Here is a 71,056-nt window from a genome sequence, read left to right as displayed (position 1 = left end):
TTCAAGGTTAATTGCAGGGCTCCAAAACCCAGATATCCCCAGGTGCCAGGCAGAGAACATATGTGAAAGAAGCTGCCAGGTTGGTACTATACGGAAACCCAGCTCTAGCTGGTGGTTTCCAAACAGGATTGAGGACAGTGTTGCTAGACATGCCAATTTCTCAGAGAAGCTGGACATCCAGATTTCTGTCATTGCTCTTAACTTAAAAATTCTTTTTTTTTTTTTTCTTTTTTGGCTGTGTTGAGTCTTCGTTGCTGCACGCGGGCTTTCTCTAGTTGTGGCGAGAGGGGGCTACTCTTTGTTGCGGTGCGTGGGCTTTTCATTGCAGTGGCTTCTCTTGTTGCAGAGCACTGGCTCTAGGTGCACGGGCTTCAGTAGTTGTGGCTTGCAGGCTCTAGAGCGCAGGCTCAGTAGTTGTGGCGCACGGGCTTAGTTGCTCTGTGGCGTGTGGGAACTTCCCGGACCAGGGCTCGAACCCGTGTCCCCTGCATTGGCAGGCAGATTCTTAACCACTGCGCCACCAGGGATGTCCCTCTTTTTTTTTTTTTTTTAACTAGATGAATAGTTAATTGTAAAAGGATGTAACACAAGAACAGCCAGATGGAAGAGATGCACAGGGCAAGGTATGGGGAAAGGGCATGGAGCATGCACGCTCTCCAACCACAGCACTCTCCCAGCACCTCCACCTGTTCACCAACCTGGAATCTCTGAACTGCATCCTCCGGGTTTTTATAGAGGCTTTTTTCCATCGGCATGGTTGAGTAAGGCATTGGCCATTAGGCTGCAGATTCAACCTCCAGTCCCTCTCCCCTCCCTGGAGGTCAGGGGGTGGGACTGAACGTTCAAACCCTCTAATAACACAGTTGGTTTCCTGGCAACCAGCCCCCAACCTTAGGCGCAGTCCAAACGTCATCTCATTAACATAACAAAAGACACTTTAAATCACTTAGGAAATTCCAAGGGTTTTAGGAGCTCTGTGCCCGAAAGTAATTTAAAAATTCTTCTTCCTTTTTTTCTTTCCTTTTTTCTCCTCTCGCTCTCTCTCTCTCCTTCCTTTCTTTTCTTTCTTCTCCTTCTCCTCCTTCTTCTTTTTAAAAGATAAGCACGGGCTTCCCTGGTGGCGCAGTGGTTGAGAATCTGCCTGCCAATGCAGGGGGACACGGGTTCGAGCCCTGGTCCGGGACGATCCCACATGCCACGGAGCAACTAGGCCCGTGAGCCACAACTACTGAGCCTGCGCGTCTGGAGCCTGTGCTCCGCAACAAGAGAGGCCGCGATAGTGAGAGACCCGCGCACTGCGATGAAGAGTGGACCCCACTTGCTGCAACTAGAGAAAGTCCTCGCACAGAAACGAAGACCCAACACAGCCAAAAAATAAATAAATAAATAAATTTAAAAAAAAAAAAAGATAAGCACACAGTGGGTTCTATTTACAACCCCTGGATAAGGAATTGAGGAGGAAAAGGCTGAGGACAATATAATTTGCCAGAGCTGGGAGGGACCACAGAATTAATCTCACGGAGAATAAACTAACAAGTGGCCCGTGGACACACCTCCTCATTCCCCCAACCTCATTTTTGGACATTAAGAGCCAAGCCCAGGGGAGGTCATCTCGTCTTAATTGGCCCCTGCTCCAACCACTGCCCCTCCAGGAGATGGAGCTGGTCACGTTCCAAGCAAGAGCCTCTTTCTCCACGTAGGGCCTTCAAAAGACACCTCAGTGAGTATGAATGGTGCAGTTCTAGCTAGTAGGATGTCAGTGAAATGACACATGACCCAAGTCCTCTTTCCCAGGAAGAGTTTGCTGTTTAGAGAGACTTGAGGTGAACTCTTCTAAGTGAAGAATTCTATCTTAATTAAAGTACCCTCCGGGAGTTCCCTGGTGACCTAGTGGTTAGGATTCCAGGCTTTCACTGCCATTGCCTGGGTTCAATCCCTGGTCAGGGAACTGAGATCCTGCAAGCTATGGGGCCAAAAAGAAAAAAGAAAAAAAAAAGGCACCCTTTAATGCTAAATATGACCTTTTTAAAAGAATTACGATAATAAAACATTTATTTGTTTATTCCTCAGTATAGGCAAGGCATTTTTTATAAATCCAGTATAATTTTTGTAACAACCCTTTGAGCTAAGTATTTATGTATATTTTCCAGATTATGTGGTAGATAAAGATGGCCACAAATTCTTTGTCACTTCTCTCTTGGAGAGGTGGGTCTAGCTCCCCCCACTTGAATCTGGTGACCAGCTATAAATTGGGGTTCCCACGACTCCCACCTCAGAGGTCAGTAGTTTGCTAGAATGACTTACAGAACTCAGGGGAACATTTACTTACGTTTACTGGTTTATTGTAAAAGATATTATAAAAGATACAGATGAATGGCCAGGATGAAGAGGTACATAGGATGAGGTTCAGAAGGGTCCCACGTGCAGGAGCGTCTGTCCCTGTGGAGTCAGGATGTACCACCCTACTGGCATGTGGATGTGTCCACCAACTCAGAACCTCTTCCAACCATGTAGTGCGAGGATTTCTGTGGGGGCTTCATCACATAGGCATGATTGATCATTAACTCAATCTCCAGCTCCTCTCCCCTTCCCAGAGGTTGGGGGGCTGGGGCTGAAAGTTCCAAGCTTCTGATCATGGTGTGTGGTCTTTCTGGTGACCTGCTCCAATCCTGAAGTTATCCAGGAGCCCCCCAATCATTGCCTCATTAGAACAAAAGACACTCCTATTGCCCAGGAAATTCCAAGGGATTTAGGAGGTCTGTGTCAGGAACCAGGGTCCAAGACCAAATATTAGAACAAAAAATGCTCCTAAGTACCCTTATCATTTAGGAAATTACAGAAGTTTTAGGAGCTCTATGCCAGAAATGGGGCAGAGACCAATATATTTATTTTTTATTATTTCACAAGTTGTATTGTTTATTGAAGAATGGAGAAGGCTGCCAAGCGTCTTCGCTGCAACAAGTATTGTAATGTATGGATAAGGAAATCAAGGCCCATAAAGTTAAACTAACTGCCCAAGGCCTCATGAGAAGCAGCAAAGCTAGAATTCGAACATGGCCTATAGCAGATGTTCAATTTTTACTTCTCTTATTTAAAAAAAATTGTTTGAGGACTTCCCTGGTGGCCCTGTGGTTAGGACTCCACGCTCCCACTGCAGGGGGCACAGGTTCGACCCTTGGTTGGGGAACTAGGATCCTGCATGCTGCGCAGTGTGGCAAAAAAAAAAAAAAATTTTGTTTTATGATCACTTTTTTTTAACTTTTTTTTTTGGACCACACCCTGCGGCATATGGGATCTTAGTTCCCAGACCAGGGATTGAACCCTTGCCCACTGCAGTGGAAGTACAGTCTTAACCACTGGACAGGCAGGGAAGTCCCTCTGACAACTTTCATAGATAGACATGCAACAGTGTTAATTATATTTATCATATTATACATTATATCTCTGGTACTGATTTATAACTAGAAGTTTGTACCTTTTGACTACTTTCATCCAACTCCCTCTCCCCTGATCCCCGCCTCTGGTAATGATCTCTTTTTCTATGATTTAGTTTGTTTTTTGAAGTATAATTGACCTAAAACACTATGTTACTTCCGGATGCACAATATAGTGATTTGATATTTCCACACATTTCAAAATGATCACCACGATAAATCTAGTAACCATCTTTCACCATATAAAGATATTACATAATTGTTGACAGTATTCCTCACACTGTACATTTCATACCTATGATTCATTTATTTTGTAACTGAAAGTTTGTACCTTTTAATCTCCCCCACCTATTTTTCTTATCTACCCACCCTACTCCTCTGGCAACCACCTGTTTGTTCTTTGTATCTATGATGCTGTTTCTGTTTTGTTGTGTTTGTTTGTTTGTTTTTAAGATTCCACAAATAATTGAAATCATATATTGTCTTTCTCTGTCTGACTTATTTCACTTAGCATAATACCCTCTAGGTCCATCCATGTTGTCACAAATGGCAAGATTTCATTCTTTTTTATGGCTGAGAAATATTTCATTGTATATAATAAATAAACAAATAAAATATGTACACCACATCTTCTTTATCCATTCATCTATCACTGGGCCCTTAGGTTGCCTCCATATCTTGGCTATTGTAAGTATAAAAATAATTGTAAGTTAAAAAAAAACCCAACTAGTCATGCATTTTGTTTTATAAATCCAGTGGTAATAAAAAGCTCATATCCAGGACTTCCCTGATGGTCCAGTGGTTAAGAATCTGCCTTCCAATGCAGGGGACATGGGTTCGATCCCTGATTGGGGAGCTAAGATCCCACATGCTGCGGAGCAACTAAGCCCACGCACCACAACTAGAGAGAAGCCCGCGTGCCACAACTAAGACCCAACACAGCCAAAAATAAATAAATAAATATATTTTTTTAAAAAAGCTCATATCAAATGCCAGCAGTCCTTTGTCCCAGCTTTGCCCACCTCTAGCTCGTTGTGTTGCCTACATGCATCTCTTTTAAGCTGTTTCTTTTGGCATTTATCTCCCTATTTTAAGATAATGTGCTTATACTGCTATTTTGTGGTTTAAAAATTAAAAGCAGTAATTATTGATTAAAGATTTAGCTTTCTTACACCTGCACCCTGAAGTCCCTTCCTCTGCTTTTAAAATGAGGTTCTGTTACAATACAGCCCTTAGGGTTAAATAATCAGTATGTACATTATTATGAGTATGTAAATATTGTTCACTGCTGTGCTGCGTATTGATAGTTTAGGTACTTCCCTGGTGGTCCAGTGAGTAAGACTCTGCTCCCAATGCAGGGGGCCTGGGTTAGATCCCTGGTTGGGGAACCAGATCCCTCATGCATGCGGCAACTAAGAGTTCGCATGCCGCAACTAAAGATCCCTCATGCCACAACTAAGACCCAGCGCAGCCTAAATAAATAAATAAATAAATAATAAAATAAATTTTTAAAAAAAAGTATTGATAGTTTACTATGATTACCTTTCCTTCTTTGTAAAACTTGTTTGTTTTTCCTGTGGTTAATAATGGCCATATTTTCCCATTTGCTTTGTTATATACATACTTACCCAAATGCTCCAACAGATCTGTCAGTAATTATTCCAAATGCTTAGACAAGTCAGATAACCTCTTAGTTTTATTTTTTCCCTGGAGACCTTCCTTTGATTGCTCTCCGTATTCCTGCTTCAACTGAACTGGCCACATTTTGGTCAGCTGCCCAGCTGCTATTTGGAAGCCATCATTTGGTTCTTCTGAGGTAGATTCTTGGTTTCCTGGATGCTTTGCCTTCCACTTTCTTGCTTTACAACTGTTTTGCTGAAGCATATTCTCCAGTGACTTTCTGAGAAAGGCTACACAGGATGTAAATTTATTTACCCTTTACTTATCTGGAAATATTTTTATTTCAGTCTCACTCTTTTTTTTTTTTTAATTAATTTATTTATTTTATTTATTTATTTTGGCTGTGTTGGGTCTGTGTTGCTGCTCGCGGGCTCTCTCTAATTGCGGCAAGCGCGGGCTACTCTTCATTGCAGTGCGCGGGCTTCTCATTGCGGTGGGTTCTCTCGCTGCAGAGCACGGGCTCTAGGCGCGTGGGCTTCAGTAGTTGCAGGATGTGGGCTCAGTAGTTGTGGCTCACGGGCTCTAGAGCACAGGCTCAGTAGTTGTGGCGCAGGAGCTTAGTTGCTCCGCGGCATGTGGGATCTTCCCGGACCAGGGATCGAACCCGTGTTCCCTGCACTGGCAGGCGGATTCTCAACCCCTGCGCCACCAGGGAAGCCCCTTCAGTCTCACTCTTGATTGAAGGTTTGGTTGCGCACTGAAATCTAGGTTGAAAAGTTTCACTCAAAAATTATGAAGGCATTGATGTGTTATCTTCTCGCTTGCAGTGATGCCAAGAAGCATGCCCTCCCTGCCCACCACTATCTCAGAAAATCTTTAAGATTTTCTCTTTATTTCCAGTGTGCAGCTCTTAAAATTCAGTTTACTGGCTCAAATATGGAGACTCATATCTTTCAGTTCTGCAAAATTTTGAGTTATTTCTTTGGTAATATCTTTCTCTGCTCTCCCACTTCCTGCCCCTGCCCATTTTCTCTCTTCTCTATTTCTGGAACTCCTGCTAGTCAGATGTTGGATCTGAGTTGAAACTCTAATTTTCTTATCTCTTCTTTCCCATCTCTTTGTCAGTGAAAGCACTGAGTCCTAACCACTGGACAGCCAGGGAATTCCCTCCATCTCTGTCTTTTTGTTCTGCTTTCCAGGGGATTTTCTTAACTAGCTTTAACTCTTCTTTTGATTTATTTTTAAATTTGGCAATCATACTTTTAATTTCTAGGTGCTAGTTTTCATTTTGTTCATTTTTCAAAGCATTCTCTTCTTGCTCTATAATTGTGATATCTGCTTCATTTAATTTCCCTTCTCTCAGGAATTCCCCGGTGGTCCAGTGGTTAGGACTCTGTGCTCCACTGTAGGGGGCCCTGGTTGGGGAAATAAGATCCCGAGAGCAGGGTGGCATGGCCAAAAAAAAAAAAAAATTCCCTTCTTTCTAAAGAACTCCTTTTAACGCTTCTTTCAAGGCAAGTCTACTGGCAACAAATTCCCTCAGTTTTTGTTTGTCTGAGAGAGTATTTCTCCTTCACTGTTGAAGGATAATTTTACAGGATATAGAATTCTAGGTTTCTCTTAACATTTAAAATATTTCACTCAACTCTCTTCATGCTTGCATAGTTTCTGAGAAGTCAGATGTACAGTTGACCCTGGAACAACATGAGTTTGAACTGCAAGGGTCTATATGTAGTGAACTTTTTTCGATAGTAGATACTACAATACTACACGATCTGCAGTTGGTTGAATCTTTAGATGCAGAACCGCGGATATGGAGGAACCTTGGATACAGAGGGCTGACTATAAATTATATGGAGATTTTCAAGTATGTAGAGGGTTGGAGCCCCTAGCCCTCATACTGTTCAAGGGTCAACAGTAATTCTTTTTTTTTTTGGCCACACTGTGAGGCTTATGGGATCTTAGTTCCCTGACCAGGGATTGAACCCAGCCCCTGGCAGTGAAAGTGCCGAGTCCTAACCACTGACCGCCAAGGAATTCCCTTGTAATTCTTAATCTTTGCGTCTCTATAGCCATTTTTTCCCCTCTGGCTTCTTTCAGGACTTTCTCTTTACCTTTGATTTTTTGTAGTTTTTGAAAATGATATGACTTGGTGTCATATCTTTCAGCATTTATCCTGCTGGGTGTTCTCTGAGCTTCCTGGTCTGTCATTAATTAATCAGGTGCCTGAAATTAATTTGGGGGAAATTCTGTCATTATTGTTTCAAATATTTTTCTGTTCCTTTCTCTCTTTTCCTTCTGATATTCCCATTCTGTGTACATTATTCCTTTTGTTTTTCCACAGACTTTTTTTTTTTTTTCCTATTTGCTTTTCAGTTTTGGAGGTTTCTATTGAGATATCCTGAAGCTCAGAGATTCTTTCCTAAGTTGTATCCAGTCTGTACAGTTTAGGCATTCTTCATCTCTCCTACAGTGTTTTTTATCTCTAGCGTTTCTTTTTGGTTCTTTCTTAGAATTTTCATCTCTCTGCTTACATTGCCCATCTATCTGTTCTTGCAGGCTGTCTGCTTCATCCACGAGAGCCCTTAGCATCTTAACCATAGTTGTTAAAATTCCTGGTCTGATCATTCTAACACTCCTGCCATATCTGAGTCTAGCTCTGATGCTTGCTCTGTCTCTTAAAACTATGTTTTTTGCCTTTTTAGTATATCTTGTAATTTTTTCTTGATAGCCAGGCATAATGTACTAGGTAAAAGGAACTGCTGTAGATTGGCCTTTAGTAATAAGGCTGCAAGGTGTAAGGGAAGGGGAAGTGTCCTGTAGTCCTGTGACTGGGTCACAGTCTCTTAGTGAGCCTGTGATGGACTGGCTCACTAAGAGAAGGACTATGGACTTCACTTACCTTCTCCCTCCAGTCCCCCCAGGGTGGCTAGAGTGGGATGGAGTTGTGTGTTTCCCTTCCCTTAGGTCTGTTAGGCTCTGATAAAATCCCAGTAGGTTAGGCTCTGGTTAAATTTTAAGTGTCTCCTGAGGGCATATCTTGTTAACAAGAACAGAATGCTCTAGCACATTTCAAAATGGTTCCTTTTACCCTCCTCTGCTGGAAACATGAGGGATTTTTTTCTGATGTTTACTATGAGAACCTGGTAGAGCTTCAGGTAAAACCCACAGAGTCACAAAGTATGCTCCCGTCCCCCAATAGGACTGGGTTCCTTGGTGTTTTTTTTTTTTTTTTTTGGCTGCACTGGGTCTTCATTGCTGCACGCGGGCTTTCTCTGGTTGCGGCGAGCGGGAGCTACTCTTCATTGCGGTGCGCGGGCTTCTCACTGTGGTGGCTTCTTATTGCGGAGCACTGGCTCTAGGCGCACGGGTTTCAGTAGTTGTGGTGTGCAGGCTCAGTAGTTGTGGCTCCCGGGCTTAGTTGCTCCGTGGCATGTGGGATCTTCCCAGACCAGGGATCGAACCCGTGTCCCCTGCATTGGCAGGTGGATTCTTAACCACTGTGCCACCAGGGAAGCCCTTCCTTGGTGTTTTTATTTCTCAGATTTGTCCACACTGAGCCTCCAGCAATTCATCAATTACATTTCAGGTTTCCTTACCCTGGCACTGACTCCCAGAGGTTTCTGCTTGTGGGTTTCTGCTCTGTATTTGTCTGACTCTCTCTCCAATTCTGGGGGCAGTGGTGTGCCTTATAGGTGTGCCTTATAATCTGACTTATTGTATATATCTAAGAAGAGCTGACTTTTCGGTTTGTTCAACTTTTTACTTGTTGTTAGGATGGAGTGGCCACTTCCAAGCTTCTTACATGTTGGACTGGAAACACATCAATTTCATTTTTAATGGAAGAATATCCAAATAGGCATCTTGTGCCTATTCCTACCCCCTCCCCACCCCACTGCCCCCTCAGGAAACACAAAGAATTCGGGGGACAGGGTGTCTGCCTTCTTCCTTCTTCCTGACTACAATGTCTCTGGCCTTCCTCCACACCTACGGAAAATTTTTTCATTGTATCACAGCAATGAATTACCAAATCTGGATTTGTAATATTGAATCTACATCTAGCACATGTACCTACATAATTAGTTTCTGTGATTATTTGATTGGTCCGATTCCCCCACCAGATTGGAAGCCATGACCTAGAAGTGGCCCTGCCCCAGTACAGGGACATCATTCAGAAGTGCTAGGCAGCAGATCACCAGGAACCCTAATGACTCAGGACTGGACTGTCCTCTGAGGCCATAGGCTCCCCACTTTCATAAGCCGAAATTATTCAGAGGTGACCTCTATTGACTAAAGGAAGAAACTGCAGTTAACCCCCCACCCCACCCCTTCTTTCCAGTACAGGGAAATGACCAACATAATCCCTGCTATCTGCCAGGCATTTCACGTATATTATGCCATTTGTCCTTGGATTTATAATATTTGCATCTGTAAGATGGGCACCATCACTCCTACTTTATAGTCGAGGAGAGGGGGTTCAGAGAAGTGAACTAATTTCTGAGTTCCCACTGTAAAGAGGCACTGCTGAGATCCAACCCAGGTCTGTCTGAAGCCAAAGCCTTTGCTCTGTCCACCAGTCCCCTGCTACTCAAAGTGCAGTCCAAGGACCAAAGCATGGGCGAAGCTGGGAGTGTTAACAACGCAGACTGCAGGCCCCACTCCAGATCTACTGAATCAGAATTTGTATCCTAAGGAGGTAAAAATTTTGTATGCACATTAAAGATTGAGAAGTACCCTGACTCCCAGGAAGTGGTAGGGGAACCTCTGCCTGTGTCCTCCTGAGGAGAAACGTGAGTTTTCGCATTTCTTCTGTGAACGCGGATTTCTGGTTATAAAGCACTTCTGTCATTTTTTTCATGTACTTTCTTGACATTGGCTCTCCTTTATCCTGGGAGGTAAATAAGGTCAGTGATGATCAGTCCCATGTTAGAGATCTGGAAACAGAAGCGCAGAGAGGGGAAGTGACTTGCCCAGAGCCACCAGCCAGCAGGCATCCCACCACTTGACATGGTTTGGATGGGACAGTAAGTCAAAGGTTTTAGGATCTGATGTTGGTGCCAGCATGAGGGCTGGAGGTTCCTGAGCTTGCCTTCCGGGGTCAGAAATCACCAGACTGACAGAGCCCTCTGCTCACTTGTTCATTCATGCACGGCAAGAGGGCTCCAATTTTACTCCCTGGGCAAACTATGTAACACCTCTCAGCTTTCACTTTTGCAGAGAGTTGTCATGAAGACGGAATGTGAATGATGCAAGTTAAGTGCGGGCACAAAGTAAGAAATCAACAAGTGTTAGTTGATATTCATTCATTCATTCGTTCAACAACTATTGAACACTTGCTGACTATGTGCCAGGCCCTGGCTAAGATACCTGATGGACAAGGGAGATGTGACCCTGCTCCCATGGAACTTACAGTCTAACGGGGAGACAGACATTGATTAAGTGCTTACAAGTCTTGACTTGAATGGATGAATTTGGCTGTGCATTTGCCTGTGGCCTAGATGTAACCTTTCCTTCCCTCTGTTCACTCAGAGAAAGTGAAACCAAACCTCAAGCTCTTGGCCCACTAGGCAGGTGCGAACCGTGGCCCAAAGCTGTCCCACCTGTCTAGTCTTGCAACATGTTTCCTCCTTGGAGAGGGTCCCCACCTCCACCAGGAGGGAGGGATCTTTGCAAAATACCCGAACAGGGGTGGGGAGTGTGGTAGAAGGTGAGCTGGTTCGACTTTATTCTGAGGACCAGGGGGAGCCATTGCAGACCATCCCAGAATGCTCTGCTCTCACCTCTGCTGCTCTCCCACACCCAGGTAATGCTTCACCGACAATGGCCACTTTCCAGTTCCTCAGATGACCATGTTCCTCCCATCACAGGGCATTTGCACATGCATTTCCCACAGCCTGGCAAGGTCTCCCCACCTCTCTTCACTTAGTTCATTCTACTCATCACTCAGGGGCCAGCTCATATGTCAATTCCTCCAGGAAACCTTCCTTGACTCCCCAGACCCCCAAATATAACATTCTATATTTTCCCTTCTTGGCATTTATCACAACTTGCATGCTTATATTTGTGATGACTTGCTAAGCATCAGTGTTCCCCAGTAGACTGACAGCAGAGCTGGTGTGTTTTGCTGAATGTCTTCTCCCCAGCACTGAGCACAGTGACAGGCTCCATAACCAGGACAATAGGGCCTGCTCTCAACACCTGCCTCTGAAAGGACAAAGCGGGGGGGATGCTCAGGGGTTTGAAGCTCACCCCAAAACTTGAGGTCAGGGAGGGACATACAACACAGAAGCTAATCTGAGGTTGCAGTGGTGCAGGGAAGACACAGGAGGGGCTTGAGCCAAGGTAGAGGCAGCAGGACAGACCAAGGCGGAGTCCCAAGTCAATGGGGAAAGTCTGATGGGATGTGGAAGGAGAGAGAAGTGTTAAGAACCACTTGCAGGTTTCCGGCTTGGGAAAGGGAGCGTGATGGGCCCGTTCTCGAGTAAGGGGTCACAGACGGTGAGGCCAAACGGCCTTATCGCACCCCAACCCCTACTCCCACTCCAGCCCGTCTTCCTCCTGTCAGTGGCCTGGACTGTCCCCGGCACCAGACACAGGCCACGCAGCTCAGCAGCACAAGTCCCTGTTTATTAACCATCCTCCCTGGTCTGAATGTGCACAAGTAGAAAAGAAACAGTAAAATGCCCTGGCAGAGAGGGCAGGGGAAGGTGCTCCTGAGGTTAGGCCAGATTCCAGCTCATTTTCCCCTTACATCCCCCCACCCCTCACTGAAATCCAACATTAGGAGGCAGTGCAGCCCTGCTGATGATGGGCCGTCCTCCTAACTGTATCCGGGGTGGGCACTGGCAGGGCCTGGTGCTGTGCAGCAGGCTGAGAGAAAACGGCCACGTGGGTCTGGCCCCCAGGGAACGCGAGGAAAGGCAGGTCACCCAGTCCGGGGGTCTGAGCAGAAGCCTATTTGGCCCCAACCAGGCTCTGCTTCCTCTGTCTCACGGCCCTGAGGGCAGGGATCCCTCTCACCCCACCACTGCATTCAGCGGTTTTAGGCACGAGGGGCCAGGGAAAATGCTGGGTGTTCCAGGCAGAGGAAGCCTGATACGGTGCCTAGGGTTGGCCTAAGTGAGTGGCCAAGGTGTTCAAAATATGAAAGGGGAAAATATCCTTCCTCACCCCCCCGGGGCACAACGTAGGCGTGACCTCAGTGTGACCGACAGGCCTCCGAGGCCAGGCCTGGTAGACGTGTGGAGCTGAGGAAGTGGACGAGAGAGGGTTTGGTCCACCCCCACCCCCATACTTATGTGAACAGGAGAGACTGAGCTACATAGAAAAATGGGGTGGTGGTGAAGAGGTGATGGGGGACAGGAGCAGACAAGATCCACACTGGAAGGGAAACTTTTAGGCTGGAGTGACTACACTCAGATGTTGCCCCGTCAGTGGCCACTCAGCTGCCTTTCTTGTCTCCAGGGTACCAGGCTGGGTTGGCAGGGAAGGGGGGGACGTGCAGGGCAGGGAGAAGAGAAGCAGCCATTCAAAGTGAAGATGCCAGACAGGTTCACCTTGATCCTCACCAGCCCAGCCTGTATGGGGTCCCCAGCATGCTCCCTCACCCACCCTTGTGCCTCTGAAAAGAGGGACCCATCAGGAATCTGAGAGAGAAAAGCACACTCCCCGCCTTGGGGAAAGTTAAGGGAGGACTACTCACAGCACCGTGGCACGGGACGGCCCCTGGCCCCTGGCTCAGAGCTGGGCTGGCGCCGTTTGTAAACATTAGACTTGGTGATGTCTGGGGATGGAGGAGCAGAGGGGTGCCTGGACCATCAGGTCTGGGTAAAAAGACAGGGTGAGGCCCCAAAAGGCTTGGGAAATGTCAACCAGCCATGGGCAAGAGGGCTCTCAGGCTCACCGCAGGCCCAGGAGGCAGTGGACAAGGCATCAGTCTGCCTGCCTCGGCGCACCTGTATGACTTCAGTGCTACCTTTGGAACTTGCCGGAGGAAGCCACTGCTGGCTGGGCTGCCGACAGACTGGAGCAGGCACTGAGTCCCGGGGTAATGAGCACAGCCCCTACCCAGGGCAGGCTTCTCTGTGGAGGATGGCAGCCCTTGGTCCACACTCTTTCTCCAGAGGGAAGTCAGGCTGAGTTGTTCCTTCCAAGACCTACCGACTCTCTTCACTCATGGCTTCCAGGCATGGAGAAGTTGAGAGGTGGAAGAGGGGGGAAGGTTCTTCTGTGACACGAGACCTCCTCCTACCATCCATGGCACTGCCAGGATGCGGGGCAGGAAGGGAGCTGGGTTTGAGCTGTCCAGGGTTGTGGGGCCTGATTTCACCCCAGAACTGTCCCTGGAAAAGGATGTCCAGATGTCATCCCACCAGTAGAGGGGAATGATGCCGGACTCAGGGTGGTCCTGAAGCTCTACGAGATGGGTTCCAGGGTCCAATGGCAAAGGCCAAGAATTCCCTGGGAGGCAGTGGTTATGCCAAGAGATCCACAAAAATGGCGTTGGCTGTGGTCTGGCCGAAGATGAAGGCTCCCAGGGTGACCAAGAGGACTCCGTAACTGACCATCGCCCACCAGCTGTAGAGCAGAGGGTGAGGGAGGGCCTGGTCAGTCGACCCACTTGTGACTTTGCTGACTTCCGTATATATATATATATATATATATATATATATATATATATATATATATGTATCAGTTAATTACTGTAATTACTTATACCACTTCTCCTGTGGGTAGAGCACTTCCTACTTCTCAACGACTTTCATACAACGGTTTATGAGGCTGGGTGTATGATCCCTAGACCATGGGTAAAGAGGCCAAGACCTAATGGGATTAATTGACTGGTCACAGCACACCAAGGGCAGGACCAGAATTAGAATGCATGTCTCCTGGGACTTCCCTGGTGGTCCAGTGGCTAAGACTCCGAGCTCCCAATGCAGGGGGCCCGGATTCCATCCCTGATCAGGGAACTAGATCCCACATGTCGCAACTAAGAGTTCGCATGCTGCAACTAAAGACCCCCGCGTGCCACAACTAAAGATCCTGCATGCTGCAACTAAAAGATCCCGCATGCCATAATAGAAGATCCCACGTGCTGCAACTAAGACATGGCACAGCCAAATAAATATTAAAAAAAAAAAAAATGCATATCTCCTGATGGAAAGATGGTCAGGAAAAAGCAGGTCACATGGAGTGATCCATTTCATTAAATAAATAAATAAATAAATAAAAAAGCAGACATCTGCAAAGATATGTGTCAAAAATAGCTACAGGGTTATAACTGGAATTTTTTCTTTCTTTCTTTCTTTTTTTTTTTTTTCCTTTTTTTGCCCGCCTGGCTTGTGGGATCTTAATTCCCTGACCAGGGATTGAACCCATGCCCTCAGCAGTGAAAGCACAGAGTCCTAACCTCTGGACCGCCAGGAAATTCCCTGGTTATATCTGGATATTAAAGGTGATTATTATTTTCTTCCTTAGACTTGTCTGTATTTTTAAAGTTTTCTATAACCAATGAGTATTACTTGCACAATAATTTTTTTTAAAAGCATGCAACCTGGTCATAACCTCTCTACCATTCAGGGACATGCACGTATTAAAACAATGTAATGTTTTGCAAAATGTGGCCTATACACACAATGGAATATTATTCAGCCTTAAAAAGGAAGGACGTTCTGACACCTGCTACAACGTAGATGGACCTTGAGGACATTATGCTAAGTGAAAGAAGCCAGGTACAAAAAGATAAATACTGTATAATTCCAGTTACATGAGGTACCTAGAGGAGTCAAATTCACACAGACAGAAAGTAGAATGGTAGGGGCATGGGCGAGGGGAGAGGGAATGGGGAATTATTGTTTAATGGGTACAGAATTTCAGTTTAGGAAGATGAAAAAGCTCTGGAGGTAGATGGTGGTGATGGTTACACAAAAATATGAATGCACTTAATATCACTGAACTGAACACTTTAAAATGGTAAAAATGGTTAATTTTTTAAAAATGTAGCGTTTTGTATCCATTAGACTAACAAATACTGAAAAGGCCGCTATATACAGTGCTGGCAGGGGTGTGGGGAACAGGGCACTTTCATTCACTGCTTCTGGGACTCTGAGTGGTACTGCCTTTTTGGAGGGTAATTTGAACCCATGTGCCGGAGTAAAAATGAGCGTGCCTTACGGTGGAGCAATTTCCTTCTAAGAATCGATGCTACTGAGATCCTCGAACAGCTGTGCCAAGGTGTACATGCAGAAGTGTGTTCACATTCAGGACACATTCAAACAGCAAAATATTCTACGGCCGTGGAAAAAGGAAGCAGTAGATCTTCTTGTGTGGACATAGAATGATCTCCAAAATACATGATTAAGTGAAAAAAGCAAGTAGCAGAAGAATGTGTCTGGCATGAAACCATTTTTGAAAAAACCTAACCAGACACAAAACCCCATGTGTTTGTGTATCCACATGCATAGCTTTGTGTACACAGACACATACGCATACACAGAAACAGTCTACAAGGGCACACAGGCTGTGCTGATCTCGTGGAGCGCTCTCAGGAGAAGGGAGAGGTGGGGAGCGGGCTGTGGGGAAAGAGGGACTTCCACTTTTTTCTCTAAAATCCTCAGTAGTTGATGACTAATAAGAACCTGCTGTATAAAAAAATAAATAAAATAAAATTGAAAAATTCAAAAAAAAATAATCCTCAGTAGTGTTTGAACTGTTACAACTAACATGTTACCCATTTTAAAAAAAAGTATTTTAAAAAGTTTTTCAAAGTACACAAGTCTCCTGACTCCTGTCCATTTAAAGGCCACCCCCCATCCAGTACCTCCCTGAGAGGACCACGGGCCGGGCCCTGCTTTACCTGGCTGGCTTGACTTCCTCCATCTCAGAGAGTTTGGCTTGAATGAGGCACAGCCCTAGAAGAGAAGAGGTGGCCCCGAGAGCTTGGGTGGGCCCCCCCGCGGCAGTCCAGCCTTCCCCTTTGCCAGGAGGCAGTGGCGGTGGGTGGAGAAAGGCCTTTGTTTACTCCTCCACACATTCCGCCTCTGTCTCCACTCTGCACCCAGCTGGAGGCCTGGCATCTGGTCTCCCAGGAGGGGCCAGCACCTGCCAGGCACCCCTTGGGCTGCATGCAAGCCCCAGAGCTAAAGGGGCAGCACTGGGAGGTGACTCAGTGGTGTCTACATTGCAGGGCCCTTCCCAGTGCACTTCTGAGCAGATGTGGCCCCCCTGCTCCAAGCAAAGTGGCAAGGGATTTCCAGGTGGCCTCCTGGAGAGAAGTAAGCTGGGTACAGGCAGAACTCATGACTGGGCAGATAGGACAGTTCCCCAGGGATCTGGTGGCAGACTGTGTCTGAAACTCAGGTCTCCCGACCCGTGTCAGGGAGCCACCACCAGACCCTAATTACTCTGTCATGGGCTGACCCAGCCAGATCCCTGCTAGTCGGGGAGTAACAGGTACTTCAATGAAGAGTTAAGGGTATAGGCTGTGGACCTAGACAGACTTGGGTTTGAAAAGGTTCTGTTGTTCTTTAGCTGAGTTTGTTAACCTCTAGGCAAGCTTGTTACCCTCTCTGATCCTCACACCTCCTCACCAGTACAGTGGAGATGACAACTACACCTTCTTTGCAGGAGATAAGGCTTAAACATGCCAGAGCCTGAAGTGGGTGAGCAATAAACGCTGGTGATGATCCTCCCCGGGAGGTGACGAGCTCAGGCCAGGAGGCCCTGGGAGAGAGTGCTGCGGGGATGCCAGGGGTCCACACCTGGGAAGACGAAGATGAAGCAGGCGGCCAGGCCTCCAATGACCGAGATGACCTTGCCGATGTCAGGGATGAAGAGCGCCAGCAGCAGGGTGAGCAGGAACCAGACCAGCGTCTGCAGTACTCGCCGCCGCCGCTCCCGCCCCACGTCCTCCTCCACCGGCATCCCCTGGTAGCGCAGCCACAGGCCTTCGACCACCGCCCTGCCCACAAGGAGAGCGGCTCAGAGGCGCCCCTGCTAACAGCTCCCCGCCTCCAGCCATGGGGCCAGACCCCCGACTGGGTGGATTGCAGGTAAGACTCTAACCCCTGAGCCTCAGTTTCCTCTTCTTTGAAATGGGCCTAGCAGCCCTCTTCTCAGGGTTGCCGTGGGGACCGGACGGGATGGTGAATGTGACCGGCTTAGTGCCTTGCCTGGCCCAGGACTAGCACGACCCATGGGAACATACACTTCTAGCCTCCTGAGAAGGGAGGGTCTGGGGCACCCAGAAAGCAGGGTGTTCAGGAAAGGATCTGGACTAGAGGTTCTCCGAGGACTCACAGAATGTTCTGGCGACTCTGGGACAAAGGGGGCCCCCAGAGACCCGGCTGGGGGTACTTGCAGGGCCATGCTAGGCACTGACGCTTTCCTCTGGGCTTCCGGTTCTCCTTCTATAAAATGGATTCTACACAAGGCCCATGTTCAAAGGGCTTTCAGGGGCCCTGGTGAAAGGGAGCACCCTGGCGTGGTGGGGAGGGGACTCACCGCCCACAGAAGTGCAGGATGGGGTAGGAGGTCAGCACGCTCAGGATGATGAAGGCGCGGGCGACGGCCACAGCCATGTCCTCCGACGGGTAGGACAGGAGCACGTCGGGGTCCACAGCAGCTCCAAAGGTCAGGAAGCCACAGATGCCTGAGGGCGGGGACAAGAGGGCTGGGTCCGGGCGGCCCTCGGAGGGTTAGGTTAGGGTGATGGACCGTTCACTGCTCGGTCCAACAGCAGATGGGGAGATGACGGAGCAGCTCTGGAGGCTAAGACTGAGGCTCAGAGGGGTGTCGAGGCTGGGATCAGAAGCCTCCCTCCCTGACTTCTCACGTCTCCCACCCCCACACCGTCACCTTTCTGATCTTGAACTCACCCATCAGTTCCTGTCTCAGAGCTTCTGCGTTAACGTTCTGTCTGCCCATCTCCTCATCATTCAGGTCTCAGCTCCTGTTGTCCCCTCCTCAGAGAATGCTTCCCCGCCCAGCCCATTCACAATAATCCCTGCCCCCAGGCACTCCCTCACACCACCCTGTTGTGTTCTTCAGAGCACTCCTCTCTCTTGGAACTTTTTTTTTAATTTTTACTTGTTTATTGTCTGTCTCCCTCAACCAGAACACGAGCCCCAGGAGAACAGGACTCTGCCTATTTGCCACCCTTGTTCCTGTCTGTGTCTTCAGAAACTAGAACAGTGCTGGTCCTGAGAACCATCTGTGGAAGGAACCACAGGGCCATTGTTTGTAGTCTCCCAGTCCTGCTCTCTCACCCAAACCATTTTCTACACGACACCCAGAGCCGTGTGTCCCCGAGCCACACCCCTGCTGAAACGCTTCCTCTCTGCCTCCCAACAGTCCTCAGGGATCTGGCTGTGTTCCCTGTCTGGCCGTGCTGCCCGCCACCCGCCCTCAGCTCGCTCCACTCCAGCTATGCAGCCCTTCTTCTGTCCCGGCCTCAGGGACTTGGCGTTTTCTGGTTCCTCTGTCTGGAATGCTTTTCCCCCAGCTCTTCAGATTCTAGCTCCTTCTCATGATTTGGGCTTCCCCAATTGCCACCTCCTCAGAGAGGAGCCATCTGTGACCTACCCACCAAAGCCAACCCCACTCAGTCCCACTCACAGCTTCCCTGTTTCCCTGTTACCATGGCACTCACCACTGTCTAGATTTCCTTACTGATTCCTGACTTACTCCTGGAAGACTCTCTCTCCGACTAGACTGTCAGTTCCATGAGGGCAGGACCGGGTCTATCTATCTGCATGGCATCCCCAGTGCTGAGAAAGTTCCTGGGACTTACTAGGCACCCACTGAGAGCTGATGAATGAATGCATGCATACATCTTTCTCATTTGGGCAGGAGGAGGCCCAAGGTGGCCCAAGTTCAAGCCAGTGCCTACAGACGTGTTCGACGTGTTGGGAGTGCAGGGCTGTCCCCAGGAAATCCTGGGCCAGATGACTTGGGGACAAAGAGGGAAAGTGGGAGCCCTCTAAGCCCCGCCCTCGGAGGGGAGCACTCACCTGTGCCCATGTAGACAGCGAGGGCTATGACCATGGCGGCTGTCACCACCCCACCCCAGGTCTTCACCTCAGGCCGCCGCATGCTGTTGAAGACGGGTACACTGCTCACGTGGCACTGTCAGGGTGAAGGGCAGGGTCATGGCGGGCAAGTGACCTCACCCCCAAGGATAAGGGGCAAGTCCTGGGGCCCCCACTCCGTCCTTCCTTCCAGGACTCCCCCATCCTGCCTGTAACGTGGATTCCATCCCAGGATGGGGAGTGAGCTAAGGGGACAAAAGGGACCTTGCAACTAGCACCTGAAATCCGAAGCAGATGGTGGGCATGGCATTGAACACGGCTATCCAGGAAGCTGGCCTGCGGACAAACACACAAGACGCTGCTGCCTGGGAACCCCTCAGAGTCACCAAGCGCTGCCATGCTATGCTCTTACTCTTCATTCAGCCCCCCACGGCCTCCACCAGCCAGCATGCACACATTCAACCCACAGAAGTCTGGGAACTGGGAGAGGACACATTTACAGGTGAGTAAACTAGGGCTCTGGAAGGCCCTCTTGGGACCAAAATCCAGAATTTTTGGCTCTTGCACTTGGGCTTTTGCTTCTCTGATTTGTTCCTTTCACGAAAAAGGAAACTTTTTTTTAAATTAAGATAATTGGTTCATCCTCACATGGAAGATACAGATATTACAGATAAGCACATGTTGAAACAAATGTGCAATTCCACCTTGGCAGTTTCCATAAACTGAGGCCTAGTCTCACATTGGCTCATCTGTTTGACATTAGTGGCAAAGTCTCCCTCATCTCCGGCTGTCACTCTTTTCTCCAGTAAAAAGAGATCAGGACCTCTTGCCTCCTTCCTAAAATGACCAATGAGTCAAGCCCCGATGAGCTAATGAGCCTTGGGAAGAGCACCTGTGTGGCTTTCTGATGCCTGACCCAGCATCTCCTGAGTGGCAGCTTCTACCCCATGTGTCTCCCGGGGGCCCTCACCCACCTGTTCAGGATGTCCGCTGGGGTCATCTCTTTATCAGGCCAGATGTATTTGATGATAATGATGGCAGTGACATACCAGGTGCCCACGACGCTCAGGAAGCTGCCAGGAAGGATAGATTAAGCTTCCTCCTCCCCAGCCCCAGCTGCCTTTTCTCTCATTCCATCCCCAGGGACATCCACCCTTAACTTTAGTGACCACAAGTGTCTAATGAACCAACTGGGAGACTATCCCAAACAAAGACTCAAGAAATGCATGAGAAATAAGTTTCAGAGAAACAAGCCACATTTAGGAAGCCAAGAGGGGACCAGACTGACACTTGTGGCCATTAGGAAATGAGGTGGTTCAGCTCCATGGCTCAGAGACCACAGCAGGGTGCTGGGCTTCGAAGCACGTCTGATTGAAGCACATCAATCAGAGCAGCCCAGACTTGGCGAGAGGTGCAAGCAGGGCCTTTGAGAAGTAGGAGATGCTGGAGGGTTGAAGGCACAAATACTGGGAAGTCAACATTAAAGGAAACCTTGGAGACACTGAGTGTGACCCCTTCGATAAAGGATCACAGGAAACAGCTTAGAATCCCGCAGCTTTTCAGACTCTGAGCCAGGAAGCTAGTCCCTTCCCTTCATACCAAGCTGCATGGAAAATGCTGCCAGGCTGACAATCTCAAATGATCAAGAATCCCATCCTCCATGGGAAAGACAAGGCCCAGGCTAGGAGACTGCCTTCACACATGATTATCACCCATCCCTTCTTTGACAAGGACATTTGGAACTGAATCTCTCACTGATGCAAAGAGCCACTGTCTCCCTTGCTGCTGACACAAAAGGAAGGTCTTATGCCGGAACCCCTGCAAGCCCCGGTCTACCCTGCCTTGCCCACTCTTGCTGCCCCAGGAGATGAGGTGGCATGGAGGAGAGGGGTTCCCCTGCAGCCCTTGGGTCTCCAGCTGCCTGTGATCAGAGCTTCTGTCCAGCGCAGGCTGGGGTGGGGCCTCCGAACCTGGCATATTTCTGGAAGCCGATCTCCCTGGGGATGGAAAGGGGCAGGATGAAGAGGAAGGCAGTGAGGCTGATGGTGAACTTGCGGTCTGTGTACCAGGGGCTGCCGCCGGCCCCCTCAGGCTCCTTTGCCATCACAGCTATAACTGCACAGGGAGGAAGGACGGAACGTGATGCCAGGCTACTGCAGGGTGTGGTCCTCCACCTCTGCTGGGACCTCCATCTGTCTAATGGGCCCAGCAGCCAGGAGGGAGGATTCCCAGATGAATGCCGGGCCCAGGCCAGGCCTTGGGCAGGTGTTCCATGCTCTTTCCCGCCCACCGCATGACCCCCAGGGCTGAGGGGGGGGGGGGATGAGGTGGGCACTGAGGGGGGACCTCACTCTTGTCCTGCTGGTCCCCGATGATGATGAGGAAGGCGATGCAGGTCCCGAAGGTGTAGGTGGCAATGGCCACCTCACACAGCACGCCCGTCAGCTTGCCACACACAGCCCACACCACCTCCTGGTAGGTCCTCTCATTGCTGGCCTGGGAGCAGTAGGCCAGGATGACGAGGCCACTGATGATGAAAACCAGCATGGCCTGCAGGCAGGGGTGGAGCAAGAGGGTGTGGGAAAGGCCTGGCAGCAAAGAGCAGCCTGGTCTTGCTCAGCACTTACTGGCCCAATGCCCAATGCCCATCTGGCAAATTAGCCTTACCTTGCAGGGCAATTTTAATAGATTACTGGAGTTGAGATTTTCTTTAAAAACAAAAAGTTTTGAGGAAAATTTCAAACATACGCAAAAGTAGACAGAATGGTATAATGGACCCCTGTGTACCCATCAATTCACAGCCAATCTTGTTTCATCTATTCCCTCTCCCACTCTGGATTATTTTGAAGAAAATACGAGCTATCATATCATTTCATCAGTAAATATTTCAGCACGGCTCTAAGGTATGGGCCTGCTTTTTAAACATAACCACGAAATTATTAAATATGCAGTCGATGTCCAAACTTCCCTGATAGCTGGGAAGGCTTTTGAAGCCTCATCTGGGCTCAAAGGAAAGAATGCTGGAATAGATTAGTAATGTCTGCCATGTGTGACGGAGGGGAGAGTGGTAGCATGTGTCTCCAACTGACCACTCCTGATCCAGAGCCTCCCTTTTGAGGTGAAGAGCCCAGACCCACCACTCGAACTGCACCTTTGCCCGCCAGGCCCGCTCACTCACCATCTGCAGCGTGATGCCAGCTGCCACTCCCCCGGCAGTGCTGAAGGCTGCTGGGAAGTTGAGCAGCCCTGCGCCCAGGCAGGCGTTGACAACGATGAAGATGGCTCCAAGTGTGGAAGTGGTGCCTCTGCCCAGACCCCCAGGAGGGGCCTCCCCCTCACTCTTGGGGGCTATGTCCACAGAGGGACTCTGCAGCAGACGGGCACGCTCCCCAGAGTCTGTGCTTAAGCCCCACTCGCCAAGGTCACTGTTGATGCTGACCTGGGCCATGGCCCTGGGAGTCCTGTTCCTGCAGGGTCTGTGGGTTCTGTCTCACGACCACATGCCCTGGGGAGCTGAGGGAACACGTTCAGCTGGAGGGTGCCACCAGCCTGTTTGGGGCTGTTATCCTAGGAGGCCTGTGGGCTCTGGCTCTCCTCAACCTAGATGGGAAAGGCAGGTACTACTGTTATCCCAAGAGACACACAGAAAGGTGAAACAACTTTCCCAAGATCAGATGGCTGAGATCCAAACCCGGGTGTGCCTCTGTGCAGAACACTGCACTGGGTGCCACAGTGTGATGGCAGAGACAGAAATGTGTCAGATGTAATTCCTGCCTGCTTCAGGCCTACAGACCTATCAGGTAAATAAGACATAAACACAGAAGAGAGGGGTACTGATATGTCAGTCCTAAAGGCCATGCATCGGGCAGGAGTGTCATGGACATATCTTATCTCATTCATTCCTTATGACAGTGGTCATAAGGTTCAGAGAGATCAGGTCACTCATCCAGGGTCACATAGTAGCAAGTTGCAAAGCAGGATTTAGATCCAGAGCTGTCTGGCTTCCTAATTTGTTTCTACACCACAGGGTCGCAAGAACAATCCTCACCCAGAACCGTGGGTATTTCAGTTTCTTACAGCCCAGCATACCTCCCTCCAGAGTCTAAATTCTGTGGAGCTTTCAAAGCCCTTCAAAATTTAGGCCAATTCTTACTTTTCTCCCCACATGCCTGACGTAACCACTGCCCATCACAGGGGCATCCCCTCCAATGCCCCCAGCACACTGGGGGGTTTAGAATGGCTAGCAAGGCCTCTTGGGTAGTCGGATGCTTGCCATTGCTCCTCCTGTGATGGCTGAACAAAGTTGGGAGCCTTAAACTCATTAGAGAGAAAAGGGGGAGCTTGGGTGCTCTCAGACATCTGTCACCAAGCATGCAACCAAGGGACACAGCTCCAGGGGAAATGTCTCCCTGCTGGCTCCAAGTCCAGAAAGATCAGTCAGATGCCACAGGGCTTCTTCCTCTTGTGCAACCTGCCACCCAGCCAACAACTCAGCAAAAAATCAAAGCAGTGAGCAGTGTGGAGGCAGTTTAGGTTTCCCAAGTTTCAGCGTAGCTCCAGAGAGAGCCCTGCAAAGTTAGCACTACTTGAGCCGTGAGACCTTGTCCTCCACCCTGCTCACATCCCAGACACAGAGGTCTCTGCATTGGTCTGAAATCTCTCAGCCTCCCCTCCCCTCAAACTACTCTGCTCCATGGTCCCCAGCTTACCTGCTCTTTCCACCCCTCCAGCTTTGGTGGAGGGACAGCTGCTCCTTACAGCTCCTTCTCCCCAAAGATCTGGGATCTGATTCTCCTCACTTCCCTCTCTGCCCCCAGTTTCTTCTTTCTCAAACTCTTACCTAAAATTTGTCAGCAGAGAAAGAGTCTGAGCTGTTTCTGTGCGGGTCAGCAGAGTGCAGGGAACCGAGGCGCTCTGACTAACTCACGGAGTGGAGCAGCAACTCAGGTTAACAGGCCCACGGAGGGAAAGAGGCTAGACTGTCACAGCAGCTCGTCAGCAGAGCCAGAACTAGAACCCTGATGCCCACACGCTCAGCCCAGAGCTGTAACCACTGCACTAGGCCCCTCAGATCCCAACCGGAGCAGGTTCCCAGGCCAGCCTGGGGCTGGATCCCAGAAATACGAGGGGTGGGCTGCATTGGAAGGTGGGCCAGGGCGCACCCAGGGCGGGGGGTGGGGGCGATCCTCAGGCTTGAAGCGAGGAGAGTGGGTTGCTGTAGGGTAAACTGGGGATGGGCTCCGGTGCTCCATCCGGGCCTAGGACTGATTAGGTAGAGACTAGGTGGGGACAGGCCGGGCTAAGGCGCGGCAAGGGCGGGCCGGCCGACAGAAGACGGGTGTGGGGCGGAGGACACCGGGCTGCAGAGCCCTGCAGGGAGTGGGCAGGGCTCTGCCACGGTGGCGGCCCTGGGGGCCCAGGGACCTAACGTTTCCACCTCCACCAACCTGTACCTCCTTTCACTTACCTGCGGTGCTTGGAGCCCGGGCCGGCTGCGGAGACACGTGAGCAGCGGTCACATGACCGCCGGGGCTGGGGCGGACCGCGGGGCACACTGGGAGCTGTAGTTTTCGGCAGGCATTAGTCTTGGACACCAGATCTCCAATCCTCAACCCCCAACCGCATTGCCCCAAACCAGCCTCGGCCCCCAGCCTGCCCGTGTTTATTCTGTTACTTTAGTCCTGGCCTCTTGGCCAAGCCACACCTCCTGCCTCCTAGCAAGAGCGTTAGGCGGTTTGGTGTCTTTGCCAGTACGGATGCTGTGGGCCAGAGCTATTTGGCCTCATGATCCTACTTTGTCTCCCTTCTTACGTTCACACCCACAGCCAATGACCCTGGACTTTTTCACTAGGGACAGCGAGGGGTCATTTGTACCTCCTTGAGCTGTGGCTGGCCTGAGGGTTGTTCATGACTATAACCCCAGGGCCTAGATTCTACAATTGGGGATCTGAGGCATTGGTGTCACTCACATAAATAAATACCTGTTGAATGAAGGAATGGGTGTCCAGAGACCTGGCTTCTGTTTGTGGCTGTGTGCCACTTGCAAGCTGTCACATAATCTTTGGCATTCCAATGTCTTCATCTATGTTATGTCCTCTCCATGCATCAAAGGTCCTTGCTGATGAGGTCCTGTGTACTGTTTACCCAGTTTCCCTCAATGGTGACATTTCGCAAAACTATCGTACCATATCACAACCAGGATACTGACATTGACACAATCCACTGGTCATGTTCAGATTTCCTCAGTTATATTTATAGTCATTTTTTGGTGTGTATTTAGTTCTATACAACTTAATCATGTGTAGGGTTTACACCACATTCAAGATTCTGAACATTTCCATCACCACAAGGATCCCTCCTGTTACCCTTTTATAACCACACTCACCTCCCTCCAGCAAGGCCCCCCTTCTGTAACTCCTCGCAATCACTAATCTGTTCTCCATTTCTAAAAGTTTGTCATTTCAAAGAATGTTATATAAATGGAATCATACAGTCTGCAACTTTTTAGAATTGGCTATTTTTACTCAGCATAATTTTCCAGAGACTCATGCAGTGTGTCTATGTTTTATTTATTACTGAGTAACAATATTCCATGGTATCTGCAGTTTGTGCAACTAATTACTTTTGAAGGACATCTGAGCTGTTGCAGGTTTTTTAAAACATAAATAACAGCTTTATTGAGATTTATGAATTTTACCAAAAAATTTATACTTTCAGTGCCCAATAGTGGTTTTTAGTATATTCAGAGTTTTGCAATCATTGCCACTATCTAATATCAGAACATTGTTATCACTCCCCCCAAAACCCTGTAACCATTAGCAGTCACTCTCCATTCGTCCCTCCCCCAGGCCCCTGGCAACCACTCATCTACTTTGTGCTCTGGATGAGCTGTTTTCAAGGTTCATCCATGTTGAAGCATATATTAGTACTTTATTCCTTTTTATTGCCGAGTAATATTACATGTATGTATGTGTACGGCTATATCACATCTTGTTTATTCATTCATCAGTTGTTTGGACATTTGTGGTTTCCATTTTTTGGCTATTATGAATAATGCCACAATGAATGTTGAGGTATACTTTTTTTGTGCACGTTTTCATTTATTTTAGGTATATATGTAGAAGTAGAATTGCTGGGTCAAATGGTAACTCTATGTTTAACCTTTTGAGAAATTGCCAGACTGTTTTCTTTTTTTTTAAAAATATATTTATTTATTTTTGGCTGTGTTGGGTCTTGTTGCTGTGTGCGGGCTTTCTCTAGTTGCAGTGAGCGGGGGCTACTCTTCGTTGCAGTGCATGGACTTCTCATTGTGGTGGCTTCTCTTGCTGCGGAGCACAGGCTCTAGGCGCGCAGGCTTCAGTAGTTGTGGCATGCGGGCTCAGTAGTTGTGGTTCGCGGGCTCTAGAGCACGGGCTCAGTAGTTGTGGTGCATGGGCTTAGTTGCTCCGTGGCATGTGGGATCTTCCTGGACCAGGGCTGGAACCCGTGTCTCCGTGCCTGCACTGGCAGGCAGATTCTTAACCACTGCGCCACCAGAGAAGCCCTGCCAGACTGTTTTCTAAAGCAACTGCACCATTTTACATTCTGACCAACAGTGTATAAGGGTTCTAGTTGCCCCATATCCCTGATAACCCTTGTTATTGTCTGATTATAGCCATCCTAGTGGATATGAAGTGATTCTCATTGTGGTTTTGAGTTGCATTTCCCTGATGACTCATGTTAGCATCTTTTCATGTGCTTATTGGCCATTAGTATGTCTTCTATGAAGAACTGTCTATTCAGACCCCCTTTTTATTGTCAAGTTGTAAGAGTTCTTTATATACAAATACAAATCCCTTATCAGTTATGTGATTTGCAATATTATTCTCAACCTTTCTATAAGACTGTCATTTAAAAAAAGAAAAAGTTGGTCTTTCAGTTATTAGATATAAATAAACCAATAATTTATATTAAAATTTTTTTCCAATCAACTATACACCAATAAAAATTAATTTAAAAAATTTCCACAGCCTAGAAGTAAGGAAAAAAGTTTCAAACAAAATTCTCAAGTTGGTTGAGTGAGCTGGACTTTGGCTGTTTAGATGTAAGCCTAAGGCAGTTGTTCTAATAGCACCCAATGGCTGGCCCATGCGTCAGCTGTATCTGCATCACCTAGAAAGTTTTCTTTTTCTCATTTAAAAAAATAGATTCGCAAGGCTTACCTGAGACATATTGAGTCAGAGTGCCTAGAGGTACGGCCAGGGAACTAATATTAAAAAAAAAAAAAAAATCCAGATTTGGGAACTATCCTACCTCAAATGATGGTGAAACAAGGTGTGACTACTCTTTCTGGGCAGGCAAGCTACCTCCTCCATCAAGTGGAAGAACATCTTAGACCCTAGTAGGAAATGAGGAAAAGGTTGATGGCCAACAGACTGAACTGTGAGAAAAACATCAGGTTCACACCCTACACGACTTTTCAGTGAGGAATAGGACTTGGTCCAGGGTGAGCTGGAAATACATGCATTTAAAAATAACAAGGTCAGTCGGGTGGTCAAGTTCCTTTTCCAGCTGAGGTCTTGGCAGCCAACTTTCAATCATTTTGGCTCCAGACAGGGAGACTTAAAGCAGTTTCTTCTAAGCTAGGCAGTCATCTCCTTTACAGAGCAGCTGACTAATATGTTTACTGTTTCCCCATTTAAGATAGTTTCCCAAAGACATCCGGTGAATCAGTCCATTCACTTGACCTTTTACCACCTTGGTGTATCCATTAGCAATAGGAACACAGAGAGCCAAGGAGCAGGAGTGAGCCCATCATGTACTGTGTCTCTCAAGAGAGCAAGGAGAAGCAAGGGGGAAGGAACAAGTTGAGCCTGCTTTCCCCTCCCAGCAATAATCAAAACACTGTGGTTGGGCTCTGGGCCTGACTCCTGCTCCACTGCCTGTCTGCCCAGTAGCTGTCCTATCTTGAATGGCTCCTGGCATTAAGCAGAAGGTGATAGAATAACCTTGGGATGTCTGCTGACAGAGCATATGACTTTATAGTAGAGGCTGCACACTGGCGATCTACTGTTTGCATCTTGCTTGCAAATCATTAATAATAATAATAAAAAAATTAGTTGCCAGCTTTTAAGCATCAATAGACCTCCCATAAAAATCAGGATTTCCATTTTATTTGAAAAATTTAAGACCTGCAACCCTGGGCTTTCATTTTCACAGTACCTGTCACTTACTTCCCTACTATGCCTCACCTCTGAGGATGCGGGATGGTCACTGACAATCATCTCACACCCAGTTCACATCGCTTTTTTACTTTACATGCACTGTTCGTTTATATTATCTACTTGACTCCTCTAGACACCAAAGTTGCCACCTCCCCTCCCCATCTCCTCATCACTGCCTCTAGCCACAGGATCCTTTGAGGCACTCCATTTACTTGTCCACCAAGGTCCAAAGGATTGTACCCACATTTTCAGCGCTGTTGGACTGGACGTGAGGAATGACACGACAAAGATGTGGCTTTGGTTTACATTCGAAACAGCTAAAACATCTCTTGGCTTATGGTCATCTGGACACAATTCCAGATTCCAGGGATATATATCCACTCCTACCCTTTCATCCCATTAAAGAAAAAAGATAACATGGTAGATGGCGGTTGGGTCTACAGTAACTTTATTGTAACAGAGAGACCAGGCTGCAATAAGTCTACATGATTAGAGCAAATGGTGGTTATCCTTCCAAAGGGTAAAGCCTGAGCCCAGCTGGCAGCACACAAAAGTTAAAATCAAAGCCCAGAATATCCTCTTTCCCGATTCTACCCTGCATTGCCTGACTCATGATATGAAATGAGTGACTGCACAACCATACTGAACAAAGCTACGAGGTCCAACTGGGCAGAGGCAACATCCCTACAGGAGATAACAATCATTGAAGGGGATGCTGAAATAAAGTGCAGTTACCTACTCTCCGCTATTCTTTGCCAAGAAAAGCGAGGGTATGGGATGAGCAGTAAATAATGTTCTTCATTCTTCAAATAAGTAAATCCTATGGGATGGGACTGATGGTCAATCAAGGAGTAGAACAGGATGAAAATCTAGGCTAGTTATAGATCTTTGTGCCTAAGGAAAAGAACAGCAGTGAGTAAGGAGAAAAGAGGAACATTAAAATGCCTGCAAGTACTAAAAAGGAGAGCCTTCTTTCTTTTTTTCTTAAATAAGACAGGAAATAGCATCTTTTATTTTCTTTGCTGCAGCGGTAGCAGACTCACTGTAAAACATGATTTCTGTCGTACGGTTTGTTGATAAGGTTGCCCAATCATGGGAGGACAAACATGAGGCTGACCGTTAATGTTAGAACTAGGTCTTTTCACAAAGCCTCTAATAGGTGCTATTTTCACGCTGGCTTTACAGAGGAACCCGCAACACCAAAAGGTGCTTCTGTTAAAGCTTCTGAAATATTGCAATGGTGTGATTGACAGGTATTTTTTGGGCTTTTATCTTTCTTGTACATGTAAACTGTTGGAAAAACTGGAGAGAAAAGGATGAGTGAGAGTTTGGTTTACAGCCACAGAGTTCCCAACACCAGCCACAGGTGCCTCCGCCCTCTTTCACTGCACATTCTTTTCTGAGAAACACATTCAATTGCTGAGTTTTAAAGTACTGTGGTTGAAAAAAATGATCCGCTCACCACCATCCACTCTCCCTCTTCCTCCATGTGAATCTCACAATAGCAGAGGCTGAAGACAGGAAGGTTGTCTCTGTTCCCTCTGACCAGGGGAATTACTTGGTGACCTGGTGAATGGCATGAGCAAGGTAGCCCACGTTGCCCGAGGTGACCCCTGCCACAGAGATACGGCCATCCTTTGTCATGTAGATGGAGAACTCCTTGGTCAGCCGCTCCACCTACAGAGAGAAGAGTGTGTGGGCACTTCCTGGTCAGGGGGGTCTCCCCAGCCCTGGCATGGCACAATTAGCCAACAGTTAGAACAGGAAAATAACAGAAGGTCTGTTTTCTCACTTAAACCCTATTCCCAGAATTTGGTATGCTAGCTTAGAATGAAAGAAGAATAAAAAGCTATTTTAAAGTAGGATGTTGAATTCTAAAGTGTGACCAGGTGAAAAAAATCTTATATTCAGCCTTTGTAGAAAAATTGATCCAGAATCCAGCTATGGAACAGCTACTCTTCTTATCAATATTCAGGCTCCTGCTTGTTCTGGAATCTTTCTGAGAAACGGCAGTGTTTATAAAAATGATCAAAACAAGATCTGTTCTTCAGAAGTGTGCAACCTCATAGAGGATACAGACAGGTAAACGACCAGCAAAGAGTAAAACGAAATGAAAGCTTCATATTTCTTTTACCTATGAAGCAAGCTTCAAAATGACTGTTTTTAGAGTAATCCTAAATGGGTAGGTGACCTGAGGAATTTTGGTTTGCAAGGACTGATCAATTGGTCTGCTGTGGAGAAATCGGAGTCCACTCACCTGTTCAGGCTTTAGGCCTGTGAAACAAAACATGCCAATCTGGTCAACGATGTGCTGCCAGTTGTGGGAGGAGCCCTCCTTCTTGAGGTTGGAGACCAGCTGAGTCCGCATGCTAATGATGCGGTCGGCCATGCCCTTTACTTCTTGTAACCTGGAAAAAACCCCCAAGATGGAGCTCAATTCTCGCCAAGCGCCGACAGATAAGCCAGTTCCCGGCATTTTTACCTCCCTTGAGTACTGGTCTAGCGTGCCTCAATTCTCCGTTTTTGACCGAGTCCTGTGTTGTCACTGGTCTCGGAAGAAAGCTATTTTACAGCATCCTGCTTTATATCAGAACACCACTTTGATCAGGCAACTAAAATAGTTGACGTAATTGAGTTATTAAGAAAAATGAATGCGGAGTGCCTTTCTATTTACTAGATGGATACTGCCCAATTCATGAATTATTTAATAAAGCCAATTAGATTTTCAATTTTTAAAAAAGAAAAATGAATGACTAAATCACTCTAAAACATAGGAGGACTAAGGCTCTCCATCCTTTATTCAAGGGGCAAAAGCTGCAAATTAAACAGTAAAATATGACCTTATTCTTTAACATGGATGGAAGAAACATTCCTGCTTTCACAATTAAAGACAGTGTGCTGTGAACCTACCATGTGCCCAGTCATGTGCTAGGTGCTGAGGAGAAAGGGAGGACTGAGACCCGGCCCCTCCCTTTAAAAGCTTACCATTGCGGCTGGGAGCAAACCTGTAAACAACTGACTATGGAACAAGGCGGGATAGGTCAAGAATCGATAGAATTGTGCTGTGTTAAGAGAGCCCTGAGAAGAGAGGGTGAATTCTATCTGGGGGAGCACAGAAGGCAGTCCTCTGACTGTGCATGCTCGCTGGATTCAGGACACAGTCTTCCCCTTCCTCAGAATCTACCCTTTCATTCTGTTCCTATGGAGCTGTGGGAAATTCTTGTGGGCTCTCACTAACTAGATGACTGTAAATAATTTATCTCATTGTTCTTATGTGTTCACTTTTCAAACCATCTCTCCACCATGATGTCATGCAGAGGTAGAACAGAGGTTACACACTGCCAATGAAAGGCCAAATAAGAGTCTTTGTCATGTCTTATTTGACCCAGTTAAACATTCTTAGATTTGGTACATGCACATAAAGACGTGGATTTGTAGCCTCTCTTGAAAAACAAGAAGCTGGCAACACTGCACCAGCCTTGTGATTACCGGCTGGAGCCCCTAGCCCCACTAAGGATGGCATTTGATTTTAAATTTCCTGTAGTCCTATCCATCCAGCTTCATTCACTTTGAGGCCTGGTCCCTAAAGGCACTGAGTACGTGACCATGGCTAGATCCAGGGCCACCTTAGCAACCACTGACCCCCCCCCCCCCGCCCCCATGCTCCTTGTTGTCCACAGAATGAAGTTCTGACTTCTCACAATATCAAGGTGCTTCATGATCTGCTCCCACCTTCCCAGCTTTGCTGCCTTCTCCACCCTCCTCACACTCAGTGTTTCTGCTACGAAACCCACTTGGTTTGAAGCACACCCTGCACGATGCACATCACGTGCCCGTGCTGATCCTCACGCACCTCTTTCCCCTTCCTTTCCTTTGGAAAAAAGTGCCTTCTCTCTTCAAGGCAGAGCTCAAATGCTGCTGTCTGCATCACTTCCTCCCTCATTCCCCACTAATCAATAGTTCTTCCTTTACTCAGCATTTATTCCATCTGTCTTGTAGCAATGCTATACGTGTATCTCTCTCACTAGATTATAAACTCCCCAAGGGAAGAGATATCTTAGTCACCTAATACAGTACCTCTGTCATCTCTGTACACTACAGACTTCAAATGAGTATTGAAATGCACACATTAAAAAAATAAACATCTTGATAACCATTAAGGACCATGGAAATATTTTTTAAAACCACTTAAAAATATTAAGAAAAAAAGCTTAGAATAATTCTTAGTGACAAAAACAAAACCAACCCTACACACACATATATAACATATTTACACATACATATGATACATGGACATACTATTCATGTTACAACTATGAATAATAACAGGCAAAGAAAAAAAATCTGGGTTATAGTGACTTGCCCAAACTTTCTGAAATGTACTCACACATTAATTTTATAACAGATCTAATTTAAAAAGTAGTTGATTTTTTGGTAAGCCTTGCATAGATCTGTTGTACTGAAAAGAAATATCCTGAACCAGACTCTATTTACTTCAATGTTCAGAGGATTAATCCAAGGTAGAAAAAACAGTTGTTCCATGATGACCAGGTGAGCTACAGATGAAGTTTCTCACAGGCTTAGATTTTCTATCCAATTAGCTGCTTAGGGATCTATGCCCTCGGTTAATCAGCTACACAGGATAAACTCTTATATAACAAATCACACCTTCCATGACTCCAAATTATATATAGCAGGGGTTGGCAAGCTTTCTCTAAAGGGCTAAATCGTAAATATGTTAGGTTTTGTGAGCTGCACACTCTCTGTCACAACTACTGAACTCTGCTGTTGTGACATGAAAGCATCCATACACAATTCAACAAGAAATGGGGGCAGCCTAGATTTGACCTGCAGAACATAGTGTGCCAACCCCTAATCTAGACCAATGTTTTCTCTTACAGGGAACAACCAACTTATTTGTTTGAAAGTGCTGACAAAATGCACACTCCTCTCTCCTTCCTCCCCTTCCACATATGGAAGCTGAGTGACACTGCATGTCCCTATAAGCCAAGTATAAAGGAGCTCTGAAGGATCAGTGGTGGGAAGGGCAGATGGCTGGGGAATGGCAAAGCGCCTTTACCATTGTTTCCGCAAATCCGGGCTGGTCATAATGGTGGAGGCAATCCGGGCCCCATTGAGAGGAGGGTTGGAATACATGGGACGGATCAGGATCTTCAACTGTGATTCTACCCTCTTGGCTTCATCAGCATCTTTGCAGACCACAGTGAAGGCTCCCACGCGCTCACCTGAAAAGACAAAATGGATCTTGTCTTCTGGTTCTCCTATCTAAAATACTAAAGGCAGTCATGATTCCATTTGCTATGTGTTATCTGTTTCCATCAGAAGCACAAAATAACGCTTTGTTATAAATAAGAAGTTTTCAACAACCAGCATGGTGAATCTACAACAGAAAGTTGGAGTACCAGAGAGTGGTCACAGGTCTCTCTTCATTGTATCTATCTTCTTGGCTCACAGAGCAGTCACTTTTTGTTTAGAGAAGCCGTGATAGGTTTCTTTGCTGGAGGAATTCAGGGACACTGAATAAGACATGGCTTAGAGCAGTAAAATCCACTTTACCCGTCTTTCCTCTCTGGGTAAGAGGGACACGGACAACACACGCACACGCACAACCCGCCCCTTCCAAGACTCTACACCTTTGTGGCACCCTCTCCCAGCACTTCTTCAGTCTCAACAGGACACATATCACCCTAGGTCCTTTAGCTTACCGTATAAGCCCATGTTCTTGGCATAGGACTGGCAGAGACAAACATTAATGCCCTGTTCGATGAAATGGCGCACAGCCCAAGCATCCTTGTTACCATCGCCACTGGCAAACCCTTGGTAGGCCATGTCAAAGAATGCAAAAAGATTGTTTTTCTGGAAAGGAAAGAAAAGATGACCAAAGCTTTAGGCAGTTCTTCTCAAGATGCCCCAGATGGTTACCTGTGCTTAATGGGACCATGCCTGCTTCACTCAGACAAAGTCAACAGTTTTCTCCCCAGGTGGCAGTTTGGAGATGTTTAATTTTCCTAGAGTTAAGATATCAATATATATATTTTTTTATTCAATACTTTGGTGGATATGGGCCTTCAAGAAGACATTAAGAAAAGATAATCTTAATCCAACCTGGACAGAATGCTGTCTGGTCAAACAGGAAGCATGGCATGTGTGATCTTAGTTCCCTGACCAGGGATCGAACCCACACCCCCTGCATTGGAAGCATGGAGTCTTAACCACTGGACCACCAGGGAAGTCCAAACAGGAAGCTCTTCTAAGGCAGGCCCACAGTGGTCTGGGTAATTAGTTTGGTCCAGCCAACACAGGACGAGCCTCAGCCTTTCCTGGAGCTAATAAGACTCTGGCAGGCCATCTTATTCCCAGGGCTCAGGGGACAGCCTCATTATAACCATCTCATTTTGAAAGTGCTCTCTGAATGCTGTTTCTCTGTCCCACTCTGTTCACAGCTTAGGTTTGACAGAATGTAAAGAAAGGGAAACCGAAAGGAATGAGAATGGGGACACAAGCCAACAGGAATATCTTCCTCCTTGGGCATTTTGACTAGTGCCTTCTCTCATAGAAGAATAAGAATCACTGTGAATAATTAACAGCAATGCCAAGGAGAGTGGAAAAGACAGGAGGGGATGTGAAAAAGAGGATAAAAGCATGAACAAGTAGCCACTGACCAGGGCAAGTGTAGGCACCAACAGCAGATATCCTGGGGCCAGGGATACCGACTGTGCAGACTAGCCAGCGACAAGTTTTATCAGAATTCTCTACATCTTGGCTGAGGAGCAAAAATTATTTTCAAACTGCTCATGTATCATCAATTATAGAACTGCTAATTATGCAAACAAGGAGTTCTTTCCTGGCAACTACGCAATGCGTGGAAATTTCATGCAGCCTCGAGGTTAACTCTCACTGTTAAGACTTTGCCAAGTGAAGCATCCAAGGCTAGTTACTAAACACAGAGCAGTCACCGGTCAGTTCACCTGCCTCACCTTCACCACTGCAGCCATCTCCTTCCACTGTTCAGGACGAGGGTCCACTCCCGTGGGATTGTGGGCACAGGCGTGCAGGAGAATAACACTCTGTGCTGGTATTTTCTAAAGAGAACAACAACGAAGAGATTACTTTGCAGCTTTAAAGGAGATCATTTACCTGAAATGCCATAGGGCCATCATTATTTGATAAGTAATGAAAATAACGTGAGGTCTTGGAATTAGCTCATCCTGGTTTTTTTTTTTTTTTTTTTGGCCGCTCCGTGCGGCATGCAGGATCTTAGTTCCCCGACCAGGGATTGAACCCGTGCCCCCTGCAGTGGAAGCACGGAGTCTCAACCACTGGACCACCAGGGAAGTCCCTCATCCCAGTGTTTTAAGTTGGATATTGAGACCTAAGTGGGAGACATCAAATCTCCACAGGGAGGTTTATTCCTTGTTCCTTCCCCCTCCTGCCCTGAAAGCCACACTTACTGAAATGTCCTCAATAGCGCCTGTGAAGTCAAAGCCACACGTCTTGGGGTCATAGTATCGATAACTATGTAGCTGCATGCCAGCGTCCCTGAAGATGGGCGTATGATTTCCCCAGGATGGTTTGGGCAGAAAGACATCTCGGCTGAACTTAAAAAATCTTTGCTAAAAGATGGAATGAAAGGGAATGGAAAAATGAAGAAAGGAGAGGCAAAAACAACAACAAAAAAGTTGATATATTTAACTGAGAAGACATTTTTCTCTACTGAAAGTCAGCTTCTCTCTACAATTGAGAGACAGTGATGACTCAGCAGCGAGACTGCCTGGGTTGGAATCAGGCTGCAACAATTATACTGGCTATGTAGCCAAGGACCTGTCTGGGCCTCACTTTCTTTCTCTGTAAAATGGCATTAACTAAATCTCCCTCAGAAAGATTAAACAAGTTAAGATATAAAAGCTCCTAGTTACAGTAGGTGCTCAATAAATTGTACTTATAATTATCTCTTCCTTATAATTTCTTCTAAGTATTTCCATTCCCCCCTCTCCTCCCAACTCCATTTATTAGAGAACCGGAAATCTTCCAGCTTTGTGGAAAGAGGAAATCTACCTCTGGGTCAGAAGTCAAACACATATGCAATAGGGAACCCCATCATCCCCAGCTTACAGACCGTCTTACTGAAGGAGTTTCCAGACTCACCAGAAAATTGGCTCCAATCCTTAAGGCCCCGGTTCCAGAAATGGTCTGCACGGTGATATACTGAAGGAGAGACACCCCTGGTCAGTGAGGTGCGGCACTCTCTCTACGGGCCCACGACTTAACAACCCTGAGCTCAAGCCCACAGGGAGGCACCGTATGGTCAGTACCCTTCTTTCTTCAGAAGATGAAGACACCCTTCCAAATGAATATTTAGAAACGAGAGAACAGTACTACTGTTTCATTCCATTTTCTAAGAGAGAGCAACTCTCCTTACAGGTTTTCAAAAGACCTGGCTCTTCAGTTTCTAACACCTGTGCTGATGTGGAAGCTAATTCCTTATGGCCTGCCCTGAAAGTTGTTAGTATCATACTGTGTTATATGAGAAACTTTCAGGACACAGCCCCCCACCAGATATGAAAAAGGAGTGATTTATATAGAGAAAAAAAGACACGATAAACAGTCACTACATTAAAATATTATTCTAGACTTATATGAAATTGAATGACTCTCTGAACATCAAAAAGCAAGTCATCTTAAAAAGTCAACAAGTATATTAGAATAACATTATTAGATGAGTAATATTCTATGAGTTTTCATAATCTGAAAATACTTTTTGGGTAACAGGGAGATGGCCTGAGGTAAATCTTCAAATTGGTCAACTTTAGGGGATGAGTAAGAAACTACAGTAGGGTTTTTTGTTGTTTTTTTTTTTTTAGGCACCATAGAAGTACAAGGCTCTACAAAACATAAATCTACTTTCTGGACTGGGAGGCAGTGGATTAAATGGGGGGAACCCTACTAACAAACTCTTTAGTAAACAAAGTTTGCCTGTGCAAACTTTGGCATGTTAGAAATAAAAACCTAACTGTAAATCTGATAATAAGAATCAGAAAGGCATAGCAATTTATAAAAGAGAAGCTGATGTGATTTTAAGATAGGCCAGTCTTACACTTAGGTTACAATTCGCTAGATAATACACAGACTAAGCAAAAATTACAGAAAAATATAGATGTTTTGAGAGGTTAACAGGTGGTTGATTATATGGATAGCAATCAAACCATATTTTGTCCATGACTTAGGATCATTACTACATTACCCTGGGGTCGAGGTTGTATGCTTTTTTCCCACTTAATGAACTAATGTTCTTAGACTAGTATTGTGAATAAACTATTCATTCTGGCCTTGGGAATGGGGAGGGGAGATGTGTTAGCTTAGCTTTGCTTTGTGTGTTTTCCCCCAGACTTACCCAGAAAAATAAATATTTAAACACACAAATGTATCTATTAAAAAAAACACATTTGTGGGACTTCCCTGGTGGCGCAGTGGTTAAGAACCCGCCTGCCAATGCAGGGGGCACGGGTTTGAGCCCTGGTCCCGAAGGATCCCACATGCCGCAGAGCAACTAAACCCGTGTGCCACAACTACTGAGACTGCGCTCTGAGAAGCCCACGCACCGCAACGAAGAGTAGCACCCGTTCTCTACAACTACAGAAAGCCCACATGCAGCAATGAAGACCCAACACAGCCAATAAATAAATCAATAAATAATTTAAAAAAAATAAAAAAATAAAAACACTTGGAGTTAAAAAAAAAAACAAACACATTTGTTTCAAAAGCAAGGAAACTATAATGCACATGAGACCACATGTCAGGCTGGCTAGCTGCATCCCACCTGCATGATGTGAGTCTTCTACTACAAGTGCTGGGCCTATGTTTACTCTGTGGGTGCATATGAGAATCTGTTTGTAAAAAGCTTATGTTCAGTGACCTTTAGGGGCCTCTTTCTTCCACAGTAAGAGGGCCCCCAGGGAGCTGGAGGGAGGAGACACCTAGGAACCACTTGTGCTTCACCTCTTGGCTGCAGTGATGCTCTCTGCCCTCTGAGAGGAGGGGGACAGCACAGAGGGAGCACGGTCTGCTCTTTCAACATCCAAGCTGGCTGTGAAGGGGCAGCAGAGGAGTGCCAGACTTGTCCTGGCCCCGACAGTCACCCTGTGGCTTGTTTTCTGCCTGTTTCCTCTGCCTAAGCTGGCAGCTTGGGACATGAGGGTGGGGGCTAATTTTAGGCCTTAAAACTTGGCATAGTTTGGCATTCCTCAAAGCCATTCAGTGTAAAATGAACATAAGCACACACAGAGACTAACAGCAAAAACTGTCAAATCTTAAGTCAAATCACTACAACATTTTTAGAATTACTACTACATTTTTGGAATTGGTATTATATGAAATCTTTTATTGAATTAGTGGCAATTTACTACCGAAAGAAGAGATATTAGTCATCGTGTGGCCACCTCAAAACAATCATCACACACAAAGTGGTGTATCTTTTCTTATTTAAATTATTTCATATTTGTTTAAACTGTTAAATTTAAAAAGAGACCCGTATGATGCCAGAGTCTGTTCTCCTTACCCGGCCACTTTTCAACACTTCATTGTTCTCACCCAGGGCTAGTTCTGCAGATGCCTTACAAAATTCAGCCAGTCCCCCAATGGGCAGGTATTCTTTGTCCAAACTTCTTGCAGCAATCTGGGCCTCTGCCTAGACAAGAGAAAATGCATCCATTTAGTTTCTTCTCCTTACCTGGAATTACCAGGAATAATATCTAATGTTTTATAAGTTAAATTTTGGAAGTAAAGCCTTTTAAAATAATTTGGAGATATTGTTCAAGAAGAAGGGTAAGTACAATATATTTTATATTACAGAACAGAAATATTAAATTTTTATCATATTTTACTTTTATAAGTTAGGTTTTTTGGTTTTTTAAAATTTATTTATTTTATTTATTTATTTTTGGCTGCATTGGGTCTTTGTTGCTGTGCGCGGGCTTTCTCTAGTTGCGGAGAGCAGGGAGTGCAGGCTCAGTAGTTGTGGCACACGGGCTCAGTAGTTGTGGCACATGGGCTTAGTCGTTCCACGGCATGTGGGATCTTCCCGGACCAGGGCTCGAACCCGTATCCCCTGCACTGGCAGGCGGATTCTTAACCACTGCACCACCAGGGAAGCCCATTAAGTTAGGTTTTATGTGAATGGGTAGGTATATGGTGTCTCTTGGTTTAATAAAAAAATGGCATTCTTGGGATGCACAAGAACAAGGTTTAAGAGCAACACTTAAAATAGATATAAGATGATAAAATCAAAACAAATACATAAAGAAGAAGTATTTCAAGGTATATACCAGTCTAAGAACTTCAAAAGGTTCATAGTAATAGTCACATATCTTCATGCTTTGGAGTCAGAGGCCTGGCTGTCCCTTACTAGCTGTGTGACCCTGGGTGATTTGTTAACCTCCCTGAACCTCTGTTTGCTCACCTGTTGAATGGGGGAACAGCTGTTTCTACACCTCATATGACTGAGGTGAAGAGTTAAGAGGTAATGTACAAAAGTGTGTGGTGGTGTTTCAGCTTGTATCAATAGCTAACACATGCTGAATACTTTAAACTGATTTACTGAGAACAGAAGCAATCCCTGCATGACGTGAGACCCAGCAGCCAGCAGTTTTTTGTGAGTCTTCTCATCACAACCATTTCTTGAGTCCTTTTTTTCTACTCAGGGAATTAGAGAGAGGACACCTAATCCACACTCCCATACACTCAGAAATTTCTTCTTTCAGTGGTTCATTCAGCCCATGCTCTGTTACTGCAGTGGCTCACGAAGGCCTGAGCCAGCCTACTGCAGCTCAGATGATCACAGGGTTCTTTACTCCCACCCCAAAGTATGCTTCTGTAACTTCCACTAAGGATGCCTAGTTCTGCTGTATGTAGGAACAACACGTCACTACCCCATGTTTGGAAGTGACAAAGCAGCACATATTTCATCAGAGGAGGTGCAGATGGAAAGGAAACACATACTTTCTTTTAAAAAATTGTTCTGGGACTTCCCTGGTGGCGCAGTGGTTAAGAATCTGCCTGCCAGTGCAGGGGACACGGATTCGAGCCCTGGTCCAGGAAGATCCCACATGCTGCGGGATATGCAACTAAGCCCTTGCGCCACAACTACTGAGCCTGTGCTCTAGAGCCCACGAGCCACAACTGCTGAGCCCATGCACCCTAGAGCCCGAGCTCTGCAACAAGAGAAACCCCCGCAACGAGAAGCTCACGCACTGCAACAAAGAGTAGCCCCCGCTCGCTGCAACTAGAGAAAAGCCCACGCGCAAAGAAATGAAGACCCAACGCAGCCAAAACACAACAAAACAAAACAAAAAACTGTTCTAAGGAAATTAGTTACATTATTTAGAGTTGTGATAACCAATAGAAAGACTACTAATAAAAATACGACAAAATAAAGAAAATTATTCTATAGCTCAATAGGAAGAAAGGACAGAACATGCCTGGGTAGGAGGGTTTTATTAAGGCAATCAAAATGAGAGAAATGGAAAATAACAATGGTAACCCTCATCCACAAAGGGCTATTCCTATCACCAAGAGACAATGTTTAAATGCTTGGTCCTTTTGTGCATCCTCAGGATTAAACATGACACTCTGCCTGTTTTACAGATAATCATATATTTTCAATCTTGGAAAAGACCATATAGTTCCAACCTCTCACTTTTATAGCCAAGGAGACTACAGCCCAGACACCCTATGTGATTCAAGCAGTATCAGAACTAGAACCCAGGTCTCCTGACTCCCTGTCCAGGAGTCTTTCTGTCTCTCTTCAGGAGTGCCCTTCAGTTATTCATCCCCATCAAACAGATGTCTGGCAAGCTTACCTTCCGGACACTGGGGAGCACGTAAGGCTTTCCGTTATCATCCCGGTAGGCACCAACTCCCAGATTCATCTTTTTGCTGTTGGTGTCTCTCTTATAGGCTTCTGTGACTCCCAGGATGGGATCTGGGGGCCCCATCTCCACATGAGCCCACCAGGAGCTGAAATGGGAAATATAAGACATCAGTCACAGTAACTAGATTTCCCTGGCCAAAGACGTCTGGGATCTGCCAAAAATCCATTTCAACAAATGTTTGCATGTCTACCATGCACATGATATAGCATTAGACACCAATAATCCAACACTGCATAAGACTTCAAAGCACCTTGCAGAAGAGTGGAGGCCAATAATATTAATACAAATGCTGTGAGAAGCAAAAGGTGGGGGCACCTGAATCATCCTGGGAGGACAGGGTGCATGTATACACTTTCAAAGCAGTCCAAACCTGACCTGGATTCCCAGGCAAAGGATATTTCAAGTAATTTGGCAGTGAGAAGCTGTGAGTGGTAAAAGATGAGACTAGAGAAGTAAGCAAGGACCAATGTAAGGGTGTTCTGTGACACCCAACCAAACGGATTGCGTTTTATCCTGTTCCCCAACTTGTTAAGGGCATCATTTGGAAAGCTTATTAAAATACAGGTTCCTGAGCTCTACTTTGGATGTAGTGAAAATATACAGAATCATTTAAGGTTTTTTTTGAAGGGGGGATGGTGATCAGGTAAGAACAGTGACATGAGGAGACTTGCATTTTTAGAGCTCATCTGGTCACAAGGTGGGGTACTGAATGCAGAGAGGGAAGGATCACTGAAAAATCTGGTCCAGCACCCAGCGAGAGAAAGATGAGGGCTTGAACAAGGATGGGGGCAGTAGAGGTGGAGAGGATGACAGAGAATTGCCAGGTATTTAGAACTGGTTGTAACATCTTACTGATTTCCTCATTACTTATTGAGTTAAAATGCTTAACAATATTCATTATTTTATATTTGTATGAGTCATGATTTTACATTAAAAAAATATCCTTTAAACGAAATCTTGCCATTTGCAGCAATATGGATAGACTTGGAGGGCGTTATGCTAAGTGAAATTAAGTCAGAGAGAGAAAGACAAATATTGTATAATGTTACTTATATGTGGAATCTAAAAAATACAACAAGCTAGTGAATAAAGAAGCAGACCCACAGGTACGGGGAACAAACCAGTGGTTACCAGTGGTGATGGGGGAGGGGTGATATAGGGGTGGGGAGCGGCGGGTACAAACTATTGGGTGTGAGATAGGCTCAAGCATGTATCGCACAACACAGGGAATACAGCCAATATTTTGTAATAACTGTAAATGGAAAGTAACCTTTATAAAAATGTATAAAAAATAGGGACTTCCCCGGTGGTCCAGTGGCTACGACTCCACACCCCCAACGCAGGGGGCCTGGGTTTGATCCCTGGTCAGGGAACTAGATCCCACATGCTGCAACTAAAGAGTTCGCATGCCACAACTAAAGATCCCGTGTGCAGCAATGAGCATGCAGCAACAAAGATCCCGTGTGCTACAACTAAGACCCGGCACAGACAAATTAAAAAAATAAATATTTAAAAAATGTATAAAAAATGAGAATTAAAAAATAACTTATCCTTTAACAGTGTTAGGGGTCATCCACCAATGCCCAGTAGATTTACCTGGCAGAGCCAGGTGAACTGTGTTGCAGGGGTTGTGCACTCCCTGAGTGAATCCCAAGAGGAAATATCACTGTAAATAACTGTTTCTCTAGCTTGTTCCCACTCCCTACTAATTTGGGGGTTCTGGTTCCTCTATGGCCAATAAGCTAGTCCCTGTCGGCAACACTGACTGTGAATTTGGTTTTGTGCTGTGACCAGTGATCTCTGTAAATGGATAGCAGAGATCTATTCTCCACTGGGAGAGATGACAGACAATCTGGTTGGTTGCTGTTTTTTGCATGTTTTTTTATCAGACCTGAGATTGTGTGTCTTTACTCTTTACCAGTGGCTGAAGTTGTAGGTCTTAAGAGCTAAAAGCTCTCCATGTGTAATTCAGACAGGCTTTTTTTGGGGGGTTTTATCTCTGAGTGTCTGAATGCGAAATGTTTTCCATCTCAGGAGAGTACTGATAAATTAGATTATAAAAAAACCAAAAGTCAAGGTGCTCTGTTCTGATTGTGTTATAGAAACTGAATTTCTAGTGCTTAAAATGTGCTAGTATTAAATTTTTTTTTCTCTTAAAGCAGCTAACTCAGAAATGTTTTAAAAATTCAAGTTCAGGGACTTCCCTGGTGGTCCAGTGGTTAGGACTCTGCACTTCCACCGCAGGGGGCCAGGGTTCGATCCCTGGTCAGGGAACTATCCCACATGCATTGCAGTGAAGCCAAAACACACAAACAAAATTCAAGTTCATATAAGGTAAATCTCTGATAAATGAGACTAGTTTAATTTTGATTTTAAAAAAACAGCTACGTCTTTTATTTATCCATGTTAAGTATAATACAAGCATACATTTTACTCTATGTGGGTTTGTTTTCCCTAAACTTATACTGGTTCACTGATAAAATAAGCTAACATCACTCCTATATAACATTTAAAACTATGGAAAATATAAATTTGTGTTCAACTAATTTTTATTTTGACAAATTAAAAATTTTAACAGTAGTAATATATTTTTACTTTTTACTAATAGACTTGATTTTTTATGTCTATATTTAGAGAAAATTGAACAGATAGTACAGAGCTCCCATACACCCACCCCACAACAGTTTCCTCTTAATGTTGTATATTAGTAGGGTACATTTGTTACAATTAATGAAACAGTGTTGATACATTATATCTACAATTTATTCAGACTTCTTTAGTTTTTACCTAATGTTCTATATCTGTTCCAGGACACCACATTACATTTAGCTGTCATGTCTCCTTAGGCTCCTCTTGGCTGTGACCGTATCAGACATACCTTGTTTTGATGACCTTGACTATTTGGGAGAGTACTGGTTAGGGATACTGTAGGATGCCCCTCTATTGGAATTTGTCTGATGTTTTTCTCATGATTAGACTAGGGTTATGGGAGAACAGTAAATAAATTTTGTAGCTTGAAGACAATTTCCAAGATCTTTAAATAACTTAAAATCTTTGACTTACATTACAGTGACTTTATGGATTAACCATTGGATACCGAGATAATTTCTAAGTATGATAAAATATTGACATACTGATTACTAAGCCAAATTTAAAGTTTATATACTTTTGCTTCTTATTTTTATATGCTTTAGAGAGGCTATAGCTTTGGATCATTTTAGTGAACATGTTCGTTGTTGACATTTTAAGAAGGTATAAAAGGGACCTCTGTGTGTGTGTGTGTGTGTGTGTGTGTGTGTGTGTGGCTGCAGAAGTTGTACTGTGTGTGTTTATGAGCTTTACTAATCTGCCAAAATGCTTGTGTAGGACTGACATCAACTTCCTCCCCCTGTTTTATCTGTGAAATGTAAGTTACTTCAGTTAAAGTTATAATTAATGAATGGTTGAGACTATACAACAGAGACAGAGAAATACAACTGTATGTAAGTTTCTGTTTTTCAAGGAAAAAAAAGTGTTAGCTAAAGCAGTGGTTCTCAAACATTTCAGCCTCTGTATCACTTTACGCTCTTAAAACTTACTGAGGGCCCAGAAAAGCCTTTATTTATGTGGAGTGTAACTACCAATATTTACCGTGTCAGAAATTAAACTGAGAAATCTGTTATACTATCTTAAAGTGTCAGTTTGTTGTAAATATGAAAGAGCGTTTAAAGACAAACCTTGGAAAGTGAATTTTGTTTTGATTTATAATAACTGAGTCTGAAAAAAAGCTACGAAATGTGTTAACATTTTAACAAAGTTTTGCTCAATCTTCCTTGGTTTAGTGATTAATGACTTCACCTACAATATGAAAGGTTATTTTTTACCTTCTGTATAATCTGTCTAGATGGTAGAGATTCCGTGTTTTAGCAGAATACTTCTCTATGCTCTATGCTGACTCTCTTACGTCCTTGATTATTTAAGGATAGAATAAAACAAAAAATCAAAAATGGTTCTGCACATTTGTGAGATTATTACTGAACAAATTTAGTAGATTAATCTTAGTTCTGGCTAGAAATTCAGAGAACAGAAGTATTTAAGGTACTATGATTGTTGTTTTTTTTCTCCCATTTTCCAACTCAAAGTTCTTTTTTTTTCTAATTGATGTTCTGCACATTTGAAAGAGCTAAGGTTCTTTACAATCATGTTATATGTTTAATATTTTTGTTGTTGTTTTTGTTTTGATTAAATAGGTAAGCAATAATTATTTCTCAGGCACTCAAAATCCGATCGTAATCAAGGGACCAAACAACATCTAAAAACACTTTCATTTGGCCTTCCCCAAATTGAATCCTAGATACAGAAAACACACAAATTTCAGGCTGTCTTTCACCAAAAACTGTCTTTGTGATTGGCCCTGGAAAAGCACCATCTTTTTTTCCAATCCTCCTGGCAGCATGGAAGCATTAATACATTAAACTGAGGTTTTACCTCATGCTAAATTACTGTTCTGAGAAAAAGATTATTCTACCCCTCTTCTTCAGGGGAAATGGGCAAGAAGTTTCTTACACAGTTTCATATTTCATAAAGAAAACAAAGTCTTTATGATCTCTAAATCAATCACTGAGAAACTGCAGTGTGCTAAGAGCTGGGGATACAAAGAAGAGTGAAACACAATCCCTCACCACCAGATTAGCCCAGTGGAGTGACCAGTAGGGAGTTATAAACAATGTAGGGTGGGGGGGAGGGGGTGGAGGGATAACATACAGTGATGAAGACAGGCTCAGGGCACAGATAATTATTTATGGGGGCCCTGAGGAGAGGACCTGATAGCCTGGGAAGGGGAGGTAAGTACAGGCTTAGGAAGGCTTCCAGGAGGAGGTGATCTACGCTACAGATGAAAGGAGGAAAAAGACATTCTAAGCAGAGGCATAAGAATAAAGGCTAAGGGTAAGAAACAGCCAGGGGGTGTTGCAGTAGAAAGTAGAAGCTAGGGAAGCAAGGTTCCCAATAACTTAGGTGAAATAGCCCACATTCTTTTAGTAATCATTTATTCAGTCCCAACCAATCAAATGTTTCAGCACAGCACAGTACACTACCCATGCTGAAAGCTTAGCGAATTATTCCATTAGAATTTCTTTCCCAATGATCGTTCTCTTGTTGAACTTGTGGCCAATCAGCACTAATATACCTCTCTCCTCCACCAGGCACGCTGGATGGCTGGTTGGACATGGCAGTAGAGTTAAATTTAAGCTCTCCTGACAAGTTGAAAATTGTCTCAGTCTCAGTAGCTGTAATTGGTATGTACAGCTAATTCTCTCTTAACAAAGGGTGAATTATTCCATTTTCAGATGTCCCAGGCTTTTACTTCTTTTAATAGCTTGCCCTGTGCAATGTCAGTAGGGCAAACTGCATGGATTCAAATGCTCAACCACCTACCAGCTGTGTGAGCACAGGCGAATCAATTAACTTCTCTAAGTCTCAATTCTTCTCACCTGTGTTGGGGGCACAACAGTACCTATCTTGCAGGGTTGTTACAAGGATGAAAGGAGCTATTAAATGTAAAAACTCAAAAACAGAGCCTGATACACAGTGCTTGATGTTAGCTGGTATCACTGTTACTAAATTATTACTAATACACTTTTATGTATAACCACCTTGCCACTAGTATGGAGACTGGTGAGGCAAGTATGTAGAAAATTCAAGGAGCATAAGTCATAACTTTACGACCAAATATGCAGGTCTTTCCTGCTTCTCAATTAGTACTATTTAGTTTTTTCTGGAGTCTCGGAGATGTTATCATTCTTCCTCCTCACTAGCGCTACTGCCAGCTCAAAATCCTTCTCATTCTTTTTCAGTGTTCTAGGCTGCTTGGTTGTCCCAGTAACTAAGCAATAGTAAGAAACAGATACTACCTCGAAGCAACTTCTAAACTGGGCCTGACGAAAGCTTTCATTATGTCCTACCCATGATTCAGACACTGAAAACATGTAGCCACCTGCCCACCTATATCACTGTCATTAACTGATGAGTGCAAGGAACACCTTGAATGCCCAATGACATACAGAGAACTTTTAATAAGCAATTTTCATTTTTAAAAAGATGGTTCTGTTTCCAGGGCCTTCCATCAACAATGACAGAGCCGCTGCTCCTAAACCACAAGGAGAAGGCACCATTCTATTAAAGGGTGTGAAAAGCACTTATTTGTCAAGTTCTTTAAAAAGTTTATCTAGTAGAGAAATTCTCTCAGAAATCATAGCCTTGAGTCTTCTGGCAGAGAACTGATTGAGAGTGGTATCTTTTAAGAAGAATTCTAAAAAAATTTCAAAACATTAAATCTTAAACAATCTAAATAAAAGAGCAGGGATACTTAATTTGATTAGTCAGTCCTATATCAGTAATGATGTTCAGTGCTCTATGCCCTTTATTATTCCATTCCTTCTAAGGGTAAAGATCACGCCCACACTGTAAGAACTCTAATGGTTTTAAGGGATAGTATTAGAGGAAACCAAGAGTGTTCCAGGGACAAAATTGATACTGATAACTTGTGGCCTACAAAGCATTCCTATCTATGTACTTTGGACAAAAGCACAAAGCTCCAGCCATTGAGCAATATTGACCAGCCAACCAAAAGATGTTAGGTACAAAGTATTCAGATAAGCATTTCCAACTCAAATACCTTGCAATTTTTCTGGGAGTCTACCTAGTGCTTTATAGTTTTTAAAATGTTTTCCCTCACCTTCTTATTTTAAATAAGAAGAGAAGTTAATTAACTTGCTCATGATCATAGAGCTAAAAAACGGCAAAGACAATACTACAATTATGATCTTCTTACTGGTTATTGTACCACTACTGCACACTGCCTTTCTAAAGGGTCTCATGATACTCCTTCAGTTATTTAACTACAAATTAAATAATCAGAATTAAATAATTAAGAATAGGTATCTATAATACAAATACATTAGCATATTTTCCTTTCTTCACTGACCTGTGACTATGTCTGATTTCATGTCACTATGCTTTTACAGTATAGGTCAGGAAGAAAAGGTTAAAGGTTAGTTCCTTCTGTATAAAAAATGCAGCTATAGGAACACTTGAAGTTAGAGAGTTCCATTTAAATGACCTAAGTATGAAAATTAAGTATCTCATAGGATAAATCCTCAGTCCTTCAGAATACCAACTGCCAAGGTTTCATTGTATTAGAATGAGCTGTTTTAAAAAAAATAAAAACAAAAAAAAACTTCAATTAGTTGTTTAAATGTTTTCCAATTTTACCATTTGGCTTTAGGTAAAGATCACATCCACCGTGGCAGGAGTGGAGATTCTTAACTTCCTTGTTGTCTGAACAGTTAACAGTCATAGTTAGATACGGCATCTGGTTCTACAACCGAATCATGCATCATTGTTAAACCTGAACAGCACCTCCTCAACGGCAGGTGCTCAAATATTTTAAGACTTTTTTGGTACCACTTTGAACCACTCTTGTTCCCCTATGTTTAGACCTTGAACTAAGATACAATGCTAAAATGTCATATTTGTTTCCATTGCATTAATTTAAAAATCAAGGTTTAAAATTAAAATATTCAATTTGAAAGACATGCCAGCCAATGTCCTAAGTCCTGAGATACTATATTATAACAGTGAACAAGTAGATACAGTCTCTGCTCTCATGGAACTCACATTCTAATGTGGAAAAGACACAAAAGAAAAACAAGTTAGGCTGTCAAAGTGAAAGAGAGACTAAAAGGTAACACCCATAGGGATTTCACCAAGCACCTTGTAAGCAGAGCTGTAGGCCACTCAACCAAATCCATAAAACAAGAGATTATTTTAAGATTACTACAATGGTGAAACAGACTTTCACTTGCCCATAATTTTAGGCACTATTTTCTGTTCTCCAAATCTGCTGCATAAATGATAACCCCTCCCTAATTCTGGTCCAGGTAGGCTGCCTTAAAGAGCACACCTTGACAGTGGGCCAAGAAGGAACCAAATTAGTTAAAGAAGAAAGAGTGAAAGCCTGGACAAAACTGTACTGCCAAGAGTGTGGGGCTTTGGTAAGGACAAACGTTCTGCCGGCTTAAAGACACCGTGCGTACATTCAAACGAAAGGCCAAGGCAGGTATGAGAGGTCAAGGCTTTGCTCTTTGGAGTTAAGATCTGATTGGGGTGGTTTGGAGACTCGGTTCCTGATTAGGTAGTCATTAAGGGCACTCTCCCAAATCGGCTTCTTGAGTGAATTAAACAGCCTGGCTTGGTTCTCTCCACTAGGAAGGGATTACTAACTCGTTTAATGCTCTGTAACCTTTTCTCTGCAACACATCACACAGTTTGAAATTACACATTTGGAATTTTTGAGTGACACCGGTGCCTCCCTCAGGCTTATTCACCGCTGCATCTAGCACGAGCATCCGGTCCAGTGCCTGGCTCCGTGTAACTGTGATGAGGAAATATTCACTAAACCAAGAGCAGAGCAAGAGGGAGGGGAAGAAAGGCTACTTCCCTACAGCCAGACCTAAGGGATAAAACGGGGGAAAAAAGTCACTACACCCCGACTCTTACGTCCAAGGGCCAAAGGGCCAGGGGGAGGGGATCACCGGTGACTCTGGGGGCGACACAGGCGGGAGAATGCCGCGCGCCAAGGTCACAGGATGCAGGGAGGAACGCCGAGCCCGAAAGCCAGGGCCCTGAGAACCTTCCTCTCTTGAGCTTTCTTCCCCCGGCACACAAACGGGAGCCAGCCGCCGCCCCTCCAGCCCTGCCGCGGCCCAGGGAGACCCCAACAGGTGAGCCCCGCCACCCCACAGAGCAGCGGGTCAAGGGCTCACGCCCCCCACCCCCCAGCCCCCAGCCCCGCCCGGCGCAGCCAACCGGGCCGAGGCATTCCCGGCGCCGCAACCAATCCGCGCGAGGCCGGCTCGGCGCCACAGCCCGGGGGCTCTCCCCTTGCCCCCACCCGCACTGCGTTGAATCTGCGTGTCGTGACCTCTCCACCTTGAATGGGAGTCCGGGTACCGTAGAGAGCCACACTTCCTAACCCAGGGGAACGCGTTGGCCGGCTCTCCGACAGTCCTAGGGGCATGGGAGGGGTGGGAGGTAGGACCCGAAGGGTTATTGTGAAGCGCGGACGCTCAATCCTCAGCCCCCTGTGAAGCCGAGGGGGTAGCAGAGAAAGTTGGTGTGTGAGGGTGCACGCGTGTGCTTTGAAGGCGGGTTAGATGTTCTGAGGCGCCGGCAGCTCGCAGGCCCGTCGCCCTGGCTCCTTTTTCCCCTGCTTACCTGGCTCTGGCAGAAGCCGCGGCAGCGAGGCCTGGGTGGAAGGCGGCGGCGACTCCGGACAGGACTCGGCCGGAGTGTAGCAGGGCCATGGTGGGCGGCAACAGGGCAGCGGGTAGCTGGAGGACGGAGCGGAGATGCCAGCGGGCACGGACACGGAGGCGCGAGGTCCTGCTGAAGGTAAGGACAGCGACTTCCCCGGGCGAGGCTAGAGCGGCCTCCCGCCAGGCCCCGAGCCGCGTCACAGCGCACCCTGGCGGCCGGAGCGGAGTGGCTTGGCTTCCGTGAGGCCTTGGGTCCCGCCGCAGGGGGTGTCTGCACCGCCGGCGCCACGTGGTCCCGGAAAACAGAGACAACACAGTTTATTGCCGTTCACAGCGCTCGACACGCTTCATTCATTTAATGACGACGGACCTGACCGAAGAGGTAGCTGTTACTACTGACATGAATGAGCTCAGTTTATAGGTATCAGCATGTATAAACCGCAAAAACGTAAAAAAGCAAGTTGCAGAACTATAGGTATAATATGGCGCCGTTTAGATAAAATTTTAAAATACACAAAATCATACCATACATTCATTCATAAATCTATGTAAAAGTTTGAAAGAATACACCAAGGAGACAGTTCAACTCAGGATCAGGAGGGCACAAGAGGATGTTTGCCCTTATGGAGGGAATAAGAAAACTTTGTCATATTTGCTTCATAAAAAATTACAGATAATATTAACGATTATCACCATTCTGGGTGTGGGTCTCTGTAACATATACATTTAACTTTCTCGTTAGAAAGCTAATTTGAGTCGCTGGTGTGAAAGGTGGATTGGAAAGGACTCTCCTAAGAGGTAGGGAGACAAGGTCAAAAGAAGGCTGACACAATAATCCAGGCAAGAAATTCTTGATTGTCTGAATTCAGGTAGAAGTAGCAATGATGGAGAAAAGGTTACAGATCTGGGACATATCATGGAGTAAGAATCAAAAGTGTTTGGTGATTAAATGCAGGGAGAAGTAGAAAAGGAGTCTGAAATAATTCCCAGTGTATCAGTTAAAATTGGGGTTGTGTGCAGGTAACAGAGACCCAAAATAATCGGCTTAATCAAGATAAAATGTATTTCTCTAACATAAAAATATGGAGATGGGCAGTCAAGGGCTGGCGTGGCATTTCTGCCCCACAAAGTCCTCAGGGACCCAGCTTGTGCCTCCGTCCTCACTAAGGTGTACCCCTCACCCAGTGGTCCAAGATGGGAGCTGCAACTTGAGCCGTCATGTCTCCATTCCAGGCAGGAGTCTAAAGGAAGGGGCAAAAAAATCAAGTGCAAAAGGTACACACTAGCTACCTTTTAAGGGAGCCATAATAGGAGGAGGCAGAATGTGGCAAAGATCAGATGGAGGGGAGAGAACCGTGGGAGGGCACAGGAGGGAGGACTCGGTGCCAGCTGTGGAAATCGGGGAGGCCTTCGTGGAGGAGATGGCCTTTGATCTGAACTTTGCAGGACGTACGATATTTCACATGTGGGAGATGGAGGAGGGAGAAAGCACGGCCTGTGCCCCTCTTCACTGTCCCTTCTGCCCCCACCGTTTCCTGTCTTTCTTCTCATCACAGTCAGGGCTCAGGGTGGCTCTCCATCTTCTGACTCTCCCTCCAGGGGAAGGCAGTGGCTGGTCAGCTTCCCCCTTCTGACTGATCACCCCTTCTGGCCATTTCCCGGGGTTTTTTCACCCTCCCACCGCCTACCCCTAATCCTACTATTGATGACTTGCATTCTCGAATCCTGCATTTCAGGTTTCGGTCCTAATCTGCCAATTAGTAGCTGCTGATCCTTTAAGCCGTCCACTTGCCACTGCAGTCAGAGAGCCTCTGGCAGCCACCCCTGCCCTAAAGTCAAACATGATGTCTATACTTCTCTGTATTTTACATATGAACTTCCAAGTAAGCACTCATATGTATATGTGTAAGGTCCATCAGTTTTGTTTTTTTTTTTTTTAAGAAAACAGTTTTAACAAACTACGTGCAAGCCCCTGGACTAGGCAATCTGGGCAATGTTTGGGTTCAGACATTCACAGGCTCTGGGTTCCAGCAGTTGGAAATGACTAGATATCATGCTCTGTTCCACGGTGTCTGGAGCTTCTCCAGGCCTTTTTCCCATTTCCTGGTCACCCTCAGTCAGACCCAGAGGAAGTGTTTCCGGGATGAGCTTGGAAAAGTCAGCCCCCAGGGCTCCAGGTAGATCCAGATGTTCATTGGATTCTCCTGGGTGAAAGGGGGGAGGAATGTCTAATAGTGAGGAGGTCCTGAGTCACAGAGAAGTCCGTACTTCACCGTACTCAACCCTCATCATCGTTTGTATTATTATTTTTAAAATTACTCTTACCACAGCTGGGAATTCTGCTGGAGTCATGAAAGCTGACTGGAATTGAGCTGTCTGATCACCAGGGATCAATAAAGACAAAACTTCGCTGGCAAATCCATAACCCTTCTCAACTCAAAGACCCACACCCTCCATCCCAATCCTGGTGAAGTAGTGTATCATAGAACTCTAGAAACAGAAAGGGCTTTCAGAGCTTATTCAGGACAGTGCTTCTCACACCGTAATGTGCATCGGAACCACCCAGGGGTCTTGTGAAAATGCAGATTATGATTCAGCAGATCTTGAGTCGGGCTTGCGATTCTGCTTTTCTAATAAGTTGCCAGATGAGGCCAGTGCTGCTGACCAGTGGACCACATTGGAGCAGCGTAGATCTAAACCATGCCTTGCAGCCCTTTATAGATGTCACAGGAAGCCTGTGTCCCAAACTCCAGACTTCCCACTATATATATGGAGAATCTGAGGCCAAAGGAGGGAAGTATTCCCTAAGGTCACATAGCCAACTATGGTTTGAGACTAGGAACAAAAGCACAGATAGAGGCTAAATTCCTTTTACCAATTTCAGTACCAAATGCAGATAACTAGGAGGATCCCCTGATCTGTTCCCAGCCTGGAGTCAGCTCTTTGGTGGCCTGTCCAGGAATCATCTTGGGGCTTTTGCTCCAGGCCCAGGCTGTGGATTTGGTGCTGCGGGTCAACCTCAGGTAGCAGGTAGAAAAGATGTAGTCTCTTCCAGGCCAGGGGACTGAAGACCCTTAAGGAAAGAGAGCTCAGCACAGACTTATACTTTTCAGGGGAGCACTCTGGCCATCACCACCTGGGGGAATGACTGAAGCAGGACTGGATAGAGGGAGGAGCTGTGTTGCAGCAAGAACAAAGGCTCTGAAGCGATAACGGCCCTGAAGAGTGGTCCTGAACCAGGACGAGGGGGCCTGGCTTTTGTACCTGTGCATTGACTGTCTGTCCTGCTGCGTGACCTTGCCTGGCAAGTGAATGGGTTCAGTGGAAAGGGGGCAGGGGATCTGAGCAGCAGCCCCCAGCAGCTACTATGTAGATATTTATATAAATTATATAAGGAGAGAGTACTTATGAGGGGCCCGCGTGTACATTGTGTGTGTGTGTGTGTGTGTGTGTGCACATGTGTGTATGAGTAGCTGTATGCCTATCTTTGGAGTCTATGGAGAATGTTCATGTGCACTTGGGGTGACTGAGTGTGACCTTGTCGTGTCTTGCATTTGTGTGCACATGTGGAAGTCAGTGAGTGGGGTGTGACTGTGCAGGTAGGTGTCTAGGTGTGCCCTGTTTGCATGCTTCCTGAAGAGGACAGAAGAGGCCACCTGAGCCCAGGGTAGGGGATGCTGGGCTGCCTTAGTGGCCTTGGGTGGGGAGGGGATGGTGCTGGCTGAGGGCCACCTCATCTGAAGAAGCAGCCCTTTCTTTGGACTGACTGGGGCCTTTTATATCCCCTCAACCCTAGTCCTCCATGCCCAGCCTGCCCTAGGGAAATGCACAGCCTTGGAAAAAGAGCTTGGGGGAGGCCTGAGTGCAGGCACTCCTGCTAGCAGGAGACGGGGTGTGTGTGGGGTAGTTTCTGGTGTCTCTGCCCCTCCTCATGGTCAGAGAGCATCTTCAGAGCCGCCACAGAATGTACTGGTCTTTGGCTGGTGGACCCTCTGGAAACCTCTCCCACTGGCTCACAGAATGTCTCCAAACACTTATCTGTGTGTGTAAAATTACTCTGGAAAAGCCACCCACCTCCACCTGATAACTAAGGATTTTAATAAACGACTTTTAAAAATCCTGTGTTAATGTTGTCCATCTGTGGCTCCCCGTGTGCAACCCCTGGGTGTGTCTTGATGTCCCTGTGTTCCCTGTGGTGTGCTTCACACTCAGACGCTTCACCTGAAGGACCCTAATTCCCCTGTCTGCTAGGATTATGACTAGCTCTGGGTTCTGGACTAGCCCTGGGCTTATGATGACCACTTGCAGGGAGGAGGAGCAGACATGGCAGTGCGTGGCCTGTGTTTGCCATTTTGTGCGGGAGCTGTGAGGTGGGTGTAAGGAAGTGTGTGCCCATAGTGTGGAGGTTCTAGGAGCCCAGAGTGGAGAGGGGTTGCTTCTGGCTGGGGAACCAGGAGAGGTGACAAGGAGGAGGTGACACGTGAGTGGATCTTGAAGGAAGAGGAGGTGTTTCAACCTCATTGTCCTCTGGACTTCACGGCTCGGTGTCTGGGAGTCCAGGGCTGGGCCCAGTTGCCTCCCTCATTCACATATGTGTGAGCTCAGGCCCCAGCCAGTAAGGTGACTTACCCAGGGCCACACAGAGCACCTTTGATAGGGTCTAGCCTTTCAGATAGTTGGCCTGTTGTTTTTTCTAATCAGTTCTGTCCCTCTGGCTGCCTATGCTAGACCCACCCTGCCCTGCCCATGGGGGTGAGGACCAGGATTCAGCGCGAGCCAGGGCTGAGATGTGAAGGCCTGAACTTATTCCACCCACAGATCCCAAATATGCCCTCCCATCATGACCTGACATGCTCAGTGTTGATCCAGCTCGCCATCACCTCCCATACTCCCCAGTTGACCTCCAGAATATGTCTGGAATACTGCTAATACTACTACTACTAAACATTTGTTCCCTCATTTATTCCTCACAATGATGCCAGGAAGTTGGTGCCCAAAGTCTCTAGCCAGGGAGGGGCTGAGCTGAGGTTCAGGCCCAGCTCTCGTTACCACAGGAAGTAGAAGCCACCTGCCTCTCATCCACGTGGTCACGTCATCATAGTCCTCTCTTGGGTCACACCAGAAACCCCTCCTCTCACTGGACTGTTGGACTCCGTCTTGCCCCTCAAGAAATTCCCCTTACAGCAGCTAGCAGGATCCTTCTAAAACATATCACCACCCTAGGAGGACATTGCAAAAAAGGGCAATTATAAAAGAATATGCAGCATCTGCCATAAGACTGTGAGCATCTTGAAGGGCAGAACTGTGAACTGGGGTTCTCTAAGTATAAATGTAAATGCAGATGCCACTGCCAGAGGAGTGCAGAACAGAGACACCCAACCTGGGATGTCAAGAAAAACCACCTGGGTTTTCCAGAGAAGATATGCAGATGGCCAATAAGCACATGAGAAAATGCTCAACATCACTAATCATTAGATAAATGGAAACCAAAACCACAATGAGATATCATTTCATACCTGTCAGAATGGCTATCATCAAAAAGTCTACAAATAACAAATGGTGTTGGATGTGGAGAAAAGGGAACCCTAGTACACTGTTGGTAGGATTGTAAAATGGTGTAGCCATTATGGAAAACAGTATGGAGGTTCCTTAAAAAACTAAAAATAGAGCTACCATATGATCCAGCAATTCCGCTGCTGGAATTGAAAGAAAACGAAGAAACGAAAACAAATTCGAAAAGATACATGCACCTCAATGTTCATAGAAACATTATTTACAATAGCCAAAATATGGAAGCAACCTAAGTGTCCATCAACCGATGAATGGATAAACAAGATGCGGTATTTATATACTAGAATATTATTCAGTTATAAAAAGAATGAAATTCTGCCATTTGCAACAATGTGGATGGAACTAGAGGGTATTATGGTTAGTGAAATAAGTCAGAGAATGACAAATACTCTATATTATCACTTATATGTGGAATCTAAGAAAATAAAACGAATGTATATAACAAAACAGAAACAGACTCACAGATACAGAGAACAAACTAATGGTTACAAGTGGGAAGAGTGAAGGGAGAGGGGAAAGATAGCAGTGGGGATTAAGAGGTATAAACTATTATGTATAAAATAAATAAGCAATAAGGATATGTTGTACAGCACAGGGAAATATATCCATTGTTTTGTAATTTAAATGGAGTATAAAAATATTGTATCACAGTGTTGTACACCTGAATCTAATATTAATATTGTAAATCAACTATACTTAAATTTAAAAAATGTATGTAAAAAAAACACCTGGAGGAGGAAACACTTGACTTGATCCTAGAAGAATGAATACAAGTTTATTAAGCAGAAAAGGAAGGATGTTACCAGGATGAAAGAACAGCACTTGTCAAGACTGGAAGACATCAGAGAACGAGGTGCAGGTAGTCAGACAAAGTCAAGGTGGTCTCAGATATTACAGCACAGATTGGGAAGGGGCAAGAGATGTCCCACCAGCAGCCTGATGTTTTCATGGCAGCGTTATCAGTATCTGAGACCCATAGAGTCACATGCCTGGCTCAAGGTCACAGATTGGTAAAGTCAGAGCCAACGAAGTCTTCAGTGTTCCTCTTCCTGCAACTGTGTGGTTCTGACCAGGTGAGGAGATTCAGAGAAGCCCCAGACCTCACTCAGCTGACAACAGGAAGGGCAGGGAGAGGGGTGCAGTCAGCAACCTCAAAGCCAAGGCTAGCGGCTGCACTGGGGAGATGTTCCCTGTGCTCAATAGTTAACAGGATTTGAGCTTCTCCTAAGCACAGTTTGGAAAAATAGAAGACAGTGTGCACATTCACAGCACTTAGTTCTCCCAGCTAAGTTATGCTTGAATCATGACAGACAGGCACACACACACACACACACACACACACACACACACACACACAGAACAAACTTTAACTTCACACTTGAAGCTATTCTCCTGCCTTAATCTAAGCTATTGTGTCTGGCTCCACTTCCAGGCCCAGGTATAGATTTTGTGGGTTGAAGTAAACCCCTTAGCATAACTTAAATGAGGGTTCTTGTTGATTTTTTAATTATTAAAAAAGAAAAAATATGAGGATCGCAATAGTCCAAGCCATTGATTCAGTGGACACAGATTGTCCCCAAAGCTGGAGAGAGCGTGTCCCAAAGAGTGAGGGTAACCTCAGTGTGGGCACTGACCATGAGGGGTGTGGTGTTGCCTCCTTGAAAAGACCCAGATGGGCTTGAGATGTTCCCATCTCCAGCTATTGCTTGTTGGAGGGTAGAGAGGTTGCTACACACTCCATTGCGCCAGATGGACACTACCGAAGGCTATATGGCCAAACCAGGAGTTGCTGGATCAAAACTGCCTTTAGATGCCATTTACTCAGAATGAGACAACATTCTCAAACTGGGTGAGAACACAGGGACCACCTCACTTAACTCCCTCACTTTCCAGATGGAAAATGCAGGATTCGATATGGAAGATGACTTGCTTCAAATCAAAAGTGAGTTCATGGGTTGGCAGGATTAGAATCCAAATCTTCCAGGTTCTAGACCATTACTCTTACTGGGTTTAGCTATTTAGAAGGCAGAAAAAAAAAAAAAGCCTTCTGGTTCCAAGCTTTTCTTTCCATCTGATTATTAAAGGAAAGGCTTCCCAGGAACAGTGGAAAACAGGGTGTTGGTGGCAATAAGTATGTTGGGAAGCTCGTTTACAAACTTCTGATATCATTGTTTTTGTGCACTTGCTGATGGGTGTATATTTTACTGGTGTGGCTCTGTGTAAATACTGAGCCGTCAGTTGCTTATGCCCTGTGACTTAGAAGCGACAGATGTGGCCCCTGTCAACAAGAAGACCATCCCCACTCACACCTGAGTCTGAAATTACAGAAAGAAACATTAGATGTAGGTAATGATGGCAGAGAGACAGAAGATTGTTAACATTGGAGAAACTTAGATCACCTAGTTCAGTATTTCCTACGATATGATCCATGGGATGCTAATTTGCTGTCATGAGGAAAAAGGGTCCTGTGGTCAAATGACTTTTGGAAACTGTGGCTTCATTCAAATCAAACAGGTTTCCTTTCTGGGGGCTTCTCAGAGTTTTTACTATATGCATTATAGATTTCTAGAGGAGATATATAAGATGCAAAGTTTCCCTGACTTTTGTGTCCATGGAACACTTTTATTCCCCCAAGAATAATCTCATGAGTCTAATGTTCCTTGGAATAAATCTTTTACATGTTGACCTCTTCCAATATTCTAATTTTACAAATGAGAATACAAAGGCTCTCGTGACTGTCCTAGGTCACAAAACTGGTTAATGCATAACCAGGACTCGAACTCAGGTTTTCAGACAGAAATCTAAGAAGCAAATCCCTTTATTGCTTCCTACTGTGTCCCTAGTACTTAATTTTGTGTCTCCAGTAGAATAATTAATAAATATAGTAAGGCACAGTGACTGACTAATAATAACTAAGTGTTTACATGCATTATTTCATATGGTCTTGATGAAAACTCTAAAGTGTTGGTTCTGGTATTATCCATTTTACAAAATTTTTAGTCAGAAATTGAGAAAAGTCTGGGATTTTACCTTACTTGTAAGCTTATGAGTTAGCCTGTTACAGTTTTTATATACTTACAGCAGACATGAGACCCCTGGGTCAGAGACACAGATGATTTAGTACTCACAGCCAAAACAGCTACCAGGGCAGTGTTTCTCCTTGCCCCACGCTCCATGGGGAAAGGTGATGAAGGCTGGAGGTTACCTGCTCATGCAGAGGGGTGCCCCATAGGAGAGGAACCCTGAAATTAGGAAACTGGTGATCTGTCCATCTTCCCCTGTGGAGAGAGAGATTACTTATGGAATGTAAGCAAGTTTCCACTGGGGGAGAGGAAGGAAAAGTCTTATCTTTATTACCTTGTGATATCTCCAGAGAGATAATCTCCAAATATCTCATGAGATATATGTCTCTAGCTTCCAAAGCTGTTTGCCATTCAAACATATCTTGCTTAGAAGGCCCAGACCTTGCAGAAAGTGAGAAATCTGGGGAGACTTATCTCCTAACAAGGATAAGGAAATTGAAGCTTAATATGCAAATTATTTGACCTTGGGCTATTGAAAGCACTAGGAAAATAAATAAATGAATGGATGAATGAATGACCTAGGTGAAGGTTAAGATATAAATGACCACCTTTATATACTTTCCTGAAAATAGATAATGATAGGGAAAAAGGGAGGGAACAAGGTATATGAGTGCCTTGTGATCATGGCAGAAAACCCTCTATCAAAAGTGAGTTGAAAATGATTCCTGCCATACACAACCAGCTGCAATAGCTCTGTGACTCAGTCACATGACCAACACAGTTTTTGCACAACTATCCTGCACAAAATAGACTGCATTGGTCTTGTAACATAGCTCCATTGTAAACCTGGTCAAAGCCTGAGAGCTCCCATTCTAGCCATAAAGAAGACCTCCCATGCTGGCCTTATGTTTTCTTTTAAGAGTTTTATGATCTTGGCTCTTACATTTAGGCCTTTGATCCATTTTGAGTTAATTTTTGTATATGGTATGTGGTAAGGGTCCAACTTCATTCTTCAGCATGTGGCTATCCAGATGTTCCAGCATCATTTGCTGAAAAGACTATTCTTTCCCCACTGAATGGTCTTGGCATCCTTGTTGAAAGAACAATTGACCATAGATGTATGGATTTATTTCTGGACTCTTAATTCTATTCCATTGATCTATATGTCTGTCTTTATGTCAGTACCTCACTGAAACCATGCAACTCAGATTGGAACTTGAACCCACAGTCTTTTCTTTTTAAATTTTATTTATTTTTGGCTGCTTTGGGTCTTCATTGCTACGTGCAGGCTTTCTCTAGTTGCAGTGAGCTGGGGCTACTCTTCATTGCAGTGCATGGGCTTCTTGTTGCGGTGGCTTCTCTTGTTGCAGAGCACAGGCTTCAGTAGTTGCAGCACATGGGCTCAGTAGTTGTGGCTCACGGGCTCTAGAGCGCAGGCTCAGTAGTTGTGACACACAGGCTTAGTTGCTCCACGACATGTGGGATCTTCCTGGACCAGGGCTCGAACCCATGCCCCCTGCATTGGCAGGCAGATTCTTTTTTTTTTTAATTTAATTTTTTTTTTATACAGCAGGTTCTTATTAGTCATCCATTTTATACACATCAGTGTATACATGTCAATCCCAAACTCCCAATTCATCACACCACCACCACGCCCCCCACCCCGCTGCCGCCACTTTCCCCCCCTTGGTGTCCATACGTTTGTTCTCTACATCTGTGTCTCAATTTCTGCCCTGCAAACTGGTTCATCTGTACCATTTTTCTGGGTTCCACATATATGCGTTAATATGTGATATTTGTTTTTTTCCTTCTGACTTACTTCACTCTGTATGACAGTCTCTAGATTCATCCACGTCTCTATAAATGACCCAATTTCGTTCCTTTTTATGGCTGAGTAATATTCCATTGTATATATGTACCACATCTTCTTTATCCATTTGTCTGTTGATGGGCATTTAGGTTGCTTCCATGACCTGGCTGTTGTAAATAGTGCTGCAGTGAACGTTGGGGTGCGTGTGTCTTTTTTTTTTGCATGTGTCTTTTTGAATTATGGTTTTCTCTGGGTATATGCCCAGTAGTGGGATTGCTGGATCATATGGTAATTCTATTTTTAGTTTTTTAAGGAACCTCCATACTGTTCTCCATAGTGGCTGGCAGGCAGATTCTTAACCACTGAGCCACCAGGGAAGTCCCTGAACCCAAAGTCTTTTCACTGAGATCACACACCTGGTCTCAGGACTTAATGAAGCTCAGGTTCTTGATGTCTCATCACAGAAAGAATTCAGTGAGAGACAAAGTGATAGGTAAGAAGTGGATTTATTTAGAGAGAAACACGCTCCACAGACAGAGTGTGGGCCATCACAGAAGGGCCAGTGCAGCCCCAGGGTATGGGGTTGTCAGTTTTTATAGGGGTGGGTAATTTCATAGGCTAATGAGTGGGAGGAGTATTCCAGCTATTTTGGGGAAGGGGTGGGAATTTCCAGAAATTGGGCCACTTTTTGACCTTTATGGTAGGTCTTGGAATTGTCATGGCACCTGTGGATGTGTCATTTAGCTTGCTGGTGTGTTACAATGAGCTATCCTGAGACTCAAGGTCTAGTGGAAGTCGACTCGTCCACCATTTTGGACCTGTTTGGTCTAATCGGTTTATGTCGTGTCCTTGGGCTATGTCAGTCTTTTAAAGGTTGTGCCCTGCCCCCTTCCCTCCTGTTTCATTACTGTCTCTATTACTGCGGTTTAGAAGTAAGTTTTGAAATTATGTGTGAGTCCTTAAAAAGTCCAACTTTGTTCTTTTTCAAGATTGTTTTGGGGATTCTAGGTGCCTTAAATTTCCATATGAATTTTAGGATCAGCTTGTCAATTGCTGCAAAGAAGCCAGCTGAAATTTTGGCAGGGCTTGTGTTGAACAGGTAGATCAGTTTGGGGAATATTGCTCTCTGAACAATATTGAGTCTCCTAATCCAGGAACATGCGATTTCTTTCTGTTTATTTAGATCTTAAATTTCAACAATGTCTTGTAGTTTTCAGTGTATAGGTGTCGCACTTATTCGGTTAAATTTATTTCTAAGTATTTTATTCTTTTGGATGCTATTACAAGTAGAATTTTTTTCTTAATTTTATTTTTGGATTGTTTACTGCTAGTGTATAGAAATACAACTACTTTTTATATCTTGATCTTGTTTCCTTCAACTTGCTGAACTTGTTTATTAGCTCATAGTTTTTAAGTAGATTCTTTGGGGTTTTCTATATATAAGATCATGTTATCTGCAAACAGAGATAATTTTACTTCTTCCTTTCTGATCTGGATGTCTTTATTTCTTTTCCTTGCCTAATTGCCCTGGTACAATGTTGTACCTCCAGTACAATGTTGAATATAAGTGGACATTCTTGTCTTGTTCTTGATCTTAGGGGAAAAACATTCAGTCTTTCAACATTAAGTATGATATTGGCTATGGGTTTTTCACAGACGTCCTTTATCAGGTTGAAGAAGTAAGTTCCCTTCTATTCCTGGTTTGTTGAATGTTTTTATCATGAAAGGGTGTTGGAATTTTCATATGATTTTTATGTATCTATTGAGATGGCCATGTGGTTTTTGTTTTCATTCTATATATGGTATATAATTTTGATTGGTTTTTGTATCCTAAACTGATCTTATATTCCTGGGATAAATCTCACTTGGTTATAGTGTATACAGTTATTTTTATATGCTGTTGGATTCACTTCGCTAGTATTTTGTTGAGGATTTTGTGTCCATATTCATAAAAGAGATTGGTCTGTAGTTTTCTTTTTCTGTCATGTCTTTATCTAGTTTTGGAATCACTGCAACAATATTGGTCTTATCCAATGAGTTAGGAAGTGTTCCCCTCTACTCTGTTTTTTAAGAAGAGTTTATTGTTTCTTATATGTTGCTGACGTCCTTTCTGCCACCGAAGACCCTTTGGGATCTGAAAATATTTCACACCCTTTCTCTTGACTTTGTGGTCTTCTCTAGTAATGGAAAAATATCAGTATTTAAAGTCAGAAGACCTAGAATTGGAGCCCACTTTCACCTTACCTGTTATGTGACCCTGAACAAATTGTTTCAGAGTTAAGGTAATCGTTACTTTTAATCATTATCCTCTTTGTGTCCATCATTTATTGACTATTTATTATGGACTTTATATGCTTTTATCATCTTAAAATTTTACAACAAACTTGTGGGTCAGCTGTTATTATTGTCCCCATTTTATAGATAAGAAAATGTGGCACAGAGAAGCCAAGCTTCTTGCATTTGTTAGCTTTGGCAAATAGCAGGCCTGGCATTTTAACCCAAGGGGTTAGACTCCAGAGGCCACAGTTTAATAACCACTTGCTAAACTCTTTAGAAGTGCCAGGCATTCTGTGTGTATGTATGTGTGTGCATGTGCATTATGTGTATATGTGCATATGTGTGTATGTGCTTGTGTGAATAAATTCTCCTCTAGTTCTTACAAGCCTATGAGAGAGGCATTATCATCATCACTATAAAGATGAGGCGACTGAAACTCAGGTGTAAAAACTTGCCAAAAGTCATTGGGCTAATACGTTGTATTTAAGGCATTTGAACGAAGAGCTCTATGTCTACAAAAGCTAAGCCCTGTCAACTATATGATTCTGATGTTTCTGAACATCAGTTTCCTCATATGCAGATAAATGTAGTTAAAATCATTCCTGGCAATGACTGAGAAGAGTATCACATAAGACCATGGTGTGTGAAAGCCCTCCCAAGGGGTACATGTGATCACTGTTGTCAATGCTCACCTTTGTCTGTGTAGACCACCCAAGAGGCTCCTCTGGCAGGTGCCATCCTGCTGACTTTCAGCTCAAGTCTTGGCTGGACATTAGATTCATTCAGCTAATGTCTTCGGGGTCTTGTACAACATAGGAGGTAATTTGCCTTTGTTAGAAAGATAATTTAGTGATGAATCCACCCTGCAGCACAAGTAGCCCCAGACCTGTGTGTCCCTGAGGGATTCCTTCCTATTTTAGCAAAATATAGTCAACCTTAGGCCCAGGAACGTGTCATCACTGTCTGGCAAACCTAACACAAAATGCATTGAGTCAACAGGTCTTAATTCTTCCCACCTCCAAGAGATTTTACTGCTCCCCACAAAACAAAACAAGACAGTAGTTTTTGCCAGCATTGAGATTAATTGGATGATGTAAATTCCAGCTGATAGGTATCAAGTTCTTGGATTCTTGACCTGCATTTATATAGATGCTCCCTTTGGGCTAAACAAACAAAGGGCACCATTAGGAAGCAGAAGATATTTATTATACTCGTTTTTGCCTTGAGAATATATCTCCTCTTGTTTTTTGCTTTTTCGGTTTTTTTTTGGCTACACCATGCAGCATGTGGGATCCTAGTTCCCCGACCAGGGATTGAACCTGTGCCCCCTGCGGTGGAAGTGCAGAGTCTTAACCACTTTACCACCAGGGAAGTCCTATATCTCCCCCTTGATTTTGAAAAGACTTTCTGAGCGTAAAGGTTAGATTAGAGGATGGTTGCCAGCCAGCCTCCAAATGACAGGATTTGCATGAAAAGAGAGTTTATTCTTTAATTTAACTTAGTTTTTTGGAACAGCTTTATTGATATATCATTCACATACCATATATTCACCCACTTAAAGTGTACAATTCAATGATTTTTAGTGTATTCACAGAGTTTTATAACCATCACCACAATTGTTACCAAACTAAACTTGGGTCTGCTCAGCTGCACACAGTAAAGCCCATCTACTGACACCAAGTTGTGGTGAAGGAAAGTGCAGCGTTTATTGAAGGGCCTACAAAGCAAGGGGTCCAGGCACCTAATGCTCAGAAGGCCCGAACTCCCCAAAAGGCTTTCAGGGAAAGATTTTTAAAGATAGAGTGTGGGAGAGGGTTGCAGGGTATGTGATCTGTTCATGGACATTCTTCTGATTGGTTGATGGTGAGGTAATGGGGAGTCAACATCATCAACCTTTTGGTTCCAGCTGGTCTGGGGTCTACGTGCTTGTGGGCAGCACGCAGTTAACTTCTCCCACCTGGTGGGGGTTTCAGTATCTGCAAAACAGCTCAAGGGATTTGGCTCAGAAGATTATCTATAGCCCTTGAAGAGGAACGGAAGGTCCTTGGCTTTGTTTAATGGCTAAATTATTATTATTTTGTCTTGCTTGACTGCTTTCCTTTGTTCCTGCATTTTCTCACTTCTCTGATTAAATTTATTCTTTGGAACTTGGGGAAGCCCTAGGACGCTAAAGTTTTTCTACAAACAAGAGGCAGGCAGGGGACTTCCCTGGTGGTCCAGTGGTTAAGACTCCACGGTCCCAATGCAGAGGGCCTGGGTTCCATCCCTGGTCAGGGAACTAGATCCCACATGCTGCAACTAAAGATCAACTAAAGATCCCGCGTGCTGCAACTAAGACCCTGCTGCAACTCAGATGGAGTGCAGCCAAATAAATACATATTTAAAAAAAAAAAAAAAAGAGGCAGGCAGAGCACATGGTGGGGAGTGGGGGAGTGGGGGAGTGGGGGAGTGGGGGGGAGGGTCAGTCCCAGGAAGGCCTCATAGGGTCCTGCTCCATTACACAATCAAATTTTGAACATTTTATCATCCCCCAAAGAAACCCTGTGTCCTTTAGCAGCTACCCTCCATTTCTCCTCACTCCTCCTCACAGTAATAGGCAACCATTAATCTACTTCCTGTTTTTATAGATTTGCCTCCTCTGGGCCTTTCATGTAAAAGGAATCATACAATAATAATATGTGGTCTTTTATGACTACACTTTCATCGTGAGTCATGTAAGTTCCTGCTCACGGAGCAACCACAGATACGAGCAAATGTTTATTCTGTGTTCTTAGTGGCTTAAATCATTTGATCTATGTGACCCTGGGCAATCTACCACTGTAGTTGCAAGTTACCACTATTATGGCTTTGCCAAAGTTGGTTAGTTCCAGAATTTCAATCTCACTTCTTTCTCTCTCCAGCCTTTTAGCAATAAACTATCTCCTTTCTACTGATCGAGGCAAATAAAAAAAAAATCTTGTGTGAATCCAACTGGAGGGAGATAATGTGGTTGGATTAGATGTTAGCCATATGCCTTCATACCTGCTCTCATCATGGTCCTCTTGTTTCAGTGTCCATTTTCATGTCAGATGGGGTCTCTGCAGCTTGCTGAGGATATTACATCTCTCCTCTACTCTGAGTGAATTGATATGATCAAAACGAAGATCCAGAATTCACACAGATGATCAAGTCAGGGGCCACAGAAAGTACAGATGATTAAAGGTCTTGACCAGATCCACAGGAACAAAATAGTTTGGATGCTAGTTTATGCAGTGTCTATGAAACGACATTTCGGATATGCAAGGAAAATTCTCATTGCCTAACTCCCCTGATTAAAAATTTTCTCTTGGCAAACTCCTATATCTACCATAGAGGCTTTCATGATCTTGTCCTTGATTGGACACAGTCAGTATTTATTAATCGTATCATGAGCAGCCAAATGCATGTGGGACAGTGCTAGGTGTGATGGTGCTCTTCTCCTGATGGGTCTTTCCCCACAATTTTGTCCCCTGAGCCAATCCCTGTGTTCTTTTTCAAACAGGTCACCTATGTTCTCTGACACCTCCATGTCATTGTAATGCTATGCGCTCCTCCTGCTCTCCTCGACAAAATCTTACTCATCCTCTAAGACCGAGCTCAAGCTCCATCTCTTCTCTGGAATCTTCCCTAATTCCTTCCACTTTGGGTTTTCTCACCATACTTACGGTAGATTGAAAAACAGAGCCACAGTATTTTGTAGCTCCTTCTGTCAAAAGGAAGCGTCTGTTTCCCTATTGCTTGAATCCAAATTGGCCTTATGACATGCTCTGACCACTAGAATGTGGCAGAAATGATGCTATGTGAGTTCCAGAGCCTGGGTCCCTAGATGCCTTAAGACGTCCTCCTTTGCCCTCTTGGAATGCAGCCCTGAGACCACCGAGTAAGGAAGCTCTGTCTAGCCTTCCAGAGGGTGAGAGGCTGTGGAGGAGGACCAAGGTGCCCCGGCTGAGGCCATCTGGCCAGTCCATCCCAGTGGAGCTATCGGATGATTATAGCCACAGGAGTGAGCACAGGAGAGCCCGGAGACATTCCTGTGTGAGCTCAGCCAAGATGCAGAATCATGAGCATATAAATGGTTGTTGTCTTAAGCCACAAAGCATTGAGGTGGCTTGTTATGCAGCAATAGACAACATAACAACGGGCTATTTTTCTTGGTGTTTATAAAGGTCACATAGGTGAAGGAGGTCACAGAGAACTGTATGTGGGAAGCAGCATTGTTCTCAGGGGAAAATCTTCTCTTTCTCCTATTTTCTTTATTCAGTTAATTCTCATTCACTATTTAAGTCTCATATTCTCATTCTCTGGGAATCCTTCTCTGTACTCAGAGACAGGGGCAGGGGCCCCTTGGATGGGCTCCTTTGCCCTCTCGTTCTTATTATAGTACATTTCATACTTTATAGTTAAAACTAGATACAATTTTTTTTTTCCCCCTGGTCTGTCTTCTCTGTGAAGGCCCCGTGAGGGCAGAGACAAAGCCTACCTGAAACACCACTGTGCGTCTAGAGTTTGTCACAGTACATCACATATATGGAATGATTTTCTGCTTATGGGTCTCCTTGGTTCATCAGATATTGATGCCCTCCCCAGGCCACCTATTCCACTGTGGGACATCACTCGGTGTGACAGTACTCTTCCCTATCATGAGATAAACTCTATCTGTGTACCTTCTGTTCAGAGGCCTGCATCTGATCACCAGAGTCAGAAAACAAATGCCCTGCATATTTGAGTATAGGTGCTGTGTCCCTCTTATTAAATCATTTCTTCCTCTGTTCATGGCAGGAGAAACAGCTGAGGACCCCAGGGATGTCTGGCCTGGAGCCCCTGACCTTCCTGCTCTCTCTTCTCTTATTAACAAAATCCATCCTAAAATGTCATAATAACTTTTGGCATCAAAACCCATTCTTTAGGTTGACAAAACCTATCATAAAATGTCATAACAAGAACTTGGCACCATTGGGAGAGGTCTGACCAAGGCAGAGGAGAGTGTGATAATTACTTTATTCTTTTATTAATGTGACTTAAGCCCATATCGATTTGCTGATTATAATGGCCCTGTGGCCAGCAGTAGCATAGAAAAAAGTCTTCTGGGTCAGACTTACATAACATCTAATCTCAAACTAAGAATGCACAGTTTATTTTATGAACATTTTGAGAACAAGTGTGGCATTCTTCATAGAACTTAAATTTTATGTGGTGATAAGGCATTTCAGGTGCTATCGTGGTCACAGAAAACTTTTTCTGCAATATCTGTGAGAATTCTTGTTGACTAGAATTCCACATTCCATTCCATTTAACTACAATTTAACTTCCATTCAGCATTTGGCAAAATTCTTTGTTTAATTCTATTGGATTCTATTTGTAAAAAGAAAAAAAACCCAAGTGACACTAAATCTTTTCAGAGAGCCGGATATTCTTGTTTTCTTTCCCCCCTACCCAGTATTGTAGGAAAAGCTCCAATAAAGTAGATAAACACTACAATAAAGTGATAGTAGAAAAAAGGGGGTTTGAAATCAGACAAATTTGGGTTTGAATCTCTCTTCTACCACTAGGTGGTACACGAACATAGAGATGTGACTAAACCACACTGAAAATCAGTTACCTGAAGTGAAAAAAGGGAATGAAGTTACTCCACGGTACCAGGGAGTGCTCATCAGACATCAGAGGTTCCTTAGTTTGTGGTTTCCTGCGGGTCCTGGCTGTGCAGAGTGCAACCCACACCGAGGGTGACCTGGTTGACATTGGGGGCTGGTGCATCCTGACACTGAAATTGTTATTTAATGTGCTGCATCTCCAGTGACGTCTATGTTTAAAATAGAAAGGAAGGAACAGATGCAAGAGCCCTCTGAACCTTGAGATTTGGTGGGTCAGGGGCCTCTTCTGGGCTTGGACATCTTGGGTGGTGTGTGTGTGTGTGTGTGTTTAAAATGGCCACAACTGTATAGAATTGTGACAGGACCTTCTGAGTGAATGAGGGCAGGAGTGTGTGTGTACCCGTGGAGGCGTGGAGAGGACTGCCCCCTACCAGATGTTTTCTGAGCCAGCATCCCTGCCTCCCCCTGAACAGATGGTGAGGCCTCAGGCCCTCTAGGGTTCCTCAAACACGTGTAGCTCCTTGTTGCAGAGACGGTCTAGGCTGGTTGTAACATCCGTGGGCGGATGCTGCCATCTCGTGGTAGCTTCCAAGAATACTCCATGCAGGACGCTGCAAAGTCTGAGCAGTCCCCATTTTACTTTTGGAAGAGAATTAAGCGATTTTACCAGGAAATAATTTTAAAAAATTATAAATTGGAATAAAAATGGCTGTATTCTGGCGTCAAATATATGTCATATTTATTTATTTAACACTATTTTAGAGTAGTTTTAGGTTCACAGCAACATTGAGTAGAAGGTACATTTTCCCATATCACCCCTGCTTCCCCACACACATAGCCTCCCCCATTATCAACATCTCCCACCAGATTGGTACATTTGTTATAATTGATGAACCTACATTGACTCATCAGAATCATCCAGGGTCCATAGTTTACATCAGGGCTCACTCTTAGAGTTGTACATTTTACAGGTTTGGACAAAGGTATAATGACATGTATCCATCATTATGGTATCACACAGAATACCTTCACTGCCGTAAAAATCCTCTGTGCTCTGCCCATTCACCCCAAAACTTTACAAAATGCCAAGCCACTTAAGGACATCTACACAAACCCCTATTAACCCTTTCGCTTGGCTTCAAACTGTGTTTACTTAAGGAAAAAATAGATTTTAATAATACAGGCATACCTCAGAGAGATTGCAGATCAGGTTCCAGACCACTGCAGGAAAGCGAATACCGGGAGGACCAGAGTGCTGATGTCTGAGGTAGCAGAAGATGAAGCTGAAGCAAAAAGGAAATTTGCCCTTCCTTTACATTTTTGTTCAATTCAGGCCCTTAATGGATTGCATGATGCCCACCCACATTGGGGAGGGCAATCTTCTTTACTCAGTCTACTGATCCAAATGCTGATCTCTCCCGGAAACAGCGTCACAGACACACCCAGAAATAATGTTTTACCAGCTATTTTGTCATCCATTAGGCCAGTCAGATTGACACATAAAATTACCCATTACATAGCCCTAACGTGTCCATACCTCTGAACCCTATTCTTCCTGAGGCTTAAAATTTAGATAAAAATAGCAAGAGGATTTGCAACATCTGTCTAATTTCAACTTAGCTTTGTTTTTCTCCTGAGGAAATGGTAACATGACCAATTATTTGCTTGTCTTCTGGGAAGTGAAATTGGGAAAACGTACAATAGAGATTAAATATTTCAAAATGTTATTCTGCTACGTTTCTCCTGGTAACTCTTTGTGACAGTGATGGTGACCTGAATGTATGTCTACATTGACTTCTGACCAAAATTTCAAAATAATTGCCATTACTTTTTCAGAGTGGAGTAGCTGATGGGTCAGAAAAGCAGATGAACGCTGGAAGATGTGTGTGTGTGTGTGTGTGTGTGTTCAGTGGGGAAGGGCCGTTGGGTTCTGTCACAGTTAGATGGAGAGTGCAAGGAATTTCCTGGCGGTTCAGTGGTTAGGACTCTGCGCTTTCACTGCTAAGGGCCCGGGTTTGATCCCTGGCCGGGGAACTAAGATCCCGCAAGCCGTGTGGCAAAAAAAAAAAAAAAAAAAAAAAGAGAGAGAGAGAGTGCAGGTACATGATTTGGTTCCTCTTGGATTTATGAGACTGGGGACCAGTGGCAGAGAACCCTGGAAATGAGGATACTGGGATCTTTTTGCCTTGGCTGCTGGCCTCAGAGAGCCTATGGAAGGAAATCCTCATTACCTACCCTC

The 71,056-nt window shown here is 45.0% G+C and overlaps 2 protein-coding genes across 5 annotated transcripts; both read right to left on the bottom strand.

Moving 5' to 3' along the window:
* Positions 1–11,660: 11,660 nt before the first annotated feature.
* Positions 11,661–24,606, bottom strand: SLC38A7 (solute carrier family 38 member 7). Of its 4 annotated transcripts, none has more exons than XM_068527768.1 (12): positions 24,549–24,606; positions 23,791–23,921; positions 22,260–22,681; positions 21,433–21,631; positions 21,052–21,196; positions 20,056–20,154; positions 19,360–19,417; positions 19,064–19,178; positions 17,556–17,703; positions 16,814–17,013; positions 15,910–15,964; positions 13,310–13,631 (listed from the first exon to the last, which is right to left on the bottom strand). In XM_068527768.1, the coding sequence occupies exons 3-12, from the start codon at positions 22,527–22,529 to the stop codon at positions 13,529–13,531; spliced, it is 1,392 nt and encodes a 463-aa protein (XP_068383869.1). In that variant the 5' UTR covers positions 22,530–22,681; positions 23,791–23,921; positions 24,549–24,606; the 3' UTR covers positions 13,310–13,528. The 4 variants fall into 4 exon arrangements, with proteins under 4 accessions (XP_068383867.1, XP_068383868.1, XP_068383869.1 ...); XM_068527769.1 differs by lacking the exon at positions 13,310–13,631 and adding an exon at positions 14,787–15,694; XM_068527766.1 differs by lacking the exon at positions 15,910–15,964 and having other exon boundaries at positions 11,661–13,631.
* A 4,109-nt stretch (positions 24,607–28,715) lies between these two features.
* Positions 28,716–50,697, bottom strand: GOT2 (glutamic-oxaloacetic transaminase 2). The gene is made up of 10 exons (XM_068527521.1): positions 50,487–50,697; positions 41,160–41,316; positions 38,861–38,989; positions 36,451–36,510; positions 35,757–35,918; positions 35,283–35,387; positions 34,011–34,161; positions 33,365–33,530; positions 30,542–30,692; positions 28,716–29,961 (listed from the first exon to the last, which is right to left on the bottom strand). The coding sequence occupies exons 1-10, from the start codon at positions 50,573–50,575 to the stop codon at positions 29,839–29,841; spliced, it is 1,293 nt and encodes a 430-aa protein (XP_068383622.1). The 5' UTR covers positions 50,576–50,697; the 3' UTR covers positions 28,716–29,838.
* Positions 50,698–71,056: the final 20,359 nt, after the last annotated feature.

Source organism: Eschrichtius robustus, chromosome 19, assembly GCF_028021215.1.
Source record: "Eschrichtius robustus isolate mEscRob2 chromosome 19, mEscRob2.pri, whole genome shotgun sequence".
NCBI lineage: Eukaryota > Metazoa > Chordata > Mammalia > Artiodactyla > Eschrichtiidae > Eschrichtius > Eschrichtius robustus.
This window is presented reverse-complemented; position numbering and strand designations above follow the sequence as displayed.

What these genes read in the sequence shown, in the direction of transcription:
- GOT2 (XM_068527521.1), bottom strand. Translation starts at nt 50,575, where the DNA reads ATGGCCCTGCTACACTCCGGCCGAGTCCTGTCCGGAGTCGCCGCCGCC. An exon ending in CAAGAACATGGGCTTATACG is followed by an intron (nt 33,531 to 34,010) that starts GTAAGCTAAAGG and finishes TTGTCTTTTCAG; the next exon opens with GTGAGCGCGTGGGAGCCTTC. An exon ending in CAGGCCTAAAGCCTGAACAG is followed by an intron (nt 29,962 to 30,541) that starts GTGAGTGGACTC and finishes TTCTCTCTGTAG; the next exon opens with GTGGAGCGGCTGACCAAGGA.
- SLC38A7 (XM_068527766.1), bottom strand. Translation starts at nt 22,529, where the DNA reads ATGGCCCAGGTCAGCATCAACAGTGACCTTGGCGAGTGGGGCTTAAGC. An exon ending in CCAGCGGACATCCTGAACAG is followed by an intron (nt 19,418 to 20,055) that starts GTGGGTGAGGGC and finishes GTTTGTCCGCAG; the next exon opens with GCCAGCTTCCTGGATAGCCG. An exon ending in ATCCTGCACTTCTGTGGGCG is followed by an intron (nt 17,014 to 17,555) that starts GTGAGTCCCCTC and finishes CCTTGTGGGCAG; the next exon opens with GGCGGTGGTCGAAGGCCTGT.